The 68,998-nt window shown below is 43.5% G+C and overlaps 3 protein-coding genes across 3 annotated transcripts in view; all 3 read left to right on the plus strand.

The window, feature by feature from the left end:
* The window catches only part of LOC128402913 (thrombin inhibitor hemalin-like), a 10,057-nt gene extending 5,387 nt beyond the window's left edge, over positions 1-4,670 (plus strand). Inside the window, exons 4-7 of the mRNA XM_053367358.1 lie at positions 298-474; positions 1,960-1,998; positions 3,044-3,223; positions 4,475-4,670. Of these exons, the coding sequence (XP_053223333.1) occupies positions 298-474; positions 1,960-1,998; positions 3,044-3,223; positions 4,475-4,479 (401 nt within the window). The 3' untranslated portion in view covers positions 4,480-4,670. The remainder of the gene's footprint in view (positions 1-297; positions 475-1,959; positions 1,999-3,043; positions 3,224-4,474) is intronic.
* A 4,177-nt stretch (positions 4,671-8,847) lies between these two features.
* LOC128402915 (tissue factor pathway inhibitor-like) lies at positions 8,848-15,464 on the plus strand. The gene is made up of 4 exons (XM_053367360.1): positions 8,848-9,234; positions 10,518-10,556; positions 12,315-12,494; positions 15,343-15,464. Exons 1-4 carry the CDS (start codon positions 9,021-9,023, stop codon positions 15,354-15,356), a joined length of 447 nt encoding a protein of 148 aa, XP_053223335.1. The 5' UTR covers positions 8,848-9,020; the 3' UTR covers positions 15,357-15,464.
* Positions 15,465-20,543: 5,079 nt separating this feature from the next.
* Positions 20,544-36,458, plus strand: LOC128402909 (carboxypeptidase inhibitor SmCI-like). The gene is made up of 7 exons (XM_053367354.1): positions 20,544-20,918; positions 22,559-22,738; positions 28,879-28,914; positions 30,617-30,793; positions 32,984-33,022; positions 33,782-33,961; positions 36,245-36,458. The coding sequence occupies exons 1-7, from the start codon at positions 20,741-20,743 to the stop codon at positions 36,247-36,249; spliced, it is 795 nt and encodes a 264-aa protein (XP_053223329.1). The 5' UTR covers positions 20,544-20,740; the 3' UTR covers positions 36,250-36,458.
* The last annotated feature ends 32,540 nt before the right edge of the window (positions 36,459-68,998 follow it).

Consider the following 68,998-nt stretch of genomic DNA (forward strand, 5'->3'; position numbering starts at 1 on the left):
CTGGGATCCATCTTGGGCAGGCTGGCTGAAGGCTGGCTGCACTGCTGTGGGGGACAAGCCCCTCTTGAAATGACCATGCTGTAACTCCCTCCATGCAGACTGTAGGTGTAAAGAGTTGAATAAACCATATTTCTTAAAGCTACAACAGTCTCTGTCGTGTCTCAATTCTACAAAGGAACACAAACCCTGTAAGCCCCCGGAGTCTTGCAGAAAGCGGGGGTGGCACCCAACATTTTAAACAATATGTTGCAGAATAAGAGATTATATGAGCTTTCCACCCCTCCTTTCCCCCTCCAGACCCACCTCAGAAATGCAAAAAGAGGAAACGTGTAGGAAGATGCAGAGAGAAAATTACGCGTTATTATTATGATGTCAGGAACAAGAGATGTATGCCATTTGTTTATCGTGGCTGCGGAGGCAATGAGAACAATTTTGAGTCTTACTGGGAGTGTTCTGAGATGTGCGAACCATTGGGTAAGTAGAAATAAGTTTTTATGGTAATTTCAGGCAACCAAAACAACTTGCACCTTTCTTTTAACATTATCCACTCATTAAGGGTATTTTAGCTCCAGTACCTGAAATCTTGCCTGAAATATACTAGGAGTCCTGTAGTGATTTCATGCTCTTTATTGTAGCTTGCAAAACAGTGATTGAATTGCCCCCCAAACCTCAGGCTTTTATATACATTATTTACACAATGAGTCCCCTCTGATTGGCTGAGTCTGCTTCCCTCCTGGAGCCTGATTGGTCTTTTCCTGCAGGCCAATCAGTTGTTACATTCTACAATCCTAATAGGCTGATTAACTTCCTCCTGGAGCCTGATTGGTCTTTTCCTGCAAGCCAATCACTTGTTGCATTCTAGGATCCTACTTGCCTGTTGTTCTAGGATCCAAGCTTAGTACATAACATTCCCCTTTAAACATGAGAGGGGTAATGAGAGTGTAGGAATACTGCTGGGGAAGGGGTTCTCCTGCTGCTGCTTTTTAAAAAGTCAAAAGAAATTCAACCTTTGATGCTAGAGTCGGAAATGTACACAGCTGTCAAAGGGGTGGTGGTGGTGGAAAGAGTCCAGAAAATGTCCTGCATGGTTGGTAGGTTTCTGGTGTTTACAGCCCTCTCCTATTAGGATTACATGAGTTAACACAACCTCTGAATAAGGAACACTTTTAAAGGGGAGAACATCAGGCATGGTGCCAGGCAAGTATTCCTTGGGACAGCATGCCATAGTTGGGTGGGAGCATTACTGTATCCAATCTGATTGCCTTCCACCTAATCTCTGATGGCGTATGGAGAAGGAAAGATATTAATTTATAGGCTGATTCGTGCAAAAAGACAAGGCAGTCCTTGGGTCTTAAGCTGAGCTCCAGTAAGTCCTTAGCTGCAAGTGACCATTCTGTTCTTGAATAAGCATTGGGCAGCTAAGAACAGCTCCGACAAAAGAATGGCAAATGAAATTAATGGGACTATGCAGAATTAGATAAATTAACAAGAAGGATTCGAAACCTGCAGGATCAGAGATTCTTAGAGGACTGGAGTAAATATTTGAACTATTTGAAAAGCAATTGTAATAAACAGATTACTCTAGTATGACTGCAAGAAGTTCTGCAAGGAGGATTTCGTGAAATATTGCAAGAAAGACTTTGAAAAGAATTATAAGTTAAGGACAATTAAAAGTAATAGAGAATTTAAGAAATGCGGAACAAGTGATAAAGAACGGAAAGTCTTCAGAGGTTGTTGGCGGAAGTCTAAAATATTGTATAAGATAAGAAGTTATATTAAATGATTGTTGGAACTGATATGCTAAAAAATCAATTAAAAAAAAAGCAGCTCCTGGTCCTAACCTACCACCACTAGCACGCAGGCCATGTAAGGTCGCCATGAGGGGTTGAAACTTTCAGGTAGAAAAAGGTTTCTCACCCCTGCCATATAGTAACATTGTGCTCCTTGTCCTTATAACAGGAAGACCTCAAGATTCTAGAAACCCTGAAGTGAATCCAGGTAAGGATTGAGTCTAAGTAAGAGCCTCATGGCATTTCACTTTTGACCCTCATATGCACTGTACCTTGTGCTGGCTTTTTTCAGTATTGCAGTCTCCTTTTTCAAGTCCTTTTCTAATGTTTCTAAATCACTTGGGACTTTCCACCTTGTTCCCAGGATAGTAAGGCTTGTGTCCTCACAAGACGCAGTAGCATCTGCCCATAAGCACCAAGTCTACCACCATTAGACCCACTGGGCTAAGCAGGAGCTACCGCAGCCTAGCAGAAATCAGGAGTTCGAGCAATTATTGTAGGGATGACAGAGGAGGAGAGTAGCATTCCAGCCTCAGCTGTGCTCCTCTACTCAACTGTCCATCCAATGGCAGTAGACGTGGTACCATGCTAAATCTGCCATATGGAACTACATAAATCATAGTCGCACCTAGCTAGTTTCAGCCAGCCTCCTTTGGTTGTCAGGGAACTGCCATCTGAGGAGCAGGAGGTGAAAGGGCTCACAGAGGGTGAGAGAGACCATTCAGCTGAGGAGGGAACCAGCAGGGGGAGAAGTGGAGTTCCAAGGGAAAGTGAGTCGGAGGGAGGGCTCAGAGACACTTCCAGCGAAAATAGTGGGGAGGTTTCAGGACCTCCCATAGGGACACCTACTCCTCGCCGGAAACTGTCACGCCGAGAGTCCAGAAGACGCGTTTCCGTTAAGGAGCTTTTATGCTGGAAGAAGTTCCGTAAACGCCCACTGTCCGATTCTACGAGCGACTGATGGAGCCATGCTTAAGGAGCTCCGTCACAGACAGAGGTTTGTGGACTTAGCCAAACTCTGAGGGACTAGGATTTTACGCACAAGCAGCTCACCATCCCATCACATTGGTATATGATTTTACCCCTCCATCAGTATGACTGCTGGATCTCAAGGCAGAGGTGTCATTATTGTCACTGAGATCATCTTAAGAGTGGCGATCACAAACATGACCCCTTCAGACTTGGTTTTCCTTTGTTGTTCAAACAATGAAATAATAGGTGTCTTTGTCCTTCTCTCCCTTCTGAAATTCCAGACGCTTTGCTTCCCACATGCCAACAGCCATTAGACACAGGGCCATGCCATGAAAACTTTCCTCGCTTTTACTATGATGCCAAAACCAAGAAGTGTATACCTTTCCAATTTGGTGGCTGCAGTGGCAATAGAAACAACTTTATGAATGAAGCAGAATGCCGTCGGGAGTGTGGAGGCCCTGGTAAGCATACAGAATTTTTACAACTTTTCCAGAGAACCTAAGGAACCTCTTGACATGGTTTATGCAGTGATCTTGTTCCAACTGCAGTAGTACAATAAATATACTTACTTCATGGGAGAGGGGGAAGCCTTGTTGCTGGTGATAGTCTTTGACTTATGGGTTGAGGTAGAAGCAGGTGCACTCTGATGCTGGAGAAGACAGAAGTGGAGAATGGAATGTGGAGAGCCTTTTTAAAACAAACAAACAATACCTTGCACCCCCCAAAATGGCATACGGTTACTGGAGAGGTGGTATCTTTGCTGCAAACTACCTTTTCACCTGAGGTCTAGATAAACACTGTTATCCTTTGTCTTGTATGGCGAAGGAACCCACAGCTTCTGCAGAATTAAAAGGTGGAAAACAGTGGCATGAGGGGAAATTTTTCATAGGGTAACAGTTAGGGCCAAAGGCTCCAGATTGCAAAGGCGATGGGGAGGGTGACATTCCGTGCGTGATGTTGCGACATCGCATGTGTGAACACCGTACCTCCAGAAGCTGAGCAGAAGCTTCCTGGGCTTTGGGAAGGAAGTGACAGGCCGCTGACAGGAAGCTGGAGCCCTTCTGCCTCCTTCCCAAAGCTGGGCAGGCTTTGGGACAGTGGCAAGAGGGCCCTTGGACCTGTCAGAGCACTGTGCCTTCCACTCCAAGCTGGGCAGAAGCTTCCTGCATAGCACACGGACTGTGTGTGTGGTTTGGGTTATATCAGTGATGTTGTTGTAGATACAGTGGATGTGAGCTTCTGTCCTCCACCAGGTATGGGGACTTTCTGCCAGTCGCAGCTGGATGAGTTTCAATGCAATAGTTTTTAGGCCAATGTAGCTGATAAACCAGAGCACGCCATAGGCACGAAGAGTCGAACACGACTAAACAACAACAACGAAGCTAATAAACAAGGCAGATCTCTATAGTTTGGATTGTTCTATAAGCTGGTGGCCATCATCAGCCCCTGGGGTAGTGAATTCCATAGATTAACTGTATAAAGAGGTCCTTCCTCTTGTCTGTTCCTGAATCTCCCACCATTCAGCCCCATTGGTTTTTCTAGTTTTGTGAAAGCAAGAAACCGTTCTCTCTGCCTAGTTTCACCACACTTTACATTATTTTATCAACTTGGATCATGAGCTTCCTGCCTAAAGCCCTCAAAGAAACATTTCCTCGTAGTGGCATCTCTCACCTTTAAATTTGATTGTCCCTACATTTTGCTTCTTCCTTCAGGTTAACATTGAATCCTTGTGCAGAACTGTATTCAGACTCATTAACATATCATTTGCTCCTGTGGAATAAAGGCACCAGAGGAAGCCAGGAAGCCTTTTCCCCCACAGCTTCTTCTAAAGATGGATGCCATTTATCCTGCTGTATCAGTCTGCTGGAATGTCTTTCTTGCTTGCCAATAAATTCACCTGTTCTTCCAGATCCTGTGGGCTCTATTTGTTGGGCATTATTACTACTACCACTACTGTTACTGCTATTATTATTGATGTCTTCATTTTAGAAAGTCCATGCACCCCTGGGGCAAAAGTGGGGAGAATGAGGGAGAGCCTTTTATAGTAGGACAGCAACTCCCAAGCAGAAAGGGCATTTTCTCCAGTTCTGAATATTCAGTCTCCAGAGCTTTCAGAATCTACCCTGGTACCAGTTTAAGGGCGTTGGCAGAAACCACGCCAACAAATTAGCCTTCTAAAAAGTAGGTGGGTTTCATCCTTTCAATGATTAGACTTTTTAAACTGAATAAAAATGAATGATTAATTAACATTAATTAAAAAAGGAGACTTTGGCAGCATGAAATGCTAGCTATCAGCAGGCATCATCTTAGAAGAAGCAAGCCTCCTTTCACTCTTTCATAGGATGGATTGCATCTTTGACGAAGGTGCCTCCTATGCCATATGCATGGAATATCGTTTTTAAAGGTACGAGTTTCTTCTTCTAAACTTTAATGTCAGTCATATGCTAATAGATAGATAGATGATAGATAGATAGATAGATAGATAGATAGATAGATAGATGATAGATATTCTATGCCTAACCCAAAATCACAGGGCAGATCTACACACAGGGGAAAACCCGCTATAAATAAGTCAGAAATTAAATGGTTATAACAACAACAACAACAACAAACGCTATGGAAAATCACAAAGAATTTTATTTTTTGCTCTCCAGTGCCATCTGGTGTTACATGTTTATAGTACATTCAAAATGCTGGTGACCCAGACCATGGCAGTTTTTCTAGCCACTGCAGTAAAGAGGCTTTGTTGGATGCCCACAACTTCTGCTGTTTCAGTGTTATGAAAAAGGGAGAAAACTTTTCTCAGTCCATCTTCTTCTCTGTGTCAAGCATAATTTTATACACCTCTATCATGTCGCCTCTTGCATTGTCTATAAACTGAAACAAAAACACTTAAACAAAAATATATATTAGGGCAGCAGGGCAAAGAAAACATAACAAAAAACCAGGAAAAAACCCCGAAACAAAACATCCCTCAAACACAGACAGGGAAGGTGCCGGGCAAAAGTTAAGTGCCCTTTCTTACAAGCTGCTGACCTCCAAATGTTGTTGGACTACAACTCCCACTGGTCAGGGGAGATGGAAGCTGCACTTCAAAATGTGTGCTAGGCTGGGGTAGGCCGTATTAGTTCAATAGGTTCACCCAGATACAGACTTGTGATGGGGAAATTCATCATAATCGAAATCATTATTGTGTCATGAATTGCAAGCTATTCTGGGAAATACAGCTTGTCATTGGAAAAAGCTTCTTATTTTTAACTGGGACTGTTTCACACAGTGTAATTGCCCTAATCTGTGGAACAATTCCAAAACCGTAGCAAGTGCTGGTGGAAGGTGTGGAATGAGTATGACTTTTGCTTACCCACACGCTCTTAGAAGCAAGCAGAATCCAAGATCCTGCCACAGAGTACGCAGAGAGTTAACAAGAGAGGTTCAAACCTGTAGAAACTGGTCCTGTTTTGCCAGCCACTCCTCTTGAGATACAGCCTGAGAGATCTCCCAGTACCCCAATAATAGCCACTGGGGTTGGATTGTGCTTTGCTGTGGATAAACCCATTGTACTCTGTTCCTTTTCCCACCCACATCCCTTCCTTAAGTACAAGATGGTTCCAGAAAAGCTCACCTGGCTAGTTTTCTTGTGTTGAGTACAGGACATTTGTGAGGTTTTTGAAGCAGCTGATCACACAGCCCAGGGGCTGACTATGTTACATATGTTTTTGTCTTTCTCGGTAGTGTCGTTAATTATTTGTGGATTTCCTAGTCCATGTTTCATTTGTATACCAGGCAGGGCATATTATTTTATTTTTTGAACATAAATACAAATCCCTTTTCTCGCCAGTCTGCCCTTCCTGGGGACCCCGAAAAATCTTTTTTCACTGTGGCCTTTTTTCGCAGTGGCCCTGGGAACAACCAGGAGTGCATACTGAGGATCCCAATGGTTTATTTGCAGGGGTGACCTCACCCATACGCCTCAACTGTCCTGTTTTAATCTTGGAATCACAGAAGACAATCTTGGCTTCTGATTGGATCATGGAATGCCTTGGAATGAGTCCTCAAGACAGAATGCTGGACCAAAAGACGCTCAGCCTGGCACGAGTCAGCTGGGTGGCACTAGAGCGCTGAAATGAAAGCCACAAGTCTTGCAATCTCATGTGTGTGAGAAAGCTCAGCCAAAAAAGAAGCGCCCTGATTTGGGTCCCAAGAATGCTGGAGAGTATGACTTTCACTGTTGTCTGTCATCAGGTATCAGTCTGTACAGATGCCTAGAGAAGGAGGGGGCAGCAGAGTGGGTTTGTATCACCATCTACAGAACTCTTTCTGGCTTTGCCAAGGTTATTTCTGCTTGACCTGATAGTTCCTCCATGTGCCTATTTCAGAACAGTCCTCATTCAAGAACAGGACGTTTCCTTGATCGAAGCAGAGGTGCTTCAGAGTGTCCCTACCTATTAGAAAATTGTATTTAATGCTCAAATGATTATCCCCCTCCACATCACTATTGAATACTATATAAAGTGGCTCCTCTCAGCACTGAGCATTCACATCCAGCAGCCACCATGAAGTGCAATAACACGGCATTCCTGGTCCTCATCATGGGAGTATTGGCACCTTGCGCTAAGGCACAGTATTTCTTTCCCCGTTCAGAAGGTAAGAATTCTGGTCCTTAAATGCATTAAGTGTGCAGTATGCCAGGCCTCTCTGTAAGGACCCATTTATGTATTTTTACTATACTATTGCAAACAATGACTCCCTCCACACCAGATATAAAAAGCACATGGATCCAGTTTTCTTATGAAACCACCATGGGACTCTTTGTAGGGTCTCATTGTGGAGCTTGCATCTTTAGTAGAGATGATATAAGGTGTAAGGTTCACAAATGCCTTCAAATGGTATTATGTCCTGTATCTCAAAGGATGAGATGACATATATTGTACTTGTGACATTTCCTCTTGTCGTCCTTCCTCCAGAAACTATGCCTAGAAAATGCGCACTCACTCCAAAGTATGGAAAATGCAGTTCATCCCTTCCACATTTTTACTATGATGTCAAGAGCAACATGTGTAGGAAATTCATTTACAGTGGTTGCGGAGGCAATGGAAACAACTTCCAATATTATTACCAATGTGTTTTGAGGTGTCAACAGTTTGGTAAGGACAATTAATTCCCCCACCCCCTTTCCTTACACCTTTAAAACAACCAAATGTTTGAAGCGAAAATCTGTTGAAAAGTTGCCTTCTGTATTAATGTGGTTTCACACTCACATCAAATGTGTAAGATTTGTCTTCTTGCCCTTTTCACAGCACTTCTAACGTCCAGGTCAACAACAGATATACAAGGTAAGAGTTGTTATGGTTGTCTGCCGTGTGATTCAAAAATTGAGTTGGAGGTGGGTGGGTTGGGGAGCCTGTCAATATGATAGGCAAGCCAGTCAAAGACAGGACATTAGCTGCAAGATGATGAGCAGGGACTGCTTCAGCCTGCTACTTTATTCTGTGGGACTAGGGAGCAGATCTCTATATGTCGGCCATTTCCCTTCCATATTTATCCTTTTAATTGAAATTACTTCTGTTGGAGGGGTCTTCTTCAACACCTGACACTACTGCATACCACTCCAGGGTTCCTGTCATTGCCCACTTAGAAGAGATAATCTTAGCAGTTTGAATCATAGATGCAGGGCTTTGAAATAGGATTTACATCTACTATGGTAAAAGGTAAGGGGACCCCTGACCATTAGGTCCAGTCGTGGCTGACTCTGGGGTTGCGGCGCTCATCTCGCTTTATTGGCCGAGGGAGCCGGCGTACAGCTTCCGGGTCATGACTAAGCCGCTTCTGGCGAACCAGAGCAGTGCACGGAAACGCCGCTTACCTTCCCACTGGAGCGGTACCTATTTATCTACTTGCACTTTGACGTGCTTTTGAACTGCTAGGTTGGCGGGAGCACGGACCAAACAACAGGAGCTCACCCCGTCACGGGGATTCGAACCGCCGACCTTCTGATCGGCAAGTCATAGATGAGCTTATATACTGTATTGGTCCGAATATAAGCAGCACCTTTAAAAGTAGGGGGGGGAATAAAAAAGACAAAACCCGAATATAAGCCGCTGCCTATATATAGGCACTCACACCTGTTCCGTTTTACCGTATATCTTCTTTCAGCAGCGATATAGTAAAAGCCAGTTTTTGTAAGGTCATGAATTTAAGCCGCACTTTAACTTTTCACGGTCGGGAAAAAAGTGAGGCTTATATTCCGGCCAATGCGGTATGTGTGAGCTTTCCACATACTGCTTTTCTCCTCCAGACCCACCTCCGAAATGCAAACAGCCATTAATATTAGGAGACTGCAAAGCAAGTAAGCGGCGCTATTATTACGATGCTGGGAGAAAGAGATGTTTCGTGTTCATATATAGTGGATGTGGAAGCAACGGGAACAATTTTGATTCTTTCAGGGAATGCTACGAGGAGTGTGAAAAGTATGGTAAGAATGAGCACTTTTAATCTTTTTTCCCAATCAACCCGAAGAACTTGCACTTTTTGCTTAACTTTATGCATGCTCTAGTGCAAGCTTCCTCAATCTCGGCCCTACAGATGTTTTTGGCTTACAACTCCCATGATCCCTAGCTAGCAGGACCAATGGTCAAGGATGATGGAAATTGTAGTCTCAAAACATCTGGAGGGCTGAGGTTGAGGAAGCCTGCATTAGTACATAAAGCCTTAGCCCACAAATATCTAAATGGGTGGTGGCCAAACTCGGCCCTCCAGATGTCTTGGGACTACAATTCCCATCATCCCTGACCACTGGTTCTGTTAGCTCAGCATGATGGGAGTTGTAGTCTCAAAACATCTGGAGGGCCGAGTTTGAGGAAGCCTGCATTAGTACATAAAGCCTTAGCCCACAAATATCTAAATGGGTGGTGGCCAAACTCGGCCCTCCAGATGTCTTGGGACTACAATTCCCATCATCCCTGACCACTGGTTCTGTTAGCTCGGCATGATGGGAGTTGTAGTCTCAAAACATCTGGAGGGCCGAGTTTGAGGAAGCCTGCTCTAGTGGCATTGCAGCTCCACTACAGCATCATATTGCCCTATAGACATGCCGGGGGCGGGGAGAGCTTTGGTATTAAGAGGTTAGCATGTTGGGGAAATTAGTTCTCTGATTTAGAAAATCAGCAGAAATGCAGCGTTTGATGCAAGAGTGGGGAAGCTTGATGCTAGAGCAGAAAAAATGTGCTGGCTTCAAAGGGGAAAAAATTGAGTCTAGCATTAAGAAAAGTTGTTGTTTTTAATGTTATAATTTGAAAACTGACAAAAGACACCTGAACACCTGGCTGAACAAAGGGTTTTGTACTGGCATCTGAAACATATCAGACTATGTGCCAGGTACTGTATCTAATCTGATTCTGCTCCACCACTGGCACATGGAGATTAATGGGAAAGGGCAAGGCAGCCTTATGGGTCTCAAGCTGAGCTCCAGGATACTAACAGCCATTTCTTTTCACTTCTAATTTGTATATTATGTTTCTGCATCACTAAACACAAGGCAATTTACAAGCTGAAGAAACAACAAGATAGCAAAGAATGACTAAGTTACAATCAATAAAAACAATGGCAAGTTGCATTGCATAAAATACGACAAAACATACAGAGCCATGCAAAAGGATCAAATGGAGAAACAATTGGGGTGAAGAGTTAGTCTAGATTGCTCAGGAGCAATTGCAGCCTGAAAAAGGTCTCTCATGGTTCTCCTTCTCCTTATAACAGAAACACCCGAACATCTGATAAATCCCGACAAGCTTGAAGGTAAGGGCCAAGTAAAGGTAAAAGTTCCATAGCATTTTCCTTCTGACTCTCATATGCATTTTGCCTTCCACTCCTGCTGGCTTTCTTTAGTTCTGATGCAGCCTGTTCCTTAAGGCCTCCTTCACTGTGTCTTTACTTCTTAGCAGTTTTCACCAGGATCCAAGGGCTTGTTTCCTCCCAATACATCATGGGATCTGGCCAGAAGCATCCGTTGCAGCCCCTAAGCCAGTGATGGCCAAACTCGGCCCTCCAGCTGTTTGGGGACTACAATTCTCAGCTCTCAGCCTCCACGCGATTGAGGGAATCCCCGGCCGCGTCATCCCCTGGACAGCCAATCAGCTGGCTCAGGGTGTGTGGCCTGCCCAATTTAACGCAGGGGCGGCCAGGGATCTCCCTCTTTTGCCGCCTCCAATTGCTCCCATTAACCTTACTTAATTGTGTCATGTGTCTTTATTTCCACTGGGTGAGGGTAGGAACTCGCCACGCAACTTATGGATTGGGGAGGGACAAGATAATGTCCCAAGAGGACAGTTGTCTTCTGCATGTGTCATTCAGTTCTGAATTCAAAGTTCTCAGCCAAAAGTTTTCACTCTTTTCTTCTCCAAACTACATATTGGTCTCTCAGCCCAAGAAGCTTTGGACACCCCCTACTTCCATCTCTCCTCTTAGGTTCAAGGGTCTATTTATTGACAGTGGAAGAGTATCTGAAGCCGTGTATGAGTATGCAGCCTCCTTTTTTTTATTAAAGAAATGATATTTATTGAAGTTTCAGAAAAAGTTACAAAAGTAAAAAAGAGATAGAAAAAAGAAGCAAAAAATACAAAATACAGAAAAAATAAAAACAATTAAAAATAAATCCATCTTTCCATGTCTTGTCTTTCATTTACTTATTTCCCTGACCTCCTCACACCTCCCTTTTTTGTATTCCAGTTCAGTTGGTTAATTCAGCAAATCCTTTCCCTCTTTGTTTTTATCTTAATTCTTTATCTTAATATATTATAACTTTACATTTTCACCTGTTAACAATCCATTTTTACATACTCCTTTATAACATTGCTGCTAAAACCACTTAACTTCATTCCGACATCATTTTAACATTCATTAATTTTACAATGTTTCTCTAAATAGTCTTTAACTTTCTTCCAATCTTCTTCCACCGACTCTTTTCCCTGGTCTCGGATTCTGCGAGTATGCAGCCTACTGCCCCTATTGCTATTGCTATGTCCTTCTACTGATCTCCTTGCCCACCATGCTTCCTCACCTGCCATAGCAAGCAAGACTCCCCTTACTTATACCATAGAAGGTGGGCATGAAAGGGGAAAGGGGGTCCCTGAAGGAAAGAGGGTGGGATGTGAGGCACCGGCCCACTCTCCCCACTGCCTCAGAATGCATTAAGGAGAGGCAGGAAACCCAAGACTCTCATTTCACATCTTGATCTGTCTCTTTCTATGAAGCTTGGCTGCACCAAATCAAAGGCTGTTGGTACATTTTCTGTGATAGTACGCTAAATCTACCTAGAGACATCTCAGAAGGCATAACCTCATCCTGCTTAAGTCCGACTGGTCTCTTTCATCTGTGCTTTTCCCACTCTTGTCAACGTGGCTGTTGGATCCCAGGGCAGAGTTCTCCTAATTGCCACTGAGGTCATCTCAGGTGTTGCAACCACAAGCACGAAACCTTCAAATTCTGTTTTCTTCAAGAAATGAAGTAACAGATGTGAACCTTGTTTTTGTCTTTCTCTCCCCCCTGCAATATCAGACTTTCTGCGTGATTATTGTGACCAACCCCTAGACGTGGGATGCTGCAACAAGGACTTACCTCGCTTTTACTACGATTACAGTAGCAGGACCTGTAAGCCGTTCAACTACGGTGGCTGTGCTGGGAACAGGAATAACTTTGAGACAGAAAATGAATGCCTTTGGGCATGTGCAGCCGATGGTAAGGGCACAGAAATGTTTAGAACTTAGAACTTTCATTATTCTCTGAATGTTATTTATGCAATGATTGTGTTCCAACTGCATCAATTCAACATCCTCATTTCATAGGAGAGAGAGAAGCTCTGTTTCTTGGAATAGCCTTTGAGTTGTGGATTAAGGCAGCGAAAGGTGCATTCTGTTTGATGCATTTTATTGAAAAAAGGTCAAAGGATTTGGTGGTGGAGGAAGGAAAAGCAACAACAACAACCCACAAAATGGTTGGCAGTTGCAAGAAAGATGGCATCTTTTTGCTGCAAGCTACTCTTTCATCTACTGTTTCAGCTACTAGGGACGTGGGTGGCACTGTGGGTTAAACCACAAAGCCTAGGGCTTGCTGATCAGATCGGTGGTTCAAGTCTCCATGACAGGGTGAGCTCCTGTTGCTTGGTCCCTGTTCCTGCCAACCTAGCAGTTCAAAAGCACATCAAAGCGCAAGTAGATAAATAGGTACCACTCCGGTGGGAAGGTAAACGACGTTTCCGTGCACTGCTCTGGTTCGCCAGAAGCGGCTTAGTCATGCTGGCCACATGACCCGGAAGCTGTACACCGGCTCCCTCGGCCAATAAAGCGAGATGAGTGCCGCAACCCCAGAGTCGTCTGCGACTGGACCTAACGGTCAGGAGTCCCTTTACCTTTACTATTTCACCAGAAAGCTAGATGAGCACTGTTCCTCTTGGCCAATATGACAAAAGAATCTGTCTGCCCAGAATTGTAATGAATAATCAATTTTTGAAAAGTTTCTGAAAATTAGTAAAAAGGTAAAGGACCCCTGAACGGTTAACTCCAGTCAAAGGTGACTATGGGGTACGGTGCTCATCTCACTTTTCAGGCTGAGGGAGCTGGCCTTTGCCCACCGACAGCTTTCTGGGTCACGTGGCCAGCATGACTAAACCACTTCTGGTGCATGGAAGACTGTGATGAGTGCCAGAGCACATGGAAATGCCATTTAAGTTCCTGCTGCAGTAGTATCTATTTATCTCCTTGCGCTGGCATGCTTTCAAACTGCTAGGTTGGCAGAAGCTGAGACAGAGCAATGGGAGTGTACCCCATCATGTGCGCTCGAACCACCAGCTCTCCAATCAGCAAGCCCAAGAGGCTCAGTGGTTTAGACCATAGCGCCACCCATCTCCCCACAAAGATTAGTAGAATGACCTGGTGATGTGCCAAGGCATGTCACACGTTGGTAATGTACAATTCCATAGTGATCCGTGGCACTCATATCAGTACATTCCACACAAGGTCCTGTATACCTGAAGGAGATAGATAGATAGATAGATAATACTTTATTCGGCTATAAGCCCACAAGGTAAAACCAATCAATAAATAAAATAGCATTTTACATTCTAAAATATCAACTAAAATATTTCAACGCATAATCTCCTTCACGTTACATACAATCTCTAGATGTACCATATTGTGGCCTTGAATATAAAGATGGTGGATAAAGTTTACTAGATTTTTAATAGTCATACAACATTCCATGAAGTCTTTTATATGAAAGAACTGAATTCAGGAATCTGGCAACCTGTAATGTTCTATAAGAGTCAATGTCCTGGAGTAAATAGGCTAGATGTAATTCAGGTGGTTTAGTAACAGTTTCCAAGATGATTGAACTCAGAATCCTTGATCGGGGAACAATATATAAAGGACAATTAAACAAGATATGATAAAGGGATTCTATTGATTTGTTATCACATGCGCATAAAACAGAGGTTTTACCGTTAGAAAATCTATTACTCAGCACATTTGAGGGGAACACATTAAATCTGGCTCTAACAAAAGCGAATCTATGCGACGCAACCGATAAGGTAGACAGATATCGAGGTATCTGGGACATAAATGTAATGCCCTGATTTATCGGGGAACATGTACCTCCACCTGTAGTAAGATTTTGTTGCAAATCAACCTCCTCCAATCTCCAAGGAGTGTCTCTACCCTCATCGTTCAGCCCGGACACTGAGATCCAGCTCCGAGGGCCTTCTGGCGGTTCCCTCATTGCGAGAAGTGAGGTTACAGGGAACCAGACAGAGGCCTTCTCGGTAGTGGCGCCCGCCCTGTGGAACGCCCTCCCTTCAGATGTGAAGGAAATAAGTAGCTATCTTATCTTTAAAAGACATCTGAAGGCAGCCCTGTTTAGGGAAGTTTTTAATATTTAATGCTGTATTGTTTTTAACACTTGATTGGAAGCTGCCCATAGTGGCTGGGGAAGCTCAGCCAGATGGGCGGGGTATAAATAATAAATTATTATTATTATTATTATTATTATATTATTACAGTCTTGAGTGGTTATGCTAGCTAGAAATTTCAAGTAGCCGCATACATGTACCTGTAAATCTATGGCCTTAATTGAGGAGCAAATACACTTAATTGAGGTTGCGTGAACATTCAGATTTCTTCTTCTTCTTCTTCTTTGAAGTGAGGTGACCATAGGGTGGCAGTCTTTATTTTTTGACTTATGCTGTGCACATGCAATACATCATGACTCCCCACCTCCCCACCCAAAACTCCTGGGTAGTGAAGGGTGAACCCTCAGAGAGCTCTAATTTCCAAGGGCCCTTAATAAACTACAGTCCCCAGGATTCATTAGAGGAACCCTTGCGCTTTAAATATATGACGTAGCTTTAACTAATCCAAAGGCGATTTGGTGGTTCAGTTGCCACAGCATCCCTCTGTGTGTTTGTGGCTGTACCTCATTGGTTGTGAGCGTGCTCAGAGCTGTGTTGCTGAATGGCAGATCTCCTCAAAGACAAGCAGGGGAGCAAGAGAGAATATTTCCTGACCTTAAGGAATTTTTCCTTTCTTTCGTTTAGCATCTGATATCTGACCTTGCTAGAGGGAGAGCCAGCAAGCAAGCAAGCAACAGTAAGTCCTTTTCTATAATCTCATTTTGCTCCCCCACCCCCTGCCTTCAATTGGAGTAGTAGGAGGAGAAATAGTGGGTGGCTTGTGTATGTGACATCTGCCCCCTTTTCTTTTTCTTTTTTTTAAAGATATTTATTAAAATTTTCCATTGTAATACATTAAAAAAACAAAAAAGAAAAAACAAAAAAGTTTAAAAACACATAGAATTCACAATCCTTATTTTCAATAACATATTTCCCTGACTTCCCCACACCTCCCCCTCTTGTATTCCAATTCAAATTGTTGGTTCAACAAGTTCTTATCCCTAATTTTTAACCTTTTTATATTTAGTTCATTTTAAAAAACCAATTTTGCCTTATAAATATCAATAGTGATACATCAGTGCTTATTCTTAAAACCTTTTTCTAAAGTCGGCCTAAATTCCCTTCCACGATTTCCTCAATTCTCAGACAGACAACAAAAGTAAAAACAAAACAGATTATAATTATACACCCTTTGGATTCCCAAACTCCACTCCCCCTTTCCCGGTTTCAATCCCCAACAAACGTCCATCAATCAATCGACTATCAGCCTGGAGATCTCACGTCCGAGGCTCTTAATTCTCTCTCAGTTCCTCTCTGCCGGTTTTTTTGATAGTCCTTGGTATTAAGCACCAAATCTCGGAGAAGCACTAGTCCAATAGGGTCCATGTTTCTTCCAGCCAGACCTCCATACTTAAAAGTGGAGCCTAAATCTTGTTTCTTACTCCTTTCAAGTCCAAATGTCCCCAAAGCTCCAACTTCCACCTTAATCAAATTTGTAATCCTTGGGTCTTCCGATCTCCACATAAGGAGATCTCTCCATTCTTCAGTCTCCAATTCAGACCAAATTTTCACCATCAAGTTCTTATTTTCCTTTGTAACCATCATGTCAGGCCTCTGGCCCTCCTTTATTTTCTGTAACATTACATCTCCTCCTTCCTTTTCCTCAGGAACAACATATATCTCTTTCTTCACACTCTCAAAACTCTCAAGTTTCTCTTCTTGTCCAGCTGCATGGGCTTCCTGAGTCAACTCCTTATCAAATTCAATGGATTTGTTTACTGTTAAGTCCAGAGTTGCAACATTTGTAGCCAAAACATCAATTTGGCCTTGTAACTTTCCCAAGAGAAGAAACACTCTGTCCAATTCAGCCTGAATTTTCCCTCCTTCAGCCATTCTTGTAATGTCCCAAAATCCCCTCTAGAGGGATTTTGGTTACTTAGTATTCCTTCCAGTTCAAATCCAAAAGTCAAATTAGTTTGTATCAGTTCTTCCTTATTTTCAACAAAGTATAGTCAAATTGTAACAAATATAGCCAGCAGAAGCAGCAGAAACAAAGTTCTCTTTTTCCGTCTTGACAGCTAATTTGACAGCTGTCAAACTCTTCAATGTCTTTTCAACAGGCTCTCTCGCGGATCACCCCCGGGTCCGGGGGGGGGGGTGGCACTTCAGCTCCCAAAATTAGCTCTTATCCTCCAGTGAAATTTCTTCTAGTGCCAAATCGTGAAATTAATGTCTTTTACCCAATAATAAAAGAAAGAATTCTCTCGACCTTAGTTAGCAGGTCCTTGCTTTAGATTGTTTACAAGACGGGGAGACGGACTTCCTGTTTACGCCTTCCCCAATCGTGCCTAATTCACAAAAGAAAAATTTCCTTAGAAATCCAATTTCCATAGTACTCACGGGTTGTTATTTTAAAGTCCAAATCACAAGAAGAAGTCAGCGCTCTCCGCCCATGGCAGCGCGGCTTCACTCCGCAGGAGAAGCAGTCGACTCTCAGCACCGCGCCGCTCACCCCGTCCCCCGTTCCGAAGCCTTTAAAAAGGCTCCTTCGCAGGTCGGGGGGCACAAATGGTGCCCGCCGAGTCACCAGGTTCACAGGCTTCACCGCCTGTGATTTTTAAGGGTCCTCGCGTCGCCGCAGCGGTAAGACCCTAATCCTGTGGAGCCGATTCCCTCCGGAGGGAATCCGCCATTAGCCCATGGCGCTAACCCGGAAGTCACATCTGCCACCTTTTCTTTCCACCATGCCTAATTTTATAAACTTGTATTGTGCGCCCCCTAACTCAGCATCCCCGCAAGCTAAACAGCCCCCCAAAGTATAGTTTCATCTTGGTGGAAATAGGTCTCAGCTGCACCGCCACATTTAATTGTTCCTACCTACCTCTTCTTTGGGACGCGGGTGGTGCTGTGGGTTAAACCACAGAGCCTAGGACTTGCTGATCAGAAGGTCAGCGGTTCGAATCCCTGCGACGGGGTGAGCTCCCGTTGCTCGGTCCCTGCTCCTGCCAACCTAGCAGTTCGAAAGCACATCAAAGTGCAAGTAGATAGGTACCGCTCCAGCGGGAAGGTAAACAGTGTTTCCATGTGCTGCTCTGGTTCACCAGAAGCGGCTTAGTCATGCTGGCCACATGACCCGGAAGCTGTACGCCGGCTCCCTCGGCCAGTAAAGCGAGATGAGTGCCGCAACCCCAGAGTCAGCCACGACTGGACCTAATGGTCAGGGGTCCCTTTACCTTTACCTTTACCTCTTCTTTCTTCAAGTTCACATTGAGTCTTTGTGCAGGGCTTGGCCTCTTCTATTTTCAGATTCATTACCATCTGATTGGGTCCTATGGAACAACGGCACCAGAGGAAGCCAGGATGCGCATTCCCAAAAAAACTATGCCTTCATCTAAAGGCTTCATTCTTGCATGCTTGTCAATAAACTCACCTGTTCTTCTTCTTCATCCTGCAGGCTGTTTCTTGAGTATTATTATCATCATCATCATCATCATCATCATCATCATCACCATCCCAAATGTCTTAAAATCCACACATTCTTAGTGTGAATGTGGGAGGAATAAGAAGTGATGAACGTTTAAACCAGGGCAAGATTATTTGAAGCAGGGTAGCAACTCCCAGTCAAAAAGAGGTTTTACCTTAATATGGAGTTCAGAGGAATACACCATCTATCTGCCTCCAATGTGGATTAGTTACCGTATTTTTTACGGTAACTAATGTGATTAGTTACCGTATTTTTTGCACCATAACACTCACTTTTTTCCTCCTAAAAAGTAAGGGGAAATGTCTGTGCGTGTTATGGAGGAAATGCCTACAGGTGGCATGCCTACGGATTTTCCTCCTCTAAAAACTACGTGCGTGTTATGGTCAGGTGCGTGTTATAGAGCGAAAAATACGGTAAATGAAAAGAGCTGCTAGGAGGGGATTGATGGAAACTATGAGTTGATAGCACAGTATGTGTGGGCTTGTTGGGGATAGAAATCTCCCAGCTAATTCCTTATATATCTTTGAATCTGATCTAGGGTCCACTTTGTAAGAACCTGGGGAATTATTTCAAAAACTAACAATTTGCCAACCAAGTAGTCTCCCTATATGATTGTAGCTGCTCCATAAAACCGTCCCCAAGAATTCCAAAATTCTCCATATTAAGTAGTTCAAAATAGTACATAAGCAAAGCCTTAAAATTATAAAACTGGACTGGCATAGTCCCAGGGCTCATCCACACTTAATTTTTGCCTTGCTCTTTCCAGGCACAGGTCAGTGTTTAAAAGCTCTGTACCTAAGCAGGGGTTTTTGGTATGTGTAAATTGCTCTGAGCTTTCCCCCTGAAAACCTGTTCTTTAGTGCTCTATTGGAGCAAACATTAATTTGGGCTTTCCGTGGATTGACATTTGCTCTGATTGAGCTTTAAAGAGCAGGTTTTCACAGGGAAAGCTCCAGAACAGAGGTGGATAAACCAAGTAGTATTTTGAGAATTTTGTTTTGAATAGCTTACCATTGACTTATCTAGTCCCAAGATTTCTCCACCATAAGTCAACTTTGCCAAGAAATATTCTCAGGGAAAGAGAAATCACTTCGCTGTAGTAAAACTGAGAACTGTTTCCATATATATTAGCGTTTTGCTAAAGGCTCATCCACACTTCTGCTTCTCTTGTGCCTAGAAAGAATGGGTCTGAGCCGTTTTCCGTTTGCTCTGCTCCTATCCCTGAGAAAACCCTCTCTTTACTGCTAAATTGGAGCAAAAGTCAATCTGGAGAAACCCCGAATTGCTGTTTGCTCCTAGGTAAAGGTAAAGGGACCCCTGACCATTAGGTCCAGTTGCAGGCGACTCTGGGGTTGCGGCGCTCATCTCGCTTTATTGGCCAAGGGAGCCGGCATACAGCTTCCAGGTCATGTGGCCAGCATGACTAAGTTGCTTCTGGTGAACCAGAGCAGCGCACGGAAACGGCGTTTACCTTCCTGCCACAGCGGTACCTATGTATCTACTTGCACTTTGACATGCTTTCAAACTGCTAGGTTGGCAGGGGCTGGGACTGAACAACGGGAGCTCACCCTGTCGCGGGGATTCAAACCTTCTGATCGGCAAGCCCTAGCTCTGTGGTTTAACCCACAGCACCACCCGCTGTTTGCTCCTATTGAGTGCTAAAGAGTGGTTTCCTCCAGAGGAAAGCAGCTGGGAAAGAAGAAGTGTGGATAAGGCCTTAGTCTGCCTAAGGAAAGACTCAAGTAAAGAAGGGGACTTCAGCATTGCCCCTTGACAAAGGTCCCAGGACCATCGTCCCAACTGGGATTCACTCCCTGAAGAAGCAGATCACATAAGCAGTTAATCTGTCCTCTCTGCACATTGAAATGCCAATACACCATTTGCCATCACACCCTCAAAGCAAACTCTTCCCTGTAATGGGAAAAGGTTGTATTTGTTTAAATATAGCAACAAGAACTCAGGGGATCTGCATAATCAAATAACTGAACCAATCAAGCAGATCAAATTAGTCCAAGCAGTAATTCAGGGAGGTATCATCTCCCTTCCTGCTCTAGGGCAAAATATCAGGCCTCACCTGTGTCCCCACAAAAAGGACTGGTATTCTTCATCCTTGCCACTAGTGATGTGGACTATGAATGAGGTAAGTACACAAAACCCCACTGTTTCTGCATTCAACCAGGCACGCATGCCCAGCGCACAGGGCATCCACATGAAGCATTGCAGGGCAAGGTGACAAAAGAGTGCCTGCTCCCAAAATGCCTTAGGAATTCTACCCAACAATGTCGGAAGGCATGACTTTACCTGCCCCCAACAATCCCTTGTTGTTTGTCATCAGGTGCCAGGAAGTACAGGTGCCTAGAGAAGGAGGAGGCAGCAGAGTGGGTTTGTATCACCATCTAATGGAAACAGAACTCTTTCTGGCAATGCCAAGTTTACGCTGATTGACCTGATAGATAGTTCCTCTATGTCCCTAGTTCAGAGCAGTCCTCATTTGCAAGCAGGAGGTTACCTTGATCTGAGCACAGGTGCCTCAGAGTGTTCCCTACCTATTAAAAATTTATGTTCAATGTCCAGGTGGTTATCTCCCTCCACATCACTATTGAATACTATATAAGGAGGTTCCTCTCAGCACTGATTATTCCCATCAACATGCAGTGCAATAGCACTACACTCCTGGTCATTATCATGGGGATACTGGCACCTTGCTCTAAGGTGCAGGGTTTTTTCCGTTCAGCAGGTAAGCCTTCTGGCCCTTCTATGCATCAAGTGTGCAATATGCCAGGCCTCTCTGCAAGTTAGGAATGCCCTGCAGATTGGACAGGATTGGGCAGGTTGGGCATTGGGCGTCATCATGGCGACAGTTCTCTGGCATGTGTAAGTCACCATTGACTCTGGGAGACTCAGAGAAATGCTCTGCTTTTCCACCTTTTGTTCAGCCTGCCTGTATCCTTGCCTCTACACTTTCACCCTAATGAATACATAGGGTCCCATCTGTGCTCTACCTTTAAAGCAGTATTATTCCCCTTTAAACTGCCATGGTTTCTATGAAAGATTCCTGGAAGTGTAACTTGGTCAATGGGCTGAGAGTTGTTTGGAGACCCCCTTTTCCTCAATGTACAAGCCTTCTTCCCAGGCAAATTTGGGAATTGTTGCTGTGGGAGGGGGCTTGGGGTCTCCTGACAAGTCTTACCACCCCTAATAAACTACAGTTCCCCATGTACTTTGGGAAAGCCATGAATGTTTAAAGTAGTATAATAGTTTGAGTCTGTCCTGTAACTAGTGATAATGGGAGGCATAGCCTTCTTTGTTACAAATGCAGTTTTATAAATTCAAGTTTGGAAGTCTCTTGACACATAAATCTACAGTAATAGGAAGTGTTCACCGGGATTTTAAATCGTTTCCTTCTTTATAGTCTATAACTTCTTAAAGGTAAAAGCAACATCTCCCAGAGATGAGGAAGCACAGTTCCTGTTGAACAAATCCAGAAACGTCTCAGGAAAAAATGCTATACAAAAATAATGACATTGGAGAACCCATATTCCCCCCCCCCCTTGGAAACAATGGCTGCCTCTACACCATACAGTTAAGGCACATGGATCCCTCCCACCCCAAGGCCTACAGTGCCCACAGAGCTACAATTCACAGCACCCAGAACAAACTACTGTTCCCAGGATTCTTTGAAGAACACAATTTGCTTTACACAGATAGTGTCTACACAGGCAACATCACATGAGCTGATAGTGCCCTTTCTAGGAAAAAATTTCAGCTCCAGTTCGAAAGCATCAACTTCTTTGGCTTTTGGAGAGACATTCTTAACACTAAAAGAAAATGAAATCAATATGGCTAAAAAGCCATTGGGCTAGCATCCCATGGGGTAGGAAATATAGATTATTTCATGATCTCAGTTTGGATTACAATAGCAAACTTTGCTCAAAGTCGCAGCTGATTCTACATTTGACTTGAGAATTATGGATGCACTGCATTCGACAGCAACTAATACATTCCATGTGGGAATCTGCTGCCTTTAGTGCCTCGGGGTGTGTGTGTGTGTGTGTGTGTGTGTGTGTGTGCAACAGCTTCGTTGTCAGTGTGACCCCACAGACATTCACTGAATTGATTATTCTTAAGTGCTGCAGTCTTCTTAAAGGCTATGGGGAAAAACCACCACTGAACTCTACAACTGGACTCCAGATTGGGCTCTTTAATGTGTATGCCTCTTGGGTCCCAATGTGTAGGCTCCATCTTTGGCTACTTGGTAGAGAAGATATCAGATGTCGAGTTAACAAATGTCTTCAAATGGTATTATCTTCTGTGCTTCATAAGATGAGCTAACATATATGGTACCTGTGGCTGTTCCTCTGCCCATCCTTCCTCCAGGAACTATACCTAAAAAATGCACACTTACTCCGGATTATGGAAAATGCAAGACCTTCCTTACACATTTTTACTACGATGTTAAGAGCAAAACGTGCAGGGAATTCATTTACAGTGGTTGCGGAGGCAATGGAAACAACTTCCTAGATTTATACCAATGTGTTTTTGAGTGTCACCCGTCTGGTAAGGACAATTTTAATACCCCCTCCTTTCCCCTAAACCTTAAAAACAACCAAATGTTTGAAGTGAAAATCTTTTTATAAGTTGCCCTTGTGTTTCTAGGGAGTGTTGTACTGAATTGATTCTTTGCTGCTGGAGGTATTATGCTGCATCATTTGTTTTAAAAAAAGATGTTAATAGGAGTTGTTGTCCAGCAACATATGGTGACTCCATCTTTCCACACCCTTCCCCTACAGACTCCCATGGCCCACAAATTCAACTTCAGAGGGGACCCCAAAATTCTTGTAAGCTGCCTAAGGTAAAGGTAAAGGGACCCCTGACCATTAGGTCCAGTCGTGACCGACTCTGGGGTTGCGGCGCTCATCTTCCTTTACTGGCCGAGGGAGCCGGCATTTGTCCGCACACAGTTTTTCTTTTTTTTCTTTTTTAAAAATATTTATTAAATTTTACAAAAACATAAATACAGAACCACATAAGAAAAGAAAGAAAAAGAGATACATCAAAAAAGAAAAAATAGGAATATATATAAAGAAAAATACAACTTACAAAGATGGTAATAAGAAAGCTGCATTCAAAAAACAAAAAAATAAGAAAAAATTAAAAACAATACCAATTTTCATAACTTTAAACTCCTTAACTTGTTTCTTTGACCTCCTCACACCTCCTCTTTTTGTATTCCCGTTTACATAATCAAGTCAGCAAATCCTTACCCTCTTTCCTTTACCTTCACTCTATTTCTTAACATTTTATAGCTCTATAATTTCGTCTAATATCTATTCATTTTTACATATTCTTATTAATTTTGTTGTTAATACCACTTATTTTCAATCCAACATCATTTTAACATTCATTAGTTTTACAATGTTTCTGCAAATAGTCTTTAAATTTCTTCCAATCTTCTTCCACCAACTCTTCTCCCAGGTCTCGGATTCTGCCAGTCATTTCCGCCAATTCCATATAGTCCATCACCTTCATCTGCCACTCTTCCAGGGTGGGTAAATCTTGTGTCTTCCAATACTTTGCAATAAGTATTCTTGCTGCTGTTGTTGCGTACATAAAGAAAGTTCTGTCCCTCTTTGGCACCAATTGGCCGACTATGCCCAGGAGAAAGGCCTCTGGTTTCTTCAGGAAGGTATATTTAAATACCTTTTTCATTTCATTAGATTCTGGCTCCTGTAACGTCAAAACTAGGTCATCTGCAAAAGCTTTCAATTTATATTGTTTGGCTCCGACCTGAATGCCTTTAATCAACCGGTCCCTTCTAATCATATTTAGCAAAACCTCCAGGACTGAAATAAAAAGCAACGGGGAAATTGGACAGCCTTGTCGTGTACCTTTCTCTATATTAAATTCCTCTGTCATCACATTATTAACTATTAACTTGGCCTTTTGTTCTGAGTATATTGCACTTATACCATTTTCAAACCCTTGGCCTACCCCCATTCCCTGAAGATTTTTCTTCATAAAATTCCAGGAAATATTATCAAAGGCTTTTTCTGCATCTATAAAAATTAAAACTGCTTTGGTATTAATATTCACTTGCAGCTTCTCCAAAATATTAATTATATTCCTCGTATTATCAGACAAATGTCTACCTGGGAGAAAGCCGGCTTGGTCTTTATGTATCTCTTCAACTAATACCTTTTTTAATCTATTAGCGAAAATATCAGCAAAAATTTTGTAATCCACATTAAGCAGGGATATGGGGCGGTAGTTCTTAAGTTGTGTCTTTTCAGACTCAGTTTTCGGTATAAGTGTAATGTAGGCTTCCTTCCACGACTCTGGCGCCTTTTTCCCCTCCAGAATTTCATTGCAGACCTCCATTAGTGGCTGAATTAACCAGTCTTTCAATGATCTATAATATTTGGAGGTTAAGCCATCCGGCCCTGGAGATTTACCCAACTGCATGTTCTGAATGGCACCTTCCACCTCCTGTTCTGTAATTTTATGGTTCAACATTATCTTATTTTCTTGAGAGATTTTTTGTAATCCGTTCGTTCTTAAAAATTGGTCTAATTCAGTCTCTTTCTGTGGCCCTTGTGTATATAGTTGTTTAAAGTATCTCTGGAAACACTTTCTAATCTCCAACGGATTCTGTATGTTCTTTCCATCCACATCCAAATTTGTGATAGTGTTTAATTTTTGTCTTCTTTTCATCTGCCAAGCTAGCAGTTTCCCACATTTATTAGCCGATTCAAATGTCTTTTGTCTCATCTGTTTGATTTTCCATTCTACTTCCTGGTTTATCATTTTCATATATTGTACTTGATATAACTTTATTTCTCTCAGAATCTCTTGCGACTTTGGTTTCACTCTTAATTTCTTCTCTCCTTCTTTTATTTTTCCCAGAATTTTATCTTTCCTCTCATTTTGAATTCTCTTCTTTATTGCGTTCTGTTGAATCAGAAACCCTCTCATAACCGCTTTACTTGCGTCCCAGATTACTCTTTTTTCAACCGTAGTATTCAAGTTTATCTCAAAATAGTCTCTCAAGATTTTTTGGGCCTTCTTAATAACTTCTTGATCTCTAAATAAGGTGTCATTCATCCTCCATCTGAAAGAACCGATTGGTGTTAGTTTCATCTCCATCTTCACCGCGTTATGGTCGGAGCAGGTTTTTGGGCAAATTTCCACTTTTCGAGTCTTAGGTGCCAGTCCTCTAGTTATCCATATTTGGTCAATTCTTGTCCATGTCATTTTGGCTTCAGAGAAGAATGTTCCCTCTCTTCCAAGGGGGTTCTTAGTTCTCCAGATGTCAATCAAGTCCATATTGTCAGTCAATTCAAAAAAGGTTTTTGGTAGTCTGCCGTCTTTAGTTACAATCTGTCTCTGCGACTTGTCCATATTAGTAGATACCACTCCATTCATATCTCCCATCATAATGATGTTATAATCCATGTAGTCTAACAATGTCTCATGCAATTTCTTAAAAAATTCAGATTTCCCCTCATTTGGTGCATAAACTCCTATTATTAAGAATTTTTCTCCTTGTGATTGAATTTCAATTTCCACATATCTTCCTTGATCATCTTTAAAAACAAATTTCGGTGACAGGCTCTCTTTGGCATAAATTACAACTCCTCTGTTTTTGACCTTATCTGATGAAATAAATTCTTGTCCCAATCTTTTATTAATCAGTACTTTCCTATGTAGCCTTGTCACGTGTGTTTCCTGTAAACAAATTAAGTCCAATTGTTCCTTTTTCAATAAATAAAAAACTTTCCTCCTCTTCTCCGGGGAATTCAGTCCATGAATATTCCAGCTTAATAATTGCAGAGACATGGTGTATTTGTTCTACTTTCCTCCAACTGCTCCCAATAATTCCTCTTGTTCCGACGGTGGTATCACTTTTTCTAGTTTACCCAAGCCCAAGGATGGTAGCACTTTGTCTAGTACTCCTGGTTTCAAAGCTCTTAGCTCTTCTATAACCTCTTTTTGTAGGTCTTCTTCGTAGTCTCTCAGGAATTTTTCCTTGTCTTCCACTGATCTTATTTTAAACTTTTTCCCTTTAAAAGTAAAGGATAGGCCTTGAGGGAATTCCCACCTGAAAACAATTCTGTTACTTCTCAGCAAGGCCACCAAATCTCCGTAGTTAGCTCTAAGATCCAGTAAATATTTCGGAATATCCTTAAATATCTCCACTCTTGAATCGTTATTTCCAAGGACTTCTGGAAGTCCAGGCTCAATATTTTGTCTCTCTCTTCTTTTGATCGAAGGGTAACCAGACAGTCTCTCGCTCTGTTCTTTCTCCCTCCTTTTCCAAGTCTGAAGGCTGTTACTATCTTGAAATCTTGATTAGCATCCAAATTCCAAAATTCTGCAAATTCCTTCATAAGGAAATCACTCAAGCTGTCCTTTTCCAACTCAGGGACCGACCTAATTCTCAGATTAATCTGTTTTTCCTTAAGTTCAATCATAGACAGAAGCGACCTGTGGTCCTTAAGCTCTTTGCATATAGGTGGAATCTTTTCCTCTACCGCCAGCACTTTTTCCTTTGCTTCCTCAGCTGTCTTTTGGTTCGAAGCGGATTCTTGCAGTAGTCTTTCAATAGCTTCTGTGTTAGAATTTACCTTCTGCCCCAAATTATTAAGGCTAGAAGTGTTCTGGTCAATTTTAGTAGTCGCTTCAGTAACTTGGTTACTTAATTTTTCCAAACTTTCAAAAATTTTATTTAATACTGAAGTGAATCCCTCTTCAGTAGCCATTCCTTTAGGCCCAACTTGCGCAGGATCTTTCCCTTGTACAGAATCTTTCCCTTGTGGTACAGAAGGGGCAGGTACAGATGCAGGGGCAGATACCGATGCTCTACGCTGCTGCGTTCCACTAGTCTGCTGTTGTCTAACCTTTCCTGATCTTGTTGTCTTTTCCTGAAGCAAGTCTGCCATGCCCCTTTATCTAAAAGTCTGGAAGTCAAGGTCGATCCCACAATCCGAACTTGTTTTGCTATGGAAATTTCCCAAACCAGTCAGGAGTGGAAAATCCCCTGGCTGGCTACAACAATTTCAAGATTCCTCTAGGGGGACACAGTAATAATCAGTAATGATACAATAAAGTCCTTCCGATTTTCCAAAGTCCCCCTTTTTACAAAGGAGGGAAACAACAGTTCCAAGTTCAAAGTAGCCCTCAGAGTAAAAGTGTCTCACTTGCAGAGTTAACTATCACAAGGTAACATTGTCCATAAATAGTGCGGTTCTCAGTGCAACAATTTTATCAATCTGACAGTCCGTTCCCAGGGATTAAGTGGTGGTCTTTCACTCCTTTTCCCCCACTTTTCTTGCAGGCAGCATATATTTTCTCCTCCTCCCTCCCCACTCCTGCAATTCAGGGAGGAAGATATTTAATTTGATGTTAGGATTTAAGTCTTTTTTAACCCCCGCTCTCCAGCGTTAACTTAATCAGTCTTTGCTTTGATCTGTCCGCACACAGTTTTTCCAGGTCATGTGGCCAGCATGACTGAGCTGCTTCTGGTGAACCAGAGCAGCGCATGGAAACGCCGTTTACCTTCCCACTGGAGCGGTGCCTATTTATCTACTTGCACTTTGACGTGCTTTCGAACTGCTAGGTTGGCAGGAGCTGGGACCGAGCAACGGGAGCTCACCCCGTTGCGAGGATTCGAACCACCAACCTTCTGATCGGCAAGTCCTAGGCTCTGTGGTTTAACCCACAGCGCCACCCGTGTCCCATGTAAGCTGCCTAGGGAGGTGTTAGCCCTGTAATAAGGGAGGATGTTAATATGGGAATGTAAGCATTCCTGCCCTTAGTTCTTATGGTAATCTCTAAATAAATAAAACAATTAGAAGTGAAAGCAGCACACTTTAGATTACGGATGTGGAAGCTGTACCCCACCTACCTCTTGGATTATTGGCTTTGCCATCAGCAGAGGTGTTTTTAGGGCAGTGTGACCCTTTTCCCGGCACAGGGTGAACTGAGCTGAGAGGCCATCCACCCACCTCCTTCCCAAAGCCTAACTGCTTTGCTAAGGAGGCATGAGGGCTCTGTCTGACAGGGTCTTAGAGTCCTCCCAGATCCTTCCCAAAGCCTACCTACTGCTTGCTCAGCTTTGGGAAGGTGATGGAAAGAGTGTACAATGGTACCTTGGGTTAAGAACTTAATTCGTTCTGGAGCTCTGTTCTTAACCTGAAACTGTTCTTAACCTGAGGTACCACTTTAGCTAATGGGGTCTCCCGCTGCCGCTGTGCGATTTCTGTTTTCACTCTGAAGCAAAGTTCTTAACTCAAGGTACTATTTCTGGGTTAGCGGAGTCTGTAACCTGAAGCCTCTGTAACCCGAGGTACCACTGTAATGTTTAATGGAGATAGTACAGCCATAGGCAAACTCGGCCCTCCAGATGTTTTGGGACTACAACTCTCATCATCCCTGACCACTGGCCCTGTTAGCTAGGGATGATGGGAGTTGTAGTCCCAAAAATATCTGCAGGGCTGTGTTTGCCTATGCCTGAGATAGTACAATGTTTAATTAAGAACCGGATGGGAAAGAGCAGTTCCTGAATTAATCTCTAGCTAATTGTATCAGCTGTCCAATGGTCTGTTTTTCATTTCCCCGTAAAATTCTGTATCTAAGCTGTTTCACACTCACATCAAATCTGCTGTACAGTAAGATTGTTCTCCTTGTCCTTTTCACAGCACTTCAAGTACACAGGCTAATTGGGTGGAAACAAGGTAAGAGTTCCTATGGCTGTCTGCAGCGCGATTCAGAAATGGAGTGGGGGTAAAGGTAAAGGTAAAGGTACCCCTGCCCGTACGGGCCAATCTTGCCAGACTCTAGGGTTGTGCGCTCATCTCACTCTATAGGCCGGGAGCCAGCGCTGTCTGGAGACACTTCCGGGTCACGTGGCCAGTGTGACAAAGCTGCATCTGGCAAGCAGCACACGGAACGCCGTTTACCTTCCCGCTGGTAAGCGGTCCCTATTTATCTACTTGCACCCGGAGGTGCTTTCGAACTGCTAGGTTGGCAGGCGCTGGGACCGAACGACGGGAGTGCACCCCGCTGCGGGGATTCGAACCGCCGACCATGCGATCGGCAAGTCCTAGGCGCTGAGGTTTTACCCACAGCGCCACCCGCGTCCCTATGGAGTGGGGGAGATGCCTCTAAATATGAGAGTCAAAAGAGACAGGACGTAAGCAGCAAGATGATGATAAGGGACTGCCTCAGCCTGCCACTTTGTGGGACTTGGGAGCAGAGAAGGGAACCCTACGAGGGCATTTAATGGTTTACACATCCTGAACATAGGATATACAAACCATGAGATCCAGGTCCCTCAAAATTGATGGGCATTTCCATTCAAATGGTCTCTGTGTGCCAAGTCTTTTGATTATGTGGGGCAGGACTTGAATTGAATTTTATTTTATTATTACGGTCACAGACCAGTTCCGGCTCACTTACAATATCAGGAAAATCATAAAACACAACCGAAATACATTGAATTGCATTTGGGTATAACAGAGGAAATTCAGATATAGCGGCAGTTAAAAATATATATTAAATCTTGATCACTAAAATATAACCTAAAATTGTCATTTAAAACCTTAATCATTTTGGTAGTACAGCTTGTTCCCTAAGTTTTACCGCAGTTGCACAGAATTTGGCCACCCTTAGCGTGATCTCTAGATCCTTGTCCTCTACCAGGAGTTTTAGACATTGAAGTTCGGACCCATTTGGAGATTTTTGTATAACAGGAGTGATAAATACCAAGTGTATATCCCCGTAGAAACGGCAGCATGACAAGACATGAGATACAGTTTCTACCTCTATCAAGCCACAGGGGCAGACTTATTTCACATATGGTTTACTCTCGAATCTGCCCTGCAATAAGGCAGATGGCAGCACGTTGAATCTAGTGAGGGTAAATGACCGTCTGTATTTGGGTATTTGTAATTTTGACAAATAATTTGCTGGGGTAAATCCTCTCCCATTATCTTTTATTGCTGGGTGTTTATTCATCTCGCTCACGTGGCATTGCAGTTCCACATCCCAAATTCGTTGGTGGATTATTGCTCTAGCTTTCTCATAACCTACAGCTTTCACGGCCTGTGGGGAAAACCCTAAGCCTCTTAGCTTTCCATGCAGTGTAGCTTTCCATTTGGATTGGTAGGGATCCAGTAGGGGGCAGGACTTACCTTGGCCTCCCCCAATGTTTTATTCAAGTTGGCACCCCTGATACAGAATCTTGGGGTCAAAGGGGCTGGGAGATGGATGGGGTCTTTTTCAACACCCGACATTCCTGCATGCCACTCCAGGGTTCCAGTCATTGCCCACTTGGAACAGATAATCTCAGCAGTTTGAACTGCAGGACTTTGAAATAGGGTTTACATCTACTATATATGTGTGAGCTTTCCACATCCCCGTTTCCTCCTCCTCCAGAGCTACCTCTAAAATGCAAGCGGCCATTTACATTCGGAAATTGCCAATCTAGTGTGCTACGCTATTATTACAACGTCAAATTGAAGAGATGTTTCATGTTCATATTTAGTGGATGTGGAAGCAACGAGAACAATTTCCATTCTTTCAGGGAATGCTACGAGGAGTGTGAAAAGTATGGTAAGAATGAGCCACTTTTTGTCTTTTTTTCAATCAACTTTTTGCTTAACTTTATGCATTCTCTAGTGGCATTGCAGCTCCACTACAGCAGCATATTGCCCTATAAACATGGGGGGGAGTGGGGTAGCTTTTGTACTAATGGGGTAAGCATTGTTGATTTGAAAAAAGTCAGAAGAAATGCAACATTTGACGCTAGAGTGCGAAAGCTTGGTGCTAGAGCAGGGAAAGTGTGCAGGCTTCAAAGTGAAAGAAAATCTTGTATAGCACTAAGGAAAAAAAGGGAAAGGGTGCAGAATTTTGTTTTTTTTAATGTTATCATTTGAGAACAGTGACAAAAGTCACCTGAATGCATGGCTGAACAAAGAGTTCTGTACAGTGGCAGCTCGGTTCTCAAATGTAATCTGTTCTGGAAGCCCATTTGGCTTCCGAAACGTTCGAAAACTGAGGCGCAGCTTCCCATTGTTTGCAAGAGCTTCTTGCACTCAGTGGAAGCCACATCGCACGTTCAGGTTCTGAAAAATGTTTGAAAACAGAAGCATTTACTTTTCAGTGTTAAGGAGCCAAAACGTACAATAGTGGAGGCATTCAGGAACGGGGGTTCCACTGTGCTGGCAATCTGAAACATATCAGACTAGGGACTCAGTTACATTAGTAAAAACAACAACAACCACATTATGATTGTTGTCAGGGCTGCCCTAGGTCCCAGCTCACAAAGGACCAACGCTGCTTCGTTGATAAGTATAAAAGTCTTTATTGAAGTTCAGTTTCACTTCCAGAGCCGCAGCGCGCAGCCCCACGTCTAAAGTGTCAGACCACTGATGCTCCGTCTGAGTCTCCTCCCCCCTGACACCAATTTAAGATCCTAGCCTTGCTCCACCTTCTCCGCTGCTCCTTCCTCCTCTGGGTCCGCCTGCCCGCCGGGGTTCCGCCCTTTCTAGCCTCTTCTCCCGCTGATTCCCCTGAGCCTTCTCCCTCCCTCCGGCGGGCTTTAGGAGCTGGTTCCCCATCCGGGTCTCCTGCTGTTCCGCGCGCCTGCACATTTGAACTTGGCGCGCGCGCCCAGCCAGCAACTTTCCTCCTGACCGTTTCACTGCTGCTGCCACTGCTTCCCCCTTCGGGGGGGCTAGCTGCAACTGACCTCCCTTCCGTTCCCCCACTCTCCGATGGAGGCGTGGTCAGCCCTGACTCCCTCTCTGGAGGAGACGCTGGCCCTGACACATGTGACTCCTCCCCCCCACTATGCTCTGGTGGGGAAACTGGTCCCGATCCTCCACTGCTGCTTTGGGGTTCCCCTCTGGCACCTTGTTTCTGGTGCGTCCCCCCTTGCCCTGACCATCGGCGCCCCCTTCTGGGAATCTTCTGATTCGCTGGAGAAGCTCATGGAATCTCTCGGGCCACTGTCATACTCCCCTACGCTGCCCTCAGATTCTTCCCCTTCGCTCTCCCAATCCTCTCTCCCCAGTGCTCCTGCTCCTGATTCCCTGACAATTGTGTTAAAACACTGCGACACCAGATGTCGCTGTAGAGCTGAAATCTGAACTCGATGATATTTTTCATTGTGAGCTTTGAACCCCCCCCCCCCCAGCATTTTTTAATAACTGTGTAGATGCAGCCTTAGGGAGAGTATCCCTTGGGACAGTGGTTCTCAAACTTATTGCTCTGTGCCACACTTCCAAAATAAAGGTTTGCTTGCGCCATACCAAAAATTGTTATCGATAAGAAATATCTGTAAATAATTGCAACGTTCTGTGTATAAGGTGACCCCCAATTTTAAAGTTTAAAAAATTGGGGGTAAATATAGTATTATACATGGAAAAATGCAGTAGTTGTAAACAAGTATCTTTTATTGTCCTTGAATTTTCCCACCACACTTGCCATCCTCTCCTGCCACACTGGTGTATCTAATTACTGTATCTAATCTGATTCTGTTTCACCTAAACTCCACTGGCACATAGATAAAGGGAGGATGTTAATTTATGTGCATATTCATGGGAAAGGACAAGACAGCCTACCGATCATTAATGGATCCTAAACTGAGCTGTAGTAAGTCCTTAGCATAGTGCTTTTTCAAGAACAGAACCATAACTAGAGTTGCTCTAGATTGCTCCGTAGCGATTGTAACTTTCAGGATAAAAATGGTCTCCAGTCTCTGCCATTTGGTTAACATGGTTCTCCTTCTCCTTATAACAGAAATACCTGAATACCTGATAAATCCTGACATACTTAAAGGTAAGAACCGAGTAAAGGAGGGCTCCATGGCATTCTCCTTCTGACCTTCGTATGTATTCTGCCTTCCACTCCATTTCTTCAGTTCTGCAGCCTGTTTTTTCAGGTCTCCTTTGCCGTATCTATACTACTAAGCTGTTACTTTCTATGAAAGGCTGCACCAAATCAGAGGCTGTTGGAGAATGTTCTGTGATAGTATGCTAAATATGCCTTAAGGAATCCCAGAAACCATAATCTCATCCTATCTAAGTCCTTGACTGCATCTACACAGCTATAAAAAACCACTCTGAAAATGCTATGAAAAGAAACTGTTTTAAAGCTCACAATGGAAAATTTCATAGAGTTCCAATTTCAATAAATTTTCACAGTGCTATAATGCATTTATAAGTAAATGTAATAAGTCCCAACTGGTCTCTTCCATCTGTTGTCCACAGTTCCACTCTTGTTAATGTGACTGTTGAATCCCAGGACAGAGTTTTCATAATTGTCACTGAGATAATCTCAGGTGTTGCAACCAGGCGTTCCAAGTGGTGGGGGCTGAGGGGTCTTCAGCCCCCCGTCATTTTTTTCAAGGAGGGGGCTGAACTCCCCCAAAATCCTGTGGCTCCGCCCCACCTCCCCATCAATGTCATGTGGGGAGGAGTCACGTTGGGGCCCTTGGTTGAGACCACAAGTATGACACCTTAAAACTCTATTTCCTTCAAAGAACCAAGTAATAAATATGAACCTTGTTTCTGTCCTTCTCTGCCCCTGCAATATCAGAATTTCTGCTTGATTACTGTGAACAACCCCTAGACATGGGACACTGCCATAGTACCTTTCCTCGCTTTTACTACGATGACAGGAGCAGAACCTGCAAGCCATTCAACTACACTGGCTGTGCAGGGAACAGAAATAACTTCGATGAGCAATATGAATGCTTTTGGGCATGTGCAGGCAATGGTAAGGACACAGAAAATGTTTAGAACTTTCCCAGAGAGGAACTTCCATTATTCTCTGAATGTTATTTATGCAATGATTGTGTTCCAACTGCATTAATTCAAAATCCTCATTTCATAGGAGAGGGAGAAGTCCCCTCACCCTCTCTGGTGGGCACCATTGTGGGCTGGTATTCCTCCATGCACAGGAATTTAATGTGGACTGGTTCTCTGACAGCAAAGGAAGCCTCTGGGCTGAGCTTGCTGCCTGGGTTATTGGACCATATAACATCGGTCTTGAAAGACCTACACTGGCTCCCAGTACATTTCCGAGCACAATTCAAAGTGTTGGTGCTGACCTTTAAAGCCCCAAACGGCCTCGGTCCAGTGTACCTGAAGAAGCATCTCCACCTCCATCATTGTTCTGCCCGGACACTGAGGTCCAGCGCCGGGGGCCTTCTGGCGGTTCCCTCACTGCGAGAAGCCAAGTTACAGGGAACCAGGCAGAGGGCCTTCTTGGTAGTGGCACCCACCCTGTGGAACGCCCTCCCACCAGATGTCAAAGAGAAAAACAACTACCAAACTTTTAGAAGACATCTGAAGGCAGCCCTGTTTAGGGAAGCTTTTAATGTTTAATAGGTTATTGGATTTTAGTGTTCTGTTGGAAGCCGCCCAGAGTGGCTGGGGAAATCCAGCCGGATGGGTGGGATATAAATAATAAATTATTATTATTATTGGTCCCACCCGCTCACTTAATTAGCGAATCAAGAGCAGACATGGGCCACCAAAGGGTTTCTGAACATTCAGATTGGTTTGTTTTTTGTTTTTTACTATGAAATGAGGTGACCAGTGAGTGGCAATTTTTCTTTTTTGACTTAGGCTGTACACAGGCTGCACATTTAAAGCTCATGACTTCTCCCAGAGAAGTCTATGACTTCTTCCAGAGAAGTCTTCTATCCTGAGTTCTGAAGTTGCACCTGCACTGAGCTCTGACTACAAGGGCCCTTAATAAATTACAGTGGCACCTCTGGATGTGAACGGGATCCATTCCGGAGCCCCGTTTGCATCCTGAAGTGAACGCAACCCGTGTTTTCGTGTGCATTCACCACTTCCGCGCATGCGCGTGACATCATTTTGAGTATCTACGCATGTGCAAGCGGCAAAACCTGGAAGTAACGCGCTCTGTTACTTCCGGGTTGCCGCGGAGCACAACCCGAAAATATTCATCCCGAAGCATATTTAACCCGAGGTATGACTGTACAGTTCCCAGGATTCGTTAGGGGATGGCCAGGTGCTTTAAATATGTGGTGTTTATACAGCTTTAACTAATCCAAAGGCAATTTGGTGGTTCAGTTGCCATACCAGCCCTCTACATTTTGGGGGCTGAACCTCTGAACCATCCCCATTGCATCCCTTCCAAAAATGCCCTCAAGGTTATCCATGAGGGGAAATCAGGGGCCAACTCCACACTGTCGTTGTTTTGCAGAATTGACAGATCTCCCCCAACTTTAAAATAATAATAATATAATAATTTTTTATTTATACCCCGCCCATCTGGCTGAGTCTCCCCAGCCACTCTGGGTGGCTCCCAATCAAGTATTAAAACAATACAGCATTAAATATTAAAAACTTCCCTGAACAGGGCTGCCTTCAGATGTCTTTTAAAGATAGGATAGCTACTTATTTCCTTCACATCTGAAGGGAGGGTGTTCCACAGGGTGGGCGCCACTACAGAGAAGGCCCTCTGTCTGGTTCCCTGTAACCTTACTTCTTGCAATGAGGGAACCGCCAGAAGGCCCCCGGCGCTGGATCTCAGTGTCCGGGCTGAACGATGGGGGTTGGAGACGCTCCTTCAGGTATACAGGACCGAGACTATTTAGGGCTTTAAAGGTCAGCACCAACACTTTGAATTGTGCTCGGAAATGTACAACACCATACCTTTTGAAGTAGGGAAGATGATAGGAAAATGCAGTAAAACTGTGGGAGAACATTCAATGGATTGGAAGTCGTATAACCCCAAATCTCAAACCACACACTCTTTCTTTACCCCACCAATGCATTTTATACTTTTTAGAGCATATAGAGGCAGCAGTGGGAGATTTCTGTCAATCTCCTGTTCTCTGGTCAATCTGCTACCTGCACCACTCAACCGATTCTGCCATGTATGATGTTATAAACTTGTCTCATGTTTCCCGTAACTCAATGTCTCCAAAAACTAAAAATACCCCCAAAACTTTCCTCGTGGTGGAAACAGGTCTTGGCTGCACCTTCACATTTAATTGTTCATACCTCTCACTTCTTTCTTCAGGTTGACCTTGAGTCCTTATGCAAAGCTCAGCCTATTCTATTTTCAAACCCACTGAATCTCACTGAAACCAGTGGAACAAAGGCAGCAGAGGAAACCAGGAGGCATTCTTTTTCTCAGCCATGCCTTTATGTATAGGCAGATGGCTCATCCTGCAGTACCAGTCTCTGCCAAAAATTCTCACGCTCTTGCCAATAAACTCACATGTTCTTCTGCACCCTGTGGGCTGTGTTTCTTGAGTGTTTGTTGTTGTTGTAGTTGTTGTCTTCAAGTCCACATATCCCTTTTGTGAATGTGGGGAGAATGAGAAGTGATGGTTATTTGAAGAAGGGTAGCAACTCCCAGTCATAAAGAGGTTTTACTCTAATATGGAGTGTTCCAATTCATACATTATCTGTCTGCCTCCAAAGAGAGAGGTGAGTCCAGATTAGTTCAGTGGGAAGAGCTGCTATGAGGGGATCTATGGAAACCATGTGTTGATAGTACACACCATGTGTGGGGCTCCAAACATGCATTCGTTCACCTTCTAGGCTGTGACTTCCCCTAATTATATTGAGCATGGCCAAGTTACTTTACAACCTGAGTATAATGTGACCTTGGTGCAGGTGCCATTGCCTGTTCCATCTCAGGCAACAGAGATCAGGGATTGGATTTAGCCAGGAGGCCAGATCCAGATGTTTCCCCAATCCCCAGGGACCACTTTGACAGGTAGGTGTGGGCACCCACCTGCCAATCATACAACATCACCATGATGCCAAGCAAAGTATTTCCTTGTCCCTGAAAATGGTTTTCCTTTGCGATCCTTGGTGTCATCTCAGATCAGCTGACCAGCGCTGGCAGTAAACCTCACTAGACAAGGGACAAGTAGTAGCCATTTTCAAGCTCCCAAACATTCCTTTGGACCCCCATCTTTACCTGCCTCACACCTGACGTCACATATGCCTCAGGCAGCCACTTCACTCTGTCTAATGATAGGGCTGGATCTGGCTGTATATACCTATACACCAGGGTTGGGGAAGTGGACCAGGCCAATGGGCAGGATTCTGCTTTCCTCAAGCCCACAAGAGCCACTTTGACCCACCTGTCAATCATATGACATCACCATGGCATCAGGTGAAATGCTCTTTCCTCCTTGAGAGGCTGAATTTCAAACAGCACAGGAAAAGGAAGCATTTCCACGTGGTCCTTGCCGTGAGAGCAAATCAGCTACAGAGTTGATGATTGAAAACTTGCTCGTACAGCCAATCCCAGTGGGCCCTGCTGAATGTACACTGAGGCTCCCAATGGTTTCCTTGCAGTTGTGACTTCACCTGCCATACACATGATGCGATGTCACATGGGACATTAGGTGTGGGGCAAGTGCATTTGGTTGGAGGGAAATGGTTTTGCAGGCTATACAGTGGTACCTCAGGCTACATACGCTTCAGGTTACAGACTCTGCTAACCCAGAAATAGTGCTTCAGGTTAAGAACTTTGCTTCAGGATGAGAACAGAAATCGTGCTCTGGCGGCGCGGCGGCAGTGGGAGGCCCCATTAGCTAAAGTGGTGCTTCAGGTTACGAACAGTTTCAGGTTAAGTACAGACCTCCGGAACGAATTAAGTACTGTATTTTTCGCCCTATAGGACGCACTTTTCCCCCTCCAAAAATGAAGGGGAAATGTGTGTGCGTCCTATGGGGCGAATGCAGGCTTTCGCTGAAGCCTGGAGAGCGAGAGGGGTCGGTGGGCACCGACCCCTCTCGCTCTCCAGTCTTCGCGGACCTCTCAGCAAGCAGCGGGAGCCAGCGCTGGGCTCCCACGGCTTGCAGAGAGCTGCCTGTTTTGGGGCTGGGGTCTCCCCCGCCCCAGCCCCGCGCCTGGGGGGGAAAGAATTTCCCCCCCTTTATTTCCCCCCAAAAAACTAGGTGCGCCTTATGGGACGGTGCGTCCTGTCCTATAGGGCGAAAAATACGGTACTTAACCTGAGATACCACTGTACATTAGGACCCTTGTTCCGTTTAATCTGTCCCAACAACTGGAGGTTCCCCTCTGCTGGTATACAGAGTGATGGCCATGCAAGCAAACTCCTCCAAGTCCCTGGTTCGGAACAGTCCTTGTTCATGAGCAGGAGGTTGCCTTGATCTAAGCAGAGCTATTTCAGTATGTCCCTGCCTATTAAAAAATGTTTGATGTCCAAACGACTATCTCCTTCCATATCACTGTTGAATACTATATAACATGGCTCTTCTTAGCACTGAGCATTCACATCAAGCAGCCACCACGCAGTGCATTAACATGGCACTCCTTGTCCTCATCGTGGGATTATTGGCACCTTTGTCCAAGAAGCAGGATTTCTTTGCCTATTCAGCAAGTAAGACTTCTGGCCCTCATAGGCTTCAAGTCTGCAAGCTGCCAAACATCCCCTGCAGATTGGACGGGGTTGGGAGGGTTGGACTAGCGCCATCATGATGACAGTTTTCTGGCATGGGAACTGTGGATTGCTCTGGTGCTGAGAGTTGTTAGAGACCCCTATTCCCCTCGGTTTAAAAAGCAACTGACAATCTGACCCTGTCAGAATTCACCATTCGGTTTCTGATTTACAAATTCAGTTTCATAAATTCATATCTTGACATTTCAACTTGCAGCAATATGAGGTGTTAGAGGGAATGTAACTCTTCCTTTATTCTCTATAACTTTCCTAAAGGTAAAAGCAGCATCTCCTAGAGGCCAGGAAGTGCAGTTTCTGTAGTGTGCTTTCAAAACAGAGGCAGGAAAGTCTCTGGAAATGACCGCTCCCCACTTAAAACGGGGGGCGCCCTTTGCGTGGACGCGTGCAGCCCCTAGATCTGGAGCGGCTCCAACAGCATAGGCTTGGCTTTGCCTTCCCTCAGGTGGGACACCTGGAGGTCTTCACCTACCTCAGTCAGTTGTCCAATCCCACCTGGGGGAAGCGTTGCCAAGGAGACCAGGCCAGGTAGGGGAGGGACTATCTGCCCACACAATAGAGGGAGGATCTTACCTGGGAATCCTCACTTGGCTCCAGAGCTTCTCCCACCCTACCCACCCTCAGTTAATGACTTATTTTGCAGGTTAACTTTTCTTCACAGGTTTTGCAGGTTAACTTTTCTTCACAGGTATGTGGGCGCTGCTACGTTAAGGTCTCTGTTAAAGGGCCGGAAAGGAATTTCCCTGCATTGGCAGGTTTCGCCTTTCCCGTAGCAAAACGTCACAACTTTGGCGGTATCAGGCCTTGGGCGGAATCCTTTAGTCCATCTTCCTCTTTGCGGTGGTGATACCAGGGTTCCCCGTTAAAGGGGTTTTCTGAAGGGAGGCTTTGACCGTACGCCGAAAGGTCGTCATTGCTCTCCCCTGCGGCGGCGGCGTTACGGGGACGGCTATCTCTGCTTGAACATATGTTCTCCAGAGCCGGCCCATCCCCCCCCCACACACACTGGATAACCCTGATGCTCCCTAGGTCCCCGGCAGGGGACTGGGGAGGGAGAACGCCCAATGCCTGAGCCAAGGTCTACCCACATTTGAAATTTAATAAAGTTGTGGCCAATTTAATCCCATAGCACGTTGTCTTGAGTCGTTATTCCACATGACGGGGGGACCGCGCGGGATCTGGGGACTCCGCCTGTCCACGCAACAGTGCTAAAGAGTCAATTGAAGTTATTCAAGTCAAGTAACATTTATTGGCATCACATAAGAACATTCAGAATACAAATTGATATTATTGTGCTCCCAAATCATGGCATGGGAGCACCCATACCTGCCCCCGCACCCATACCCGCCCCCTCCATAAAGCCTTTGGAAAGAATGGCTTTGTACACACCAAACATTGAAAGCACATCAAGAGCACATGGCCTCCCTCACACAAAAATGTTCTGTAGTGGTCTATACAGGTATGATTCCTCATACCCCTAGAATGTATAGTTCCCAGGATTATTTGAGGGAATGGCATTTTCCTTTCTGTTTCACAAGAATGGATAACTTTTATGGATCTTCTCATTCATCCTCTTCCCACCCTTCCCCCAGAAACTATGCCTAGCAAATGCACACTTCGGCCAGAATATGGAAACTGTAATTATTTCCATTGAAATTATTACTGTGATGCTAAGAGCAAGATGTGCAGGATCTTCATTTACAGTGGGTGCGGAGGCAATGGGAGACAACTTTAATTTTCTCACCCAGTGCCTTGAAGGGTGTAAAAGGTTTGAAGAGGACTAATGAACCTTTAAAATTATCCAATGTTTGAAGTGAAAATCCATTTAGAAGCCCTTCTTGTTTTGCTAGGGTGTTCAACTGAATTCATCTTCTGAAGTTGCAGTATTTATGTTGCACTTAAAAAAACAAAAACATGATAGTAAAATAATTAGAAATGAAAGCAACACACATTCAACTAGGGATGACCAAGCTGTACTCATCCCCCGCCCACAGCCTTCCTGGCTGTGCTATCAGAGGTTGATGGGAACTGGGGCCCAATGGTGTCTTCAGGGCCAAAGGTTCCTCCCCCAACACGCTTTTAAATAGTTGATGGAATGTAATAATAATAATAATAATAATAATAATAATAATAATAATAATAATAATAATTTGTTTATACCCCGCCCATTTGGCTAGGTTTCCCCAGCCACTCTGGGCAGCTTCTAGCAAAATATTAAAATATAATAATTCATCAAATATTAACAGCTTCCCTAAGCAGGGCTGCCTTCAGATGTCTTCTAAAAGTCAAATAGTTGTTTATTTCTTTGACATCTGATGGGAGGGCGTTCCACAGGGCGCCACTACCGAGAAGGCCCTCTGCCTGGTGACTAGTGGGTGGGCATGACCTTTCCAGACCTGGTCAAAGGCCCAGGCATGCTGCCCCTCCCTCCCTCTTTTCCATCTTCCTTTCACCCTGCGAACTTCCTGGAATGAACTGCTGGCTGCCAGCCAAGCAGTCCCTCAGGTCATCTCCCTTATGGCATAAACCTGTTTTTATACGTTTGTAACTTCAAGCCTAAAGTCTGCCTTCAGGGATCACACTGTGGTCTGTCTGATCGTGAGAAGTAAACTTTCTTTTGTTGCTTGTGAATAATACTGTGGTGTCTTTATTCTTTTAGGAGGGATTCAAGGGGTCTTACCAGGAAAATATTGGAACACATTTCAATCTGGACAAGCCAGATTGAATTGCGTATTGTCTTAAGAAACTCACACGAGTTTGCAACTAGTTTTCTGCTGGGTAAAGGGGAATGCTTACTTACTTATTCAAACCTTTATTAGGCATTATACAAATAAAACGATAAAAGAGAAAGAAACATATAAAAGCCTTGAGATATAAACAGAAAGGCAGCAGTTGGCTACATACATATATATATATATACATATAAAATCAGTGGTTTTCCTTGTTAACCTGCTCCTTGGAGGACTGCTACCAAAAACTCGGCTACCCCCGCCGTTACCCTTTGGTCAACGTCGGATAGGCAGAATCCCACACATTCACCTTGTTGGGGCTCCAGACCACCCAGAAGAGGGGACAGCACGCGTTGACGGAGCGTACTGTACAATGGGCACTGAAAGAGAATGTGCTCTACCGTGTCCGGGACATTCATAGAACATCTGCAGAATCTCTTATTTCTAGGGATGTTTTGATATCTTCCCCTGACAAATGCTGAGGGAAAAACATTCAAACGGGCCAGCATAAAAGCCCTACGTTGGGCTGGAATTATTAATTTGGTGACGTAATTGGCTCTGCTATCTAAGATATTTAAATCATAGAATATGGGCGAACAAATTTTGTTTACAGCTGCCATAATATTTTGCCTCTCGACATCCTTTAGTCTAGTTAGGATATTATGGAAAATGTATTGCTCATTAGAATTGTACAGGGGCTCCAGCTCGATGCCTAAAGATTCAATCTTTTTTTCGAGGTACTGATACCATCTTGATTTGTAGGAGTCTTTGAGCAAATCAGCGAGCAGACTTGATGGAGGGCAGCGAAAATGGCAGCGTAACCAGTACTTTATTGAGGTGGACCAGGCCCAATATTCCATTGTGTGTATGCCTATTTCTGCACACATTGTTTCATATTTGATCACAGCTGGGAGTCCAAGAATACGTCTCAGAAAGCTGGAGTGAATCTTTTTTAAATCACTATTATATGCTTGGACCCATAGCGGGATTCCATAGAGTATCTGGGATTGCACTTTTGTTTGGAATATCTGATTGGCCGCAGGAATAAATTGATTGCCTTTCTGATAATAAAAACGGGCAACAGCTGATGAGGTGCACTTTGCCTGTTTTATGGCATTTGTGCAATGATTTGCCCACCCTAAATTGCTCTGGAATAAGATTCCCAGATACCTATAGATTTTCACTTGTTGAATTTCCTGCCCTCTTATTTTCCATTTCTCTAATTTCCAACCATTCGAGAAGACCAAAATTTTTGTCTTCTCGTAATTTATAGAGAGCTTGTTACATTCGCAGTAAAGGATCAGAGAAGATATAAGGCGTTTCAGACCCAAGCTCGTTAATGATAGTAGAACAGCATCGTCTGCGTATAATAATAGAGAAACTGGTTTCTGATTAAGTTTAGGGGCATGTGATTCTATTTTTTGAAGGTGATCTGGCAAATCTGATAAAAATAAATTAAATAGGAAGGGGGCAAGAATACACCCTTGTTTTACCCCTTTCGAGTTTGGGATGTCTGATGAAAGGTGACCTTTGGTGTTAAGTTTGACTTGACAGATATTGGAAGAGTATAAATTTTTTATTAGGATCAATAAGCGCTGATCAATTTTTAATTCTGCGAGTTTCCTCCACAGCTTTGGGCGGTCAATTGAGTCAAATGCACCACGAAAATCTACAAAAGCAGCATATATCTTAGATTGCCTTTGAGATCTGTATTTTTCAACCAAATGCATAAGTATAAGGCAATGGTCTAATGTAGAGCAACCTTTGGAGAAACCTATTTGTTCTTTCCCTGGTAAATTTAGATTTTTCATCCAGGTAAGGAGTTTAGATAAAAGGTGCTTAGCGTAGATTTTCCCTATCACTGATAATAGGCTTATCGGTCTATAATTCCTTGGTTCTTTTGGGTCGCCATTTTTAAAGATTGGGATAATTATTGATCTTAACCATATCTCAGGTATGATCCCATATTTATCTATGAGAGTAAACAATTGAGCTAAGGGTTCTGCCCACCAATCTATATAGGTCTTAAATAATTCTATTGGTAGACCGTCTGGCCCAGGAGATTTCCCCGATTTGAAATTTTTAACTATCTCTCTAATTTCCTCTTCTTCTACCCTTGGCCACTCCTGGAGTTTATTGATTTTATTTTTAGTGGTTTCATTTCCTTTAAGTTCACTGTGTAGATTGTTAAATACCGATGTAAAATATTGGGACCATTTGGATTCTGCAATTGGTGGTAGAGTTAGTTGATTTTCGGGTTTCAATCCTCCGTACACTAGGTTCCAGAACGCTTTGTTATTTTTACTCTGAATTGAGTCGAGTAATTGTAGCCATTTTTGGGTTGCATATTTCTGTTTCTTTTCGGCCAGAATGTAATGATATTTTCTTTTTTCATCAAGATAAGAGGGCTCTAGTTTAGTGCGATTATTTTTAAATGTTTGGCGCAGTTTTCTTTTTAGCTGGAAACATTCATCGTCAAACCAAGGGCTAGCGCTATGTTTAAGTACCCAAACTTTAGGTGGAGTACTAAGTTCTACGAACATTTGGAAGATCTCATTATAAATTTTCGGAATATCGTTGTAGGAATTAGTGGTCTTTAAGTTGGATAATACTTGTTTTCTCAGGTTGGCTGTAAGTTTTTGCCCCACTACTGCACTCATTTCCTGGGACCATTTTAATTGGGTCATTTGTTTGTATTGAGAGGGTTCTATAATATTGTGCTTGGTTATCTTGGTTTCATCCTTTAAGTTAATAGACAACAATAATGGCTGATGGTCGCTTTCAGTACGCGTTCCAATTTTGAGGTCCATGATCGAATTTATAATATTATAAGGGACAAGAATATAGTCGATGACACTGCATCCTCGGGGGGAGAAGTATGTAAACTCCCCGCTTCTATCGCCTTTTGTTGAACCGTTCACAATCTGCAAATTAAAGTTGTTACATAATTCAAGTAGGCGTAAGCCTTCGTTGTTTACAACCCTATCTCTGGAGAATCGTCCTATTTTCAAGGCATGTGCGATATCATTATCAGTATTCCAATTTAGTTTGCTACATAGTTGTTCATTGTTGGTTCCCACTCTGGCATTAAAATCACCTGCTATTATCAATGAGGCATTTGGGTATTTATCGGTCAAATTTTCTATATAAAAGGTTAGTTGTGACCAATTTTCACTGTTGCTGTTGTTTTTGGATGGGGGGATATAGACATTTACAAGTAGCAAAGTATCGTCTTTTTGGGTTAAAAGTAGGGCTTGTGCAAGTGGCAAGCATTTTTCTAACTGCTTGATTTCAAACCCTAAGTTGTCTTTGATCATACAACAGAACCCTGCTTTCGGCCGGCCCTTCGTGTTTATTTTCAATGCGGGTTTCGTATAGGAGGAGAATCCATTGATTTTAATATCTCTAGTTGACCATGTTTCTTGTAGAAGTATTAATTCAAAATCTTTAAAGAAGTTCATTAGGTCTGGGTCTCCGTCTTTGTTTCCCCACCCTGCAATATTCCAGGACAGCAAGCGTAGGATCCGTTTTTGAGTTGGTGGCTGGTTGACAGCATTTAGTCATTCTAATTCTGTTATTGAGTCCAGCGAGGGATTTTGTCTTGTGCCGATACAGCCATTTGTCGCTACTTTCGGTGGGGAACATAATGGTGGATCTTTTAGATTCTTTTTTAAAGTGCGGGAAATTAGAATTTCCTCCCTTTCTTGATTTTCTTCCTTAGCTGTTCCTTGTTCCTGAGAGATTTCTGTGGTTGGTGGGCTATTATGGACAGTAGGATTGTTTTCGGTCTCTACTTCCATTTCTTTGGTTTCATTTGGTGTTGAGCTCAGTGTGTCAGGTCTGTTGGAGGTCATCTTTTGTTCGGCAATGTTAGAATCCTTTGTAGTACTTAAATAAGGGGTACCTATTTCGTTTGGAGCTAGTATTTGATATCTCAGCCAGGAATTTGTGGTCTCATTGCTGGAGTTTTTCCTTGTCATTTCATATTTTAAAGGAGGCTGGATTTGAAGCTCTGCATCTATACATTTGAAAGTTCCATTAGTAGCTCTCTTTTTGACTATGCATTTTGGGGAGAGGGCTGGTAGGTGTGAGGTTTGATTGTGTATTGTTTCTACTGCATTTTGTTGGCCTTGTTGGTGAATTTCGGTCAATCTGGCCTGTAGTTTCGTCAGTTTACTGAGTATGCTTGTTTGTTCTTTATCTGGTAAGTTGGTAAAGTTATTCAGCAGATCTTCTTCTTCTGGGACTGTCCAGTCTGTTGTGTCAAGGGCGAGGCTGTTAATTGATGCTACAATCGCATGATTTGGGAGCTTAGATTTTTCTTGCGTGATTTCTCGGGTAGCTGGCAGCGGTTTCTCCCATCTACTGGGTTCTTCCACGGGAGTAGGGCAGATATCGGCTTCTGTTGGAATGGCCTTGTTCAACTTGTTCTGTCTTTTAGATGCAATCAATGGTCTGAGCGATATATCTTCAAAGTGTCGACGTGGAATAATTCCTTTCTGGGCTAAATGAGCCTTTTCCCTTAAGATTTTGGTTGGGATTCTATGACTACCAAATCTTAGTAGTACTTTTTTGGAATATCCATCGTTAGTGAGCCTCTTGACTGCTTTTAAGTCAATCCTTCCCCCCTCAAGGCCTAGGAGCAGATTTAGATGATGTCTGGCCCAGAAGGATGACTCCCAGTAAGGTAGGGGCCCTCTGTATGGAAAAATGTGGAGAACAATCTCACATGGCCTCAGTATCAAGTTGACTGAGTGAGGGGGGCTTCCTCTGATTTTTGGTTGGTTTAGAGGTATAAATTTGTATTTGTTCTGTTTATCTCCAGGGCTTGTTAAGGATGGCAAAAAGGGAGTGAGTTGCCTCCTTTCATCTGGGTTATCCAGCTTCTTGAAGATGTTTTGTAATTGTTCAAAGATTTTTTGAACTGTTTGAGCAGTCAGTAGGCAGCATTCCTCCAGCAGCTCCACCTTTCTATCAATTAGTACTTGTGCCTCGGTTATGGGAGTAGTAGCCTTGTCCTCGTTTATTCCTAGGGATATCTCTTCAACTGTCTTTCCATGTAAAGAGTTGAGAGAGTTTTTGGGAGGAGATATGTGCTGTTTTTGAAGTAGCAGATACTTATCTAGATTACTCTGTTTGAAACCAGAGGGCTCTGCGTCAGTTTCTGTGTCAAGACACCTGAGTCTTTTGGCTCTTCTCATTGCAGATTCTTCTTAAATCAATGAGATCAGACTTCTAAATAGAGTGATAAAGTATTAAAGTTCTCAGGTCGCAATCTCGTTCAATTTTCATTCCCATGTAAATATCATAAATATCATAAATAACATAAGAGGAACATGGGAGGAAAGAGAGAGAGTGGGAGGAGAAAAGAAGCCAGAGGTTTATGAGCAGGACATAAATCCTCCGTAGTAAATTCCAGAGTTCAAGGGGTCCTAGTGTTCTTCAGATTAAGGTTCAAATAAACAGTCGTAAAATAAGTCCCAGAAACGTCGATAAGTTCCCAAAGTTAGGGAAAGTTAGAAAAAGTTCTTTTTCCGAATATTTCTTTAATTTCTTTGGGTCGTATTTCCAACTTGGTATTCACTCAGTCAGGCAAAGAGATACATTCCTTCCTCCACCTTGCGACTTTGTAGCCTGCGCCATTTTAGTCCTCTACCGAGGTGAACTCCTAAATTAAATCGTCTAACATCCGACGTTCTCTTGGTGTATTTTTAAATTTTGTAGGATTAAATGAGTCTACTCACACTAAGGGTTCCGTTCTTATAGTTTTGGAGGTCCGTCGCATTCTTCAGTGGGAGTCAGAGGCATCGTAATACAGGGTCTTTACTTTCCCTTTTGTGCTGCGGTTTCGCTGCCTCGAGATCTTCCAGAAAAAAAACCCCCGAAAAAACAGCTGACCGCTTCCACACGGCTGGGTATCTCTCCCCCAAGGGTCTCCCCCTTGAGATTTATGGGGGGCGCAGTGCCTTTGCGACACCCCCAAGCCCCTGTATTACTCGGAAAACTCCTCCGGAGATTTTCCACACTCCCTGTCTGAGGTACCACTGTAGTCAAAAGCCCGCCTTCCGGGGAATGCACTCTGCTAAGTAAAGGAACTTGCCAGTGCAAGTTAGGAAGGATATTAATAAACAATACATATCCTCTCCTGCTACCCTGAACATTCCCACAATATTCATGCCCACAGTTGTTGGTGGGAGGAAAAGGTAGGTTGTGAGGAAAATTTTGGGGTAGTTAATGGATGGCTCCCTCCCTCAGACAAACATAGGAGCTAACCTGGCAATGGAGGCAAGGCTGGTTCCAGGGGAGCATGTTTTTTCTCTCTTTTTTAACCAAGGAAAGCCCACTTTTTAATGCTAAATAAAAACCAATGGCAACTTGGCTTTTCTGCTGTTTGTTCTGATTCAGCGACAAACAGCAAACTTTCAAGGGGAAAGTGCTGGGGGCGGAGAGGGGAGGAGTACTTGAACACTGAGCTTTAAAGCTAGAAATGCAGTACAAAAGATAGTCAGAATGAACCCTGAGTTGTTGGCCAACTCTGTTCTGCAAGAAGAATTGTATCCGTTCTGAATCTTCCATGTCACACCTGTGGTTTGTATCACCATCTTATGGGAACAGATCTCTTTCTGGCTATGCCAAGGTTATGCGGAAGAATTTGATGGCTCCTCTTTGTCCCTAGTTTAGAACAGTCCTCATTCAAGAACAGGAGGTTATCTTGCTCTAAGCAGAGGTGCTTCAGAGTGTTCCTGCCTATTAAAAACTTGTGCTTGATGTCCAGATGACTATCTTGCTCTACATCACTATATAAAGTTGTTCCTCTCAGCACTGAACATTTGCATCAAGCAGCCACCATGCAGTGCAATATCATTGTATTCCTGGCCTTCATCATGGGATTATTGGCACCTTGGTCTAAGGTGCACAGTTTGTTTCCCTCTCTGGATGTCATTTGGGAAGGTAAGACTTCCATTTTTCTGGCCCTCATATGCCTCAAGTCTGCTGGGCCTCCCTGAAAGTTAGGCATCCAACATAGAATGGAATGGGATTTGGAGGCACAGGCTTTGCACTAATATCATGAGAACAGTTCTGTGGCGTGCGCCACTCACCTCCAACACTGGGTGACAAACGCTCTGCCTTTTCACATTCTGTTCACCCTGACTGCATACTTGCCTCTCAGCTTGGGACTTTCGTCCTAATGGATACATAAGGTCCCATCTGCACTATACCGTTAAAGCAGTGTTATACCACTTTAAACAGTCATAGCTTTTACCAACATATCCTGGGAAATGTGAATTGTTAAGGGTGCTGAGAGTTGTTAGAAAATGCGCATTCCCCTCTATTTCCAGAGCAGTTTAACAGTGAATCCCAACTGTAGTTCTAATACATTCCTTTGAGATGGTAATTACTTAATTCCTGAGACAATGGGAAAGTTCCCTCACCCCCTCCCTCCTTGCAGAGAAACATTTGGTCAGTTTGGGAGGCAAAATGGTTTCAGGACTGTCTTCCTGTGCTGCTCCAGACATGTGGTTTATATATTTATGTACGTGTTTGCTTGGTACATTTATGAACATTTATTATAAATATAAGACCTTCTATTTTTTTTATTACACTAGGAAGTGCAATATATTTAGTGCATTTTCAAAACACAGCCAGAATTATCTCTTGAAAGAGGGCTTTGTGATCACATGAAGTTATTTCCAGGAACAACATGCAATTAAAAAAAAAAAAAAGTTCATTCAGATCACAACACGGGAGCTCCCATGCTTTCCCCCATACAGCCCTTGGAAACAATTGCTGACCACACAGCAGATGTTTAACGCACAATGCTTCCCCCCAAAGAATCCTGAGAACTGTACTGTAGGCCACAGAGCTATAGCACCCAGCAGCTTTAACAAAGTGTGTAAATGTGTGGTGTGTATCAGACCTTCCATTGTCCCTATTTTCCGGGGGACAGTCCCGGATTTACAGAAGCCAGCCCAGTTTCTGATTTGACCCTGAAATGTCCCTCTTAGGGGATGGAGTTATGCAATCCTTGAGCAAGGAGATACAACCTTTAGAAGAAACCTGGAAGCAGTCCTGTAAAGAGAAGTTTTTTTTAAAAAAAATTAATGCTTAATGATTCGTCTATGTGACTCTTGGATCCCATTTGGGAAGGTCCATGATTGGCTGCTTGGTAGAGGTGACATCAGGTGTTGGATTCACAAATGTCACATCTTCAAATGGCATCTTCTTTTGAGTTTCGAAAGATGAGATGGCATCTAAGGAACTTGTCATTGCTCTTCTTCTCACCTTTCCTCAAGAGGAACTGCCTGCCAAGTGCAAATTACGTCCAAGATATGGAAGGTGCCATTCAGTTTACCGGAATTTTTACTTCAATACTGTGAGCGGCAGGTGCATGACCTTCATTTACAGTGGCTGTGGAGGCAATGCAAACAACTTTCTACATCTCCTTGATTGCGAAGCCGAGTGTGCAAGCTTTGGTAAGGACAATTCTTTTTTTCTTTCTGTTTCTGATCTTTAAAAATTAACAAATATTTAAAGTGAAAACCTGTTCAAAATTTCTCTGTTTGCTGCTAGTGAGTCATTCTCTTGCTGATTTGATTCCCTGCTGCTGGAGGTTTCATGCTCTAAGGTTCTTTTTAAAATTGTTAATAGGAAACATAGCCCAGCAAAATCTGGAGGGTCACAGGTTCCCCATCGCTGCCCCACAGCTGGTCACTATGTTTTCTGAAGGAAGGGTGCAGGAGGCCCAGTGGAGACCTGTTGTTGTTTAGTCGTTTAGTCATGTCCGACACTTCGTGACCCCATGGACTAGAACACGCCAGGCACTCTTGTCTTCAACTGCCTCCCGCAGTTTGGTCAAACTCATGCTGGTAGCTTCGAGAACACTGTCCAACCATCTCATCCTCTGTCATCCCCTTCTCCTTGTGCCCTCCATCTTTCCCAACAGCAGGGTCTTTTCCAGGGAGTCTTCTCTTCTCATGAGGTGGCCGAAGTATTGGAGCCTCAGCTTCAGGATCTGTCCTTCCAGTGAGCACTCATGGCTGATTTCCTTAAGTATGGAGAGGTTTGATCTTCTTGCAGTCCATGGGACTCTCAAGAGTCTCCTCCAACACCAGAATTCAAAAGCATCAATTCTTCGGCAATCAGCCTTCTTTATGGTCCAGCTCTCACTTCCATACATCACTACTGGGAAAACCATAGCTTTAACTATACGGACCTTTGTTGGCAAGGTGATGTCTCTGCTTTTTAAGATGCTGTCTAGGTTTGCCATCGCCTTTCTTCCAAGGAGCAGGCGTCTTTTAATTTCGTGGCTGCTGTCACCATCTGCAGTGATCATGGAGCCCAAGGAAGTAAAATCTCTCATTCCCTTCATTTCTTCCCCTTCTGTTTGCCAGGAGGTGATGGGACCAGTGGCTCTAGACCTAGTGAAGTGCAATAAATATAGACTGGTCACCAACACCCCTTGCTTGACAAAACTAGTGGACAGGCCGCTTGTGGAACGATTGCATGTTTTCCTGGGTGAGACTGATTATCTATATTTTATGCGCTTTGGCACTCGTCACGGTGTCCCGTTGTGCCAGAAGCAGTTTAGTCATGCTGGCCACATCTCCTGGAAAGCTGTCTGTGGACAAACGCCGGCTCCCTCAGCCTGAAGCAAGATGAGCGCTGCAACCCCATAGTCACTTTTGACTGAACTTAACCATCCAGGGGTCTTTTACCTTTACCTTTTTATAGGGTGGTTCCATTAGTATCTTCCAGGCTGTGTTCAGAGAATAGCACTAGTGGGTGCATCTTGGTCCCCTGGTACTTGTGCTATGGAGTTCTATAGGACACTATTCCTCCCCCAGTGCTTTTAAACATCTATATAAAACTATTGGGAACAGTCATTAGGAGATTTGGAGCACCAGTATCCTGATGACACACAGCTGCATTCTTCCATAACATCTTTTTAAAGCCTGCTGAAAACTTTTATTATGCAGGCATAATAAGAATATTTAAGAATTCTTATTATGAATTAAACATTTAAGAATAATTAAGAACATATATTTCCACAAGGGTTCATCTGCTTTCTGATTTATATAGCTTTTATTGGCTGGTTTGATGTATAGCTGTTGTGAACCACTTTGATTTTTTTAAAAAAATGAATTAGTGGTATATCCATATTTTAATTAATGAATAAATTCAGTAAAAATAACAGAATGGTAACTTGGGATAAGAGCAATTCCTGAGTGAGTGTCTAGCTAATTGTTTCAGCTGCCCACATACCCCTGTTTTGTCTTCCTATACAACCCTGTATTAAACTGGTTTAACTCAGCACCCACATCAACCATGTCATGCCATAACATAGCTATCGTTTTACTTTTCATAGGCAAGCCGGACGGTTGGTCAGCTCACACTACCCACAGTAAAGGTGAGATGTCCTGTTCTTTTCTGCATTGCATATCTCAGTGGGATTCACGATTAGTGCAGTGAGAATGCCTGTATACATGGGAGGTAAGCCGGCTACAATGGGCAGGTGTGTGCTGAGCGCTTAAGCACCAAGATGTTGAGCAGGGACCCCTTCAATTTGCCACTCAGTTCTTTGGGACTTGTGGGCAAGGAAGAGATGCCTGTTGGGGTCTTTCATGGCTCACACATCCAGAATTTTGGGGTCCAAGGGGTTGCGAGCTGCAAGTTGGGCTCCTTCAACAATTAAAGTTGTGTGGCTCAATAGTATGGAACCAGGCAGTATACTGTTTCCAATTTATGGTCAAGTCAGCTCCTCAACCACTTCAGCAGGGAGGTCACGTGGTGGCTCCCACTTTAGAAAGTGCCCCAAACCACTCAAATAATACTTGCAGATTCTCTAGTTTTTATTGAGTTTAATAAAGTTGCGTGGTGAGTTTCCTCCTCCCCCTCAGAAATAAAGACACGAGACACAAGAATTCGAGTTAATGGATCAAATTAGGCCACAACTTTATTGATTAAAGTTGGACTTGGGGGTTGGACTCGATGGCCCTTGTGGTCTCTTCCAACTCTATGATTCTATGATTACAGGAATTGAGCAGTATTGGCTTAGGCATTGGTCCTATCAACTAACCGGCTTCAGCCCGCTTGCTTGAAGACTGGTAAGGGTTAATCACCAGTAGTAGGAGTCCTGCTGAGGGACGTCAACTAGGAGCTCTCCCCGGAATTACCGCTTGGGGGTGTGCCGTGGGCTCACACCTCCATAGGCTTAGGACAAGACCATGCCGCCCAGAATCCTTTACCAGACTACCCTTTGTTTTGGGGGAAGGTAATGGTGCTTCCTTCCCCCCTTCATCTGCATAATAATACCTCTAGCAATGCCTAACCGCCCATACCGGAAGTTGTGACGGTTTGCTACGAGGTAGGCAAAAACCAAGTGGCTGGTGCCAATCTGCCAATTGGAAAAATTCCTACCAGGCCCCTTGATGACGACCAACCAAAGTCCATAGCAACGTCAGACAGCCTAGCCTAATGGGTGGGAGGGGAGGGAAAACCTGATCAGCTGAGGCGCGGGAAAGAGGGAGATCCTTGGCCGCGCCAGCCCTAAATATAGCAGGCCACGCCTCCTGGGCCAGCCGATTGGCTGGCCGGGGGGTGACACGTCCGAGGATTCCCCTGGTATTGTGGGGGTTGAAAGCCAGCCCCTGCATGTGTGGGGAGGGGCGTGAAGCCCGCAACCCCACCTCCTCCCTAGCTCAGAAGTGGCTTTGTGGCCATAGATAAGCCAATCATGAGCATCTCGCCTCTTTACTCTCCTTCTCATTTACCTGTGTCTCAGTTTAGTGCTTTGCCCATACCTCACTGAGAGGCATTAGTTTAGCTTTATACGACGGAAGGCGAGAAAGAAAGATGGCTGACAGAACACGTAGAACGGGGTGGATGAGCTGTGGCTCTCCAGATATTGCTGGACTACAATTCCCATCATCCCTGACCATTGGCCATGGTGGTGGTGGCTGATGGGAGCTGTAATCCATCTTCTTCAGGAGGGCCACAGTCTAGCCACTACTGGTGCAGACAAATGATGCAGAAGTTGTGGCAGCTTCCTACTCTCTGGCAGCCACAGAAAATTTCAAGGGCCAAGCACAGCTTCAGGGCTATTATCTCATGAACCTACACTGCTCCATGTACCTCATTATGCCTAGTGAGCTCTGCTCCATGAAGCTATAACAGGTGTTCATGAAAGTGGTGATGTGCCAGATTCTTCTAAATGGCAATAGCAGCCTAGTCCCTCCTGGACTCTGTTCTGTGATTTGGTAACTGGGTGCAACTCTAGAGTTTCTCTGCCCCCTTGCCTGGAAGAGATAATATTGGGATTTTGAATAACAGAAGAGCACTTTCAAATGCCATCTATATCTGTTAAAGAATAGCAGCTCTCTCTCTCACACACAATATGCATATATATATATATATATAAATTAGCCACTGGTGATGTAGAATGAGGCAAAAGATGTGGCAGCTAACTGCTTCTGAACTGCAGTGGCAATTTATTTTCTTTTTTTAAAATAATGATTTTTATTAGTTTGCAATTACAGTCCAATAATAGCCTCATTATAACAATACCAATTTATAATACAATCATTACTACCAATTGTTCAAATACCAAATTATATGATTTAGATAAAGTGGCTCCCTGCGTGCTGGATTTGATGATTTTCTTTATTTCTGCATTCCAAAATCTTATTAATTTCCATTACATTCCAGTCATAATAACAATCCCTTATACAACAACTGCAGTATTAATAATTTCTGTTTGTGTTGACACATTAAATGATTTATAAAGCTACAAGTGAGGAACTCAAAGTATATCCTTGTTCTTCCTGTGTGTGGCAATTACTCTGTCCATGGCTTTTCTTCCTGTCCTTGTAAGATGTTCTTTCTTTCCCTCGCTTGTTGCTGTTATCCGTCATGCCTTGGGTGGAGCTGATATCCCATTATTGTTCCACAATTTTCCCCCGCAGTAGCAGTTTAACCCCATCTGGGCTCTCTGTTTCATGATTTTAACCTCCTGACTACTGCAGAGCTCCTGTCACAGCCCACTTGGAAGAGATAATCTCAGCAGTTTGAATAATAGATACAGGACTTTGAAATAGGATTTACATTAGCTGTGGAAGTGTGAGTGTGTGAGTGAGTGTGTGTAAGATTTCTATGCACCCCTTTCTCCCCCAGGCCTCCCTCTGAAATGCGAACAGCCCAGACAAACAGGACCATGCAAGGCTATGTTCCCACGATATTATTATGATGTTTGGGACAAGAAATGTATGCACTTCATATATGGCGGCTGCGGTGGCAACGAGAACAATTTCAAATTTTACTTGGAATGCTATGTGACGTGTGAAAACCCTGGTAAGAATGAGCCACTTTTAATGGTTTTAATAGACAACAAAAAGAACCTGCAGTTTTTGCTAAGCATTATGCATGCATTATAACTCCCAAACTGGGCAATCTTATCTTTAATCAAGGGAGTGGGGGTGGTGGGACTGGAGCTGTCGGCATCCTGAGGAATGGGTCCTTCCATTCTTGCTTTCTAAAATGTCAGTAGCAAAGCAGCTTTTGATGCTAGAATAGGGAAAGTACCGTATTTTTCGCCCTATAGGACACACTTTTTCCCCTCCAAAAATGAAGGGGAAATGTGTGTGCGTCCTATGGAGCGAATGCAGGCTTTCGCTGAAGCCTGGAGAGCGAGAGGGGTCGGTGCGCACCGACCCCTCTCATTCTCCAGGCTTCGCGGACCTCTCCGCAAGCAGCGGGAGTGCTCCCACTGCTTGCAGAGAGTTGCCTGCATGCTGAAGCCTGCGTGCGCTGAGCTCAGCGCGTCCAGGTTTCGCGGACCTCTCCACAAGCAGTGGGAGCCCTCCCACTGCTTGCAGAGAGTTGCCTGCATGCCGAAGCCTGCGCGCGCTGAGCTCAGCGCGTCCAGGCTTCGCGGACCTCTCCACAAGCAGCGGGAGCCCTCCCGCTGCTTGCAGAGTGTTGCCTGCATGCCGAAGCCTGCCCTCGCTGAGCTCAGCACGTCCAGGCTTCGCGGACCTCTCAGCAAGCAGCGGGAGCCAGCACTGGGCTCCCACGGCTTGCAGAGAGCTGCCTGTTTGGGGGCTGGGGTCGGGGGAAGCTCGGGCCTCCCCCGCCCCAGCCCCGCGCCTGGGGGGAAAATAATTTTTTCCCCTTTATTCCCCCCCTAAAAAACTAGGTGTGCCTTATGGGACGGTGCGTCTTATAGGGCGAAAAATACGGTACATAGTTTTCAAAGGGGTGGGGAGTCTGCAAGTGGTAAAGTACAGTTCCTAGGGCACTTGGGGCAAATGGGTGTGTTTTTAAATGTATTGTAAATGTACAGTGTATATGCAGTGTAAGGAAAAGGGGAAGGTTGTAAGTTATAATTTGAAAAGAGAAGCAAAAAAATCAAGTGAATGCCTGGGTGAATAATGTATCAGAGAAATGGCACATGGAAAAGGGAAGGTATTCATATCTGGGTAGAATCATGTGAAAAGCAAAGCAGTACTTTTTACTGGGGAGCTTTAAGTTGAGCTCCAATAAGTCCTTAGCTGAAATATATAACCTCCAACATTTCTCTGATGAAAATAGGGATGTCCCATTGCTGCTGCTGCTGCCCCGCCAATCTGGCTGCCACTGCTATTCTGGGTGGCTTCCAACATATATAAACATATAATAAAATATTTAACATTTAAAAACTTCCCTATACTGGGCTGCCTTTAGACTTTTTCTAAAGGTTGTATCGTTACTTATCTCCTTGGCTTGGGGCTCGCATAAGTCCATACCCTCTAACATTTCTCCAATGATAAGAGGGACGTCCTACCATAGCCTCCAACATTTCTCCGAAAATAGAAATGTACTAAGGAAAAGCGGGACATTCCAGGATCAAATCAGAAACCGTGACGGCTTCTGTAAATCTGGGACTGTCCTTGAAAAATAGGGACACTTGGAGGGTCTGGAAATGGCATAATGCTTATTCAAGAACGGGATAGTAACTTGGGGTTAAGAGTAGCACTGAAGCATCTGGAAAATGGTTTTGGCTCCTGAAATTCCCACCAGCACTAGCATCACTCATTGTCATAGTCCAGGTTACAGGCAGTCGGAGTCCCGGCTTGGTATGTCGGGACCAGGGTAGAGGTTGGGAAGCAGGAATCAGCAGTCCAGGGTCAACAGTCCAGGGGTCAGGAAGCCAAGAGTCCACAAATCAGGAAATCAGGAGTCAGGAAGCCAAGAGTCTGAGGATCAGGAAACCAGGAGTCAGGAAGCCAAGGGTCCAAGAGTCAGGAAACCAGGAGTCAAGAAGCCAAGGATCCAAGAGTCAGGAAACCAGGAGTCAGGAAGCCAAACCACAGCTAGGTGGGTAACATGTTGCTGTGGCAAAGAGCCAGGGAAATGCTGGTCTTATATACCCCTCCCGGCCCTTCTCACCAGGTGCTATGAGTCTTCTGTCAAGCCTCACCTGTGCGGCCATGCCTTGCCCTTCCAGGCCAAACTCAGGAAGGCCCCAGTCCTGCGAGGCCCTACCAGTCACAGGGCCTGGATCCTGCACACACTCCTGACACTCACTTTTGCTTCCGGCCATGCTCACTCCCACTAATGATGTCACCTTAAGACTTGCAAGCTTCAGGCAGAAAAGGTCCCTCACACCTGCTATACAGTAACATTGTTCTCCTTATCCATTTGATAGGACACAAGTTTAATCCTGCGCTGACTCAAGGTGAGCAAAGGTAACAGCTCCGTGGCATTTCCCTTCTGACCCTCGTATGCATTCTGCCTTCCACTCCTGCTGGCTTTCTTCAGTTTGGCAGCTCACTTCTTAAGGTCTTTCCCCACTCTTTCTGTACTACTTTGTCGTTTCCACCCGGGTCCCAGGGCTTGCTTCCTCCCAAGACACAGTGGGATCTGGCCATAAACACACAGCCTAACCCCCACCCCCTGGACTGAGCTACACTGAACAGGGGCTACAGCAGAGATCTAGTTGAGATCGTGAAGCTTCATGGAGTTCAAGTGATGCTCAGGTGGATGAGTGAGGGAGACAGTGGTATTTCAGACCAAGCTGTGCTCCTCTACTCAGCCATCCAGCCATCCCAACTGACTTGGAGCCCTGGAGCAGGGCTCTCCCGGGAAGTCACATTCTGGTTAATTGGTCTTCTGTACTCAACCACTGGGGTCATCATTCAGAAGAGTCTACTGCCATCAGTATTTATGGAATGGATCATGCCCCGGGTGGACAGCCATCCTCTGCATGGGTCATTCACTTTTTTAAAAAAAAATATTTATTCAAAGTTTAAAGTTACAAAAGGAAAAAAGAACAATACAAAATACAAAAAAAGAATACAATAACAGAAAAAGAAAAAAAGGAAAAAAAGGAACAACAACAAAAAGGTATAAAAATACATTCGCTTAAAATAGAAAAAGAACAGATTAAACCTTTACATAACTTTCTTCCTTTACTTGTTTCCTTGACCTCCTCACACCTCCCAATTTTGTATTCTAGTTCAAATCGTTTTTTCAGCAAATCCTTCCAACCTTATTTTCATTTAAGTAATTTAATTTAATATATTATAGTTTAACGTCCTCTCTTTCGTCAATTTCATCAACTCATTTTTACTTAATCCTTTATATCATATCTACCAAAACTACCTAATTTTCTTTTTCCAACATCTTTCTAACAGTCCTTAATTTTACAATATTTTTGAAGATATACTTTAATTTTTTTCCAATCTTCTTCCACCGACTCTTCTCCTTGGTCCCGGATTCTGCCAGTCATCTCAGCCAATTCCATATAGTCCATCACTTTCGTCTGCCATTCTTCTCGAGTGGGTAATTCTTGTGTCTTCCAATACTTTCCGATGATTATTCTTGCTGCTTTTGTGGCGTACATAAAAAAAGTTCTATCCTCCCTTCGCACCAATTGGCCGACCATGCCCAGGGGGAAGGCCTCTGGTTTCTTCTGGAAGGTATATTTAAATACCTTTTTCATTTCATTATAAATCATCTCCCAGAAGGCCTTAATCCTTGGGCATGTCCACCAAAGGTGAAATAATGTGCCCTCAGTCTCTTTACATTTCCAACATTTATTATCGGGCAGATGGTAAATTTTTGCCAGCTTGGCTGGGGTTAAGTACCACCTGTAAATCATTTTCATTATATTCTCTCTTAAGGCATTACAAGCCGTAAACTTAATACCTGTGGTCCATAACTTTTCCCAGTCAGCCATCATAATGTTATGTCCAAAATCTTGTGCCCATTTAATCATAACAGATTTAACCGTTTCATCTTGTGTATTCCATTTCAACAGCAAGTTATACATTCTTGATAAATTCTTAATTTTAGGATCTAACAATTCTGTTTCCAATTTTGATTTTTCCATCTGAAAACCAATTTTCTTATCTAGATTATAAACCTCCCTTATTTGATAGTAGTGAAGCCAGTCTCGTACTTTAGTTTTTAAACTGTCCAAGCTCTGCAGCTTTAATCTATCTCCATCTTGTTCCAAAATTTCCCAGTATTTTGGCCAGTTTGTCTCCATATTAATCTTTTTCAGAGCCTTGGCCTCCATTGGTGACAGCCACCTTGGTGTTTTACTTTCCAGCAAATCCTTATATCTCATCCAGACATTAAACAATGCTTTCCTGACAATATGGTTTTTAAAGGCTTTGTGTGCTTTGACCTTGTCATACCACAAGTATGCATGCCATCCAAAAACATTATTAAAACCTTCTAAATCCAAAATGTCCGTGTTTTCAAGAAGCAGCCAATCTTTCAGCCAACAAAATGCGGCTGATTCATAATAAAGTTTAAGGTCTGGCAGGGCAAATCCACCTCTTTCTTTAGCGTCAGTTAGAATCTTAAATTTTATTCGAGGTTTCTTGCCCTGCCAGACAAATCTTGAGATATCTCTCTGCCATTTCTTGAAACAGTCCATCTTGTCCAAAATTTGCAATGTTTGAAACAAAAACAGCATCCTAGGCAATACATTCATCTTTATTGCAGCAATTTGGCCCAGCAATGATAACTTCAATTTTGACCATATTTCTAAATCCTTTTTCACTTCCATCCAACATTTTTCATAATTGTCTTTAAATAAATTCACATTTTTAGTAGTCATATGAACCCCTAGATATTTCACTTTCTTGACCAATATTAATCCTGTCTCCTTCTGAAACCTCTCTTTCTCAATCTCTGTTAAATTTTTCTCTAACACCTTAGTTTTCAACTTATTCAACTTAAATCCCGCAACTTGACCAAATTATTGAATTAATTGCAATACTCTTTTAGTACTGGATTCTGGCTCCTGTAATGTCAAAACTAGATCATCAGCAAAAGCTTTCAATTTATACTGTTTAGCTCCGAGTTGTATACCTTTAACCAATTGGTCTTTTCTGATCATATTGAACAAAACCTCCAGGACCGATATAAAAAGCAATGGGGAGATTGGGCAGCCCTGTCGTGTTCCTTTCTCAATCTTAAACTCTTCTGTAACTACGTTATTCACAATTAGCTTAGCTTTTTGTTCTGAATAAATTGCACCTATACCGTTTTCAAAGCCTTGGCCTACCCCCATTCCCTGTAAATTTTTCTTCATAAAACTCCAAGAAATATTATCAAAGGCTTTCTCCACGTCCACAAATATCAAAACTACTTTAGTATTAATATTCACTTGTAATTTTTCTAAAATGTTAATTATGTTCCTTGTGTTATCTGACAATTGTCTCCCCGGGAGAAAGCCCGCTTGATCTTTATGAATTTCTTCTACCAGTACCTTTTTTAATCTTTTAGCCATAATTTCAGCAAAAATTTTGTAATCCACATTAAGTAAAGATATGGGACGGTAGTTCTTAAGCTGTGTCTTTTCCGATTCTGTTTTCGGTATAAGTGTAATGTAAGCTTCTTTCCATGACTCGGGTGCCTTCCCCCCCCCCCTAATATTTCATTGCAAACTTCCTTCAAAGACTGTATTAACCATTCTTTCAAAGATTTATAATATTTTGCAGTCAAGCCATCCGGCCCTGGAGATTTGCCCAATTTCATATTCTGAATGGCTCCTTCCACCTCTTGATCAGTTATTTTGTAGTTTAGCATTAATTTATTCTCTTGAGAGATTTTTTTGTAATCCATTTGTTCTCAAAAACCGGTCAATGTCTATTTCTTTCTGAGTCTCCTGTGTATATAGCTGCTTAAAGTACTTCTGAAAACACTTCCTGATCTCCGCAGGATTCTGTATGTTCTTTCCCTCCACCACCAAATTCGTGATAGTGTTGAGTTTTTGTCTTTTTTTCATTTGCCATGCCAGCAGTTTCCCACACTTATTCGCTGATTCAAATGTCTTTTGTCTCATCTGTTTAATCTTCCATTCTATTTCCTGATTCATCAATTTCATATATTGTACTTGATATAACTTTATCTCTTTCAGGATCTCCTGTGATTTCGGTTTCGCCCTCAGTCTCTTTTCTCCATCCTTTATTTTTTCCAAATTTTTTCCCCTTTTTTCATTTTGAGCTCTTTTCTTGATTGCATTTTGTTGTATCAAAAACCCTCTCATAACTGCTTTGCTTGCATCCCAAATCACTCTTTTTTCGGTCGTGGTATTCATATTTGTCTCAAAATAGTATCTCAAGTTTTTCTGGGCCTTTTTAGTGATTTCCTCATTCCTAAACAAGGAGTCATTCATCCTCCATCTAAAGGAACCAATTGATGTTAATGTCATTTCCATCTTCACTGCATTGTGGTCGGAGCAAGTTTTAGGGCAAATTTCCACTTTTTTTGTCTTTGGGGCCAGTCCCCTAGTTACCCAGATTTGGTCAATTCTTGTCCATGTCATTTTGGCTTCAGAGAAGAAAGTTCCTTCTCTTCCCAAGGGGTTCTTAGTTCTCCAAATATCAACAAGGTCCATATTGTCAGTCATTTCAAAAAACGTCTTTGGTAATCTGCCATCTTTCGTCACCGTTTGTCTTTGGGCTTTATCCATATTCGTAGACACCACTCCATTCATATCTCCCATCAAAATCGTGTTATAATCTAAATAGTCCAGTAAAATTTCATGCAATTTCTTAAAGAATTCCGATTTTCCCTCATTCGGTGCATAAATACCTACTATCAGAAACTTCTCTCCTTGTAGTTGAATTTCAATTGCAACAAATCTTCCTTGGTCATCTTTAAATAAAAATTTCGGTGACAGGCTTTCCTTTGCATAAAGTACTACTCCTCTTTTTTTAACTTTATCTGATGAAATAAATTCTTCTCCTAATCTTTTATTAGTCAAAATTTTCCGATGTATCCTTGTCACATGCGTTTCTTGTAGGCAAATCAAATCCAGATGTTCTTTTTTTAATATATGAAATACTCTCCCCCTCCTTTCCCGGGAGTTAAGTCCATTCACATTCCAACTTAATACTTGCAGTGTCATGATGTAATTACTCTCCTTCTCCTCCAACGGCGCCCAGTAGTTTGTCTATATCAGTCGGTGGCGTTGATTTCCCTTTTTTTAGTAAACTCTTGTCCAGTACGGCTGGCTCTTTTCCAAGTCCTTTCTGCAGGTCTTCTCCGTGTGTACTCAAGAACTTATCTTTTTCCTCCACTGATCTTATTTTTATCTTTCTTCCTTTGAAACTGAAAGATAGGCCTTGGGGAAATTCCCACCTGAAAAGGATATTGTTTTTTCTCAATAGGGCCACCAAATCTCCAAAGTCGTATCTTAGATCCAAAAGATGTTTCGGTATATCTTTGAAGATTTCCACTCTTGATTGCAGAATTGTCAAAGGTTTCTGGAAATGCAAACCCAAAATTTTATCCCTTTCTTCTTTGGATCGGAGGGTAATCAGGCAGTCCCTTATTTTAATCTTTTTTCCTTCTTTTCCTAACCTGAAAGCCCTCACGATCTTAAAATCTTCTTGTTTCAATTCCGATTTCCAAAACTCTGCAAATTCTTGTGTCAAAAAATCTGTCAAGGTGCCCTTCTCCAATTCAGGAACAGCTCTGATCCTTAAATTTGTCTGTTTTTCTTTCAATTCGATCATAGACAACGTCAGCTTGTGATCTGCAATTTCCTTCTGTAGGCCTGGAACCTTCTCTGTTTCCAGTTGCACTACTTTAAATTCCACAGCAGCAGTTTTTTCCTGTGTCAATTTCGATTCCTGCAGTAATTTCTGAATAGATTCTGTATTACTATTCACCTTTCCCCCCAAATTATCTAATGTTTCTGTGTTTAAGTCAATTTTTTTATTTGCTGTATCAACTTTCTTATTGGTCTCTTCGACCTTCTTATTGGTCTCTTCGACCTTCGTACTGAGCTGTAACAGAGTTTCATTAATCTTAACCAATGCATTCGCTAAAGCTTCTTCTGACATTCCGCTAGGCTTAGATTGTGTAGATGCCGATCCAGATGCAGTAGGAAGGCCAGCAGTTGATTGCCTTCGCTGCCCCCAAGCTTTCCCAGACCTCAAAACTGACACGTCTATTTTCTCTTTCCCATCTGCCATAACAATAAAGCAGCAGAAAAGCCAAGGTCAATCTCAGATAAGCTGTTCCTGTTTACCAGTGGAAAATTCCCCTTGTTGCAATTTCTAAGGGTCCCCCTAGGTGGACACAGTTGCAATAGTCCAAAAAAGTAACTTTCCCTCTTTTAACAAAAAAGAGAAGACTCCAGCCGAGAAATAGAAACAGTTCCAATTTAGTTACCTTCCAGTTGCTTTCCCCCCCCCTTCTTAACGAACAGAACACAAAAGCTGGCCACAATGTATCCAACTTACTGTCAAAAAATCCTTCTAGCTGACACGCAGGCTAAAAAACAACAGTCTTACTTCATAGGCAGACCGTTGATTTTAAGCACTTCTCCTCTCTTTATGCAGGTTTAAACAATCCAAAACAGCCCCCTTCCTTCCCTGCTTCTAGGAGGGGGGTTCAAAAGAGTTCTCAAGTTGGAGAGCAACCCTTTTCAAACTTATTTCCAGCGCTTTAGCTCAAAAGTCTCTATGCTTTGATCTATTTACAAAGCGGGAGGCAGACTTCCTGTTTAGACCTCCCGCCGCGGTAGCCAATTAAATCTTTTTTTCTTCTTTATAGATAAATCCAATTCCCCCTACTCACAGGTACTTTCTTTAAAGTCCAATTGTTCCAGGAAAGAAGTCAGCGCTCTCCAGCAATGGCCATGCGGTTTCGCTCCGCGAAAGAAGCAATCGACTCACAGCACCGCGCCTTTCCCCCGTTCCGCTCCGAAGCCCTGAAAAAGGCTTCCTTGCAAGCTGGGGGGCCGCAAAAGGTGCCCGCCGAGTCCCCACATTCCCAGGCTTCACCGCCTGCGATTTGTAGCGGTCCCCGCTTCGCCGCAGTGTAAAGGACCCGATTTCCGCGGAGCCGATCCCCTCCTGATCAAAGGGAATCCGCCATTAGCTGATGGCGCTGACCGGAAGTCTCCATGGGTCATTCACTTTTGAACCCAAGACTCTCAGCCAAGGTCTTCCCTACCTATGTTTTTCTCCCACATCCTGCGTATTGGCCTCTCGGTCCACGAATCTCGGAATACTTCCCCTACTTCCTTCCTTTCTCTTGGGTTCAAGGGCCTACCTACTGAAACATTCTGAAGTGGAAGCATATGCAGCCCTCTGCGCCTATGGCCATGTTCTTCTGCTGCTCTCAATGCCCATCTCTTTAAACCTCTCTCTCTCTCTCTGCTCATGCAACCTTCTGTTTGTTTTAGGGCAATAGCTCTGTGGCAGAGCATCTGCTCAGAATGCAGAAGGCCCCAGATTCAATCCCAGGCATCTCCAGGTGAAGCTGGGGAAAAGTGTCCCTGCCTGAAACCCTGAAGAGCTGCTGCCAGTCATTGTAGACAAATGTGTCCTCTTCTGTGCTCTTCAAACTATGACAACCCATATATATATATATATATATATATATATGTGTGTGTGTGTGTGTGTGTGTGTGTATATATATATATATATATATATATATATATATATATATATATATGTATATATGAAAGAAACTTGTCTTTGTGCTTCTCTCTCTCCTGTAATGCCAGAATCTCTGCTTGAGACATGCAAACAACCAAAAAACCCGGGACCTTGCAAAGCAGCCTATCCTCATTTTTACTATGATTCCCAAAGCAAGACGTGTAAGCCTTTCATATACGGTGGCTGTCAAGGCAACCAAAATAACTTTGAAACTGAAGAGGAATGCATGCGGGAGTGCATGTAGGCGCTGGTAAGATCACATATTTCTTTAGAACTTTTCCAGGGAACCCAGAGAACCTCCCTTTTCCTCTTAATGCTATTTATACAACAGTTCTGTTCCAAACGCATGAATACAATATCCTGACTTCACGGGAGAAGGATAAGTTTTTTCCGGGGGATAGCCTCTGAGTTCAGGAGGGAGGTGATGAGATGCACTCTGTTTGATGGTATGTTTTTTCGTGCAAACTACCTTCTCACCAACAGATTAGATTATCATGGCTCCCCTTGTCTGGTATGAAAGTAACCCTCAGTCCATCGGTAATGATCATGAATTAGAACAAATTAGAACAATGCTCTTGAAAGATCAGTAGAATAGCAGAGAGAGGAGAGGAGAGGAGAGGGAGAAGAGAAAAGAAGAGCACATTCATTTATAGTGTGTGATTTCGTTGGGGGCAATGGCACTCATATAAGCACATTCCACACACTGTTTACAGGCTGTATACACACCATACATTTAATAATAATAATAAAATAATAAAATTTTATTTATATCCCGCCCTCCCCAGCCGAAGCCGGGCTCAGAGCGGCTAACAACATTAAAATGATACAACATTCTAAAATCATTTCATTATAAAAACAATTCAAATCAGATTAATGGCAACCATTGGTCTAGAGTTCTGTGAGGATTGCCAAAGGAGGGGGTCAGGCTGTGCCCTGGCCAAAGGCCTGGTGGAATAGCTCTGTCTTGCAGGCCCTGCGGAAAGATGTCAAGTCCCGCAGGGCCCTAGTCTCTTGTGACAGAGCATTCCACCAGATCAGGGCCACGGCCGAAAAAGCCCTGGCTCTGGTTGAGGCCAGCCTAACCTCTCTGTGGTTTTTGTTTGAAGGTCGTAAGGTCCTCTGTGGGACATACCAGGAGAGGCGGTCCCATAGGTACACATCTTTGTCCCCCCAAAAAATTCCTGAGAAGTGTAGCTTGTTAAACATGCTAGGATTTGTAACTCTTTGAGGAGTAAACTACAGGATCCTTTGGGAAAGCACACGACACATGTACAGCATAGGTGGTCATGCTAGCTTGAAATTTCAAGTAGTCACCTGATGTCTATGAGCTTCAGGGAGTATGAACATTTGGATCGGAGCTTTTACTATGAAAAGAGGTGACTAGTGGGCTGGGTCTTTCCCCAGGCCTTCGGGTATTTAACCTTCCCCTGGGCATGGCGCCAAGCCCCACTACTGGTCAGTTGGCACTGCGCCCAGGGGAATGCCTCCTAAATTCCTGTTGCCACTGGCCACTTCAGTGGTAGGAGGACGGTCCGGCCTGCTAGAAGCCGATTCACAGGGGAGACCTGGTGCCAGCCCACAAAGCCACCTGCCCAAGGAGGGCAAACAGACCTATGAAAATACATGACCAGCTGGTTGTGGGCTTTCCCCAAACCTTCGCATCCCTAGCTACGACAGGGATGCCATTCCCATATGTCTCTGGGCAGAAAACTATGTGACTGACATGTGAATATTAGGAGATTAGGATTACTGAATATTAGGAGAACCACTGACTTTTCATTCCCTGACGAGAAGGGTCTTGCTACCTCTGTTGTTTTGAGGGCTATCAGAAATTCTTAGATGCCAATATCTAAGTTTGGGGTAAGTACTCTTGGTTGAGGGAATCGCTGCAGAGATTTAAAATCACAAAATATGCAGCAAAGCAAAGTGTGGGAATACAGGTCATGAAAACCTTAAAATGTGCCCTTTAATGTGAGTTCCAGAGTTTCCCTCTTTCTCTAGCATAGAAAAAGACCACACACTTGCTAAATTAAAAATTGTGTACTTGCAGCTACTACAGCTAATCCAAAACACAGTAGCTAGACTGGTGACTGGGAGTGACCACCAGGACCACATAACACCAGTCCTAAAAGAACTACATTGGCTCCCAGTATGTTTCCGAGCACAATTCAAAATGCTGGTGCTGACCTTTAGAGCCCTAAAAGGCTTCAGCCTTATATACCTGGAGTGCCCAGATTTTGACTGCCAAGGGGCCTTCACATGGTTTAATCCAGCACTGCCCCGTGAACGGCCCAGTATACTTGAAGGAGTGCCTCCACCTCCATCGTCCAGCCCACACACTGAGATCCACTCCGAGGACCTTCTGGTGGTTCCCTCATTGCAAGAGGTAAGGTTACAGGGAACCAGGCAGAGGACCTTTTCGGTAGTGGCACCCGCCCTGTGGAACGCCCTCCCATCAGATGTCAATCAGATAAACAGCTATGTGATTTCTAAAAGACACCTGAAAGCAGCCTGTTCAGGGAAATTTTGTAGAAAGGTCACAAACTCATAACAATACACATGAAACATGTTGTTGAAAATATCATATCTCCCCTCAGTCTCCTCTTTTCCAGGCTAAACATTCCCAGCTCCTTCTAACGCTCCTCATAAATCTTGATTTCCTGATCCTTTATCATTTTGGTTACCATCCTCTGCACACGATCTAGTTTGTCAACATCCTTCTTAAATTGTGGTGCCCAGAATTGGACACAGTATTTCAGGTGTGGTCAGACCAAGGCAGAAAAGATTGGTACTATTACTTCCTTTGATCTGGACACTATACTTCTGTTGATGCAGCCTAGAATAGCATAGCTTTTTTTGCTGCAGCATCACAATATTGACTCATGTTAAGCTTGTGATCCATCAAGACCTCTACATCCTTTTCACATGTACTGCTAGTAAGCCATGTGTCCCCCATCTTATATTTGTACATCTGGTTCTTCCTGCCTAAGTGTAGAACCTTACATTTGTCCCTACTGAAATTTATTTTGTTAGTTCGGACCCAGTTCTCCAATCTGTTAAGGTCAATTTGAATTCTGTTTCTGTCTTCTTCAGCATTAGCTACCCCTCCCAGTTTGGTGTCTTCTGCAGAGTTGATGGGCATCCCCTCAATTCCTTCATCCAAGTTGTTTATGTATACGTTGAACAACAATGGGCCCAGAACAGAACCGTGTGGCACCTGACTTGTCACTTTCCCCCGTTAATGAGGAACCATTGGGTTTGGTCAGTCAACTAGCTACAAATCCACCTAACAATCACCTTGTTAAACCACATTTTACCAGCTTTCTCTCAAGAATATCATTTGTCAAAAGCCTTACTGAAATCAGGATACACTATGTCCACAGCATTCCCCTGATCCACCAAGCTGGTAATGCCATCAAAAAAAGAAATTAGATTAATATAGCATGACTTATATTTGAGAAACCCATGCTAGATCTTAGTAATCATAACATTCTTTTCTAGGCGCTCACAGACCGACTGTTGAATTATCTGTTCTCAGGCCCTACCTGGTATCGATGCCAAGCTCACTGGTGCATAGTTAACTGGGCCTTCATTTCCCCCCCTTTTGAAGGTGGGAACAACATTTGACCACCTACAGTCTGCAAGATTTCTCAAAGAGCATAGGCAAGAGCTCCTCCTCTAGTGTCGTCCTCCTCCACCTCCTCCTGCTCCCCCTCCTCGCGAGGGGTGCTGCTGAAACCTCCCCATCATTCATCCTCACTCTCTTCCCAGTCTCCTCCTACCAGTGGCGTAGCAAGGTCAGGTGGTACCCGGGGCAGAAAATTTCTTGTCACCTCCCCTCCCCATTGATATTATTAAAAGAAGGGAAAACAAGAGTGTTATTTTCTGGTTTATTTACTTAACATTGTGAGCATAAGTACTTAAAACCTTTTTTTCACGATGGGGATTTCTTATGAATGAAATATTTTACTTAATTTTGCTATTTTGCAGCTTTATGTTGATGTGGACTGCAGGAAACTGAGGTGCTTGAGCACAACTGCAAAAAACAAGCACCAGTGTGGATATGTCCCCACTCTTAAAGAGCTTACCTAGAATACAAGAAGAGCCAGTGGTGGAGGAAGGGGGTGTGGGGGTGTCATCATTGAGGGGGGGTGACAAAATAACAAAGATATGAGTTGTTGTTGTTGTTTTAAAAAATGGTCTCACAAAACTTTTTAGTTCAGTCAAAAAATGTAATGAAACGTGGCTGGCACTGGGCGCTACCCCATGGGGGCTGGCCCTTACTGTGGGGCCTGCAGCATGCCCAAACCACGCGTCTCTCCTGGGAGTGACATGGTGACTTGGGCGCTTGCAGGCTCCGCGCTGCCTAAAACAGCAGCGTGGAACTTGCATCTGCCCTCCACATCTCCCTAAGTGTTAGGTTGTGGGTGAACATATCAGACGACACAGCGATTCTTCAAACAGCTCTTGTTTATTCACAGTCCAGAACAGAACTGAACTGAAGGGTTCAGCCAGCCTGCTTATATAGAGCTCCACTAGAACGCAACAGTAACCATTTTCTGTAACTAGCCAATCACTGAACATCACTTTCAATCCCTTATTTGCATATGTGGACCAGTGTGAAAACTATCTTCAGTATCCCCCTGCTGGCCCAG

This window comes from Podarcis raffonei, chromosome 15 (assembly GCF_027172205.1).
Source record: "Podarcis raffonei isolate rPodRaf1 chromosome 15, rPodRaf1.pri, whole genome shotgun sequence".
Lineage (NCBI taxonomy): Eukaryota > Metazoa > Chordata > Lepidosauria > Squamata > Lacertidae > Podarcis > Podarcis raffonei.

Excerpts from the sequence above, each read along its gene's own strand:
- LOC128402915 (XM_053367360.1), top strand. The coding sequence starts at position 9,021 with ATGTGTGAGCTTTCCACATACTGCTTTTCTCCTCCAGACCCACCTCCG. Across the intron at positions 9,235-10,517 it reads CGAGGAGTGTGAAAAGTATG|AAACACCCGAACATCTGATA; the intron begins GTAAGAATGAGC and ends TCCTTATAACAG. Across the intron at positions 10,557-12,314 it reads AAATCCCGACAAGCTTGAAG|ACTTTCTGCGTGATTATTGT; the intron begins GTAAGGGCCAAG and ends CTGCAATATCAG.
- LOC128402909 (XM_053367354.1), top strand. The coding sequence starts at position 20,741 with ATGTTCAATGTCCAGGTGGTTATCTCCCTCCACATCACTATTGAATAC. Across the intron at positions 22,739-28,878 it reads TTTTGAGTGTCACCCGTCTG|CACTTCAAGTACACAGGCTA; the intron begins GTAAGGACAATT and ends TCCTTTTCACAG. Across the intron at positions 28,915-30,616 it reads GCTAATTGGGTGGAAACAAG|AGCTACCTCTAAAATGCAAG; the intron begins GTAAGAGTTCCT and ends CTCCTCCTCCAG.